Below are 72,089 nucleotides of genomic sequence, written 5' to 3' on the forward strand. Positions count from 1 at the left end.
CAAAAATCATGGACATGTTGACAAGTTTCATCGGTTATCGAGGCGTGATGCACTCCGAATTTCTTCTGATGGGCCAAACTGTCAGCAAGGTGTACTATTTGAGTGTTATACGTCATTTTCTTGAAGCTAATCGTAAAAAAAGGCCGGAATTCTGGACCGTAAACTCTTGTTTGGTGCACCACCATTGTCGCATACTGCATTGATTCTTTGTGACTTTTCCGACAAGTTTTCAACCAATATCGTGCCGCAACCAGCGAACTCGTCTGCTTTAGCTGCGTGTGACTTCTGGCTATTCCGCAAACTCATTAACCGTGATTCCCTACCCGCTATGAAGGCTGTTCCAGATATTGACTTTATCAACTGTTTTGAGAATTGGGAAAAACGTTGGCACAAGTGTATTGGGCCAAAGGGGATTACCTTGAGTAATTTATTTTTTAATCAAGAACAAAGTCTTATTGTCTTTTGCCCATAGTGATTTCTTTAAAAGAAAACACACTAATTGTTAAGGAAATTCAAATGCTTTTTATTTAATGTGAAGTACAATCGATACATTTTAATAATAAAATCATTCAAATGGCTTCCACTACTTATTTTGCAGGCACGAATTGGATGAACCGAATTTTCAAGTACTTTTCCCACTAAATGAAGTCGTACGCCATGGATAACACATTCAATATTGGCTTCTAAAGCTTGAAGAGAGTCTGGTTTATCGCCAAAGAACTATGAAATCAAAACTTCTTGGAGGACATTCAATGTCACAATTTCTTGAAATAATCACATCTCAAACAATTCTCGAAAGAATGCGGTTGTAGCACGTGATGTGTGGCACGTAGCCCCGTCTTATTGGAACGAGATGTTTTTAAGATCAACTTTTTCTAATTGCGGCCATGAAAGGTTGGTTATCGTCGATCTATACCGGCCTCCATTGACAGTAACGGTGTCCCCAATTTCATTTCGAATTAAGTACGGACCGTTGATTCCACCAGACCAAAAACCACACCAAACTCTCAATTTGCCGCACCACTCGGTTGAGTGTCGGGGAGACTCATTGCAGAAGCTGATTTCCTTTAAAGAAAAAAGTTATTGTTTTCAAGTTGTCCCAAGGCAAAATCAGCAAATTCTCGACGTTTACAGTGGTCTAATGGCTTCAGGTCTTGAGTGAGAATTCCAGAGTCGACAAATTGCAGTATTCAGAAACTATTGCCTGAACGGCAACAAATCGACAGTTATAACGACCATATAATGGCAAAAGTTGCATTTGAATACAATGAAAACAAGTGAGCAAGGGCTAAGTTCGGGTGCAACACCACATTTCAATAGCGTATCTCATACATTAACCAATATTTTTGGTCCAAAGTCAACTATATATACTGTGGTCCACAAAGTCGGTACCTAGGGAATTGAATAGTTTTATTTGGATTCGGAAAATTTTTGGTCATCAGGTGGCATACTTTAAAGGAATTATTAGTGCAAAGTTTAGCCTTTTCCTTTTACTGGAAAGTGAAAGAATCAAATGGAATTTAAAATTATTTTATATGGGAAGCAGGCGTGGCTGTACTCCGATTTCGTTCATCATTCACTCTGTGACATAGCAATATGAGAAAAATGCCGCATACTGAATTTTTTCGATATCGGTTTGGTCGCGTCCCGAGATATGTGATTTCACCAAAAAGTCAGCGGTGTCGCGCCCGTCGTCTATTTTTCGTACCGACCCCCATAAAGCCTTCTCATACCATCTTGTTGGTAATGTCTCCGACGTATTTAGTTATTGATTTAAAGCTCTTTTAGTAGTTTTTAACAGTACTGTTATATGGGGAGTGAGCAGGGTTATCTCACTCCCTCGATTTGTGGACGTGGCAGTTGTCCGATTACCCATGTCCATCAACGAACTCATAATTTCTTTGGTGCTAAGAAACACTCATACCAAGTTTCATAACGATTTCTCAATTTTTACTCAAGTTACAGCTTGCATGGAAGGACGGACGGACGAACAGACAGACAGTTACCCAGATTTCAAATTTTCTCATCATCCTGATAATTTCAATGTGTATATAATGTATAATCTTAGATATAAGGTGATACATACAACCATTAGGTAAACAATACTTTTATGCTGAGTCAGGGGCGGATCCCAGGGGGGATGAGTTTGGTTTCCGGAGGGTTTTTTTATGAACTGCGGAGAGTTTCTCCCCCAAAAGTCAAATACATATATACAGATATTATTTCCATCAAAATTGACGTACTTTGAGTTGCAAGTACAAAATTATATAAATTCTACTCTGTGTTCTGTGGCCGAAACGACGCTAAGAAATCGTAGCATCTTTATTGGAAAGCCCGGTATAAGAAAAGGACCTGTGAAGGGTATTAAAGCTTCTTTGCAAAAGAAATTATCATTTTTGTTTTTGGGTGCATTTACTCAAAAGTGTTTGTAGTAAGTATATTTTCATATAAGTGTGTGTGTGCTCACATGCCGCCATTGCTGCTGCTTCCTTCGCTCAACTTCATCAGCCATAATTGCTTTTGTTGCTATTTCTGCTGCCGTCATTTGTTTTTTATTGTTCTCAACTTTAACGACTACATTTAATTTTATATCCTGCACTCGCATACTCATTGTGTGCCAAAGTAAATTGTCTTTGTGTGTGTGGCAAGTATGTGCACTCGTGTGCGTGTGTGTGTGGGGCGTGCTTGAAGATGAGTTGTTCCATTTGTTGCAGCAACGTAAGTGCTCACTCCCCACTCCCACACATACATATGTGTGCGCATGTATATTTACTCGCATGTATGTGTGTGCACATTTCCTTTCAATTGCTTCAGTTTATTGTTTTAAAAATGACACTTCACAGTTTATGCTGAATCCTTCCGGCTTCTTTGAAAGCGATCATAAAACAAAAGTTATGACAAATGATAATATTTCTTGGCGCTTTGATGCGTTGCCATTTTGCATGCCTCAATTAAGTGGTTGAAGAGAGAAATATGGCAAATGTAAATACATAAAGGATACAGAGATAATATATTTAGTTTGTAAATACATAGTGGTTTATGAGTTTCGAGTGATGCTCAAAGGGATAGGTGAATACATGTTTTTGAAAAAGTCGATTTTTTTAACTGAAACTACTTCTTTGGACCACAAACCCGTTATTCATGTAAACTACTCCACTTTCTTTACTTCAGAGTAAGTTCATCTGGTAAAGTGAACTGTTTCGACAAAATAAAAATTGTTTTGTTCAATGGTGAGTTAGTGTGAAAAAAGGGAGGCGCATAGTCGCCGAAACGCATGTGGCTGCACCTTGGCCAACTTTAGGCTAAGTTTGATTCTGGCAGATAACCAATTTAAGCTTTATCCAGCAACTCTGTAGATTTGGTAAACGACCACCATCAACATTACCTCTACTTTGTGGTATGTCCTGTGTTGCTTATGTTCCAAGAGCTGAGATTTCTTTCAGGGTCCACTGCTTCAAACAACCCTTGAAGGATCTCGATGGCCTGAAACAGCTTAGGGGGATTGTGTCTCCATCAACCGCCGAGCGCGCCAGCTGCCTTTACATTTCCTTCTATTCCCATCCCTAATCCATTGCCCAATCTTCTCTAGTGAGATAACATTAACTGTGTTTCCTGCTAAAGGTCTATTAATTGCCCTCTTGCATATCCTACCGCAATGAGACTTTGTATTAGAACTATGTATTGCTTTAATTGCCGCTTGCCTATCCACTAGAATATTTATAGACTTGCTGCTTAGAGAGAAAGCCCACTTGGCTCCCTCTGTTATGCCCACAATTTCGGGTTGAAAGACCGCAATGTAATAATTTAGTACTCCCTTCAGGCCGTCCAATTCTTGACAGAACGTGTTTGAGTTAAGATTTTTTTTTTTGTAAGGGAGCAAATCTTAGCAAACAATTCCCTACCAATCTCAGTAAACACATAGTAAAACCTTCTTGACCGTCCATTATGACTTGACGATCTTTAGTTCCGTGTCGCCGTAATTCAACCATGTCCGTTTTTGCTGGACGTTATCATAAGTAACCCACATTTCTTCACCAGTAACCATCCACTGTAGAAATGCATCGATTATCTGCGATTCACCAGCGGGGACATATCGAGCTTCTTTTCCTATTTAACCTTATTTCAATGGCTCCAAGCATTTTTTTTGGCAATGTCTCCGATTCCATTGTTTTATCGATATTTTCAACAAGTTCTTTCAGAGCGTAACAAATCTTTGACATTAAATTATTGGAATGGAATCAGTCAAACTAAAATAAAGATACAGTATCAGCATCATAAACCATGCTTACATTTTCAGCCGCTTTTCTTACGAGCCGCCTAGAAGAAAAACAATAAAATATGTCATATGTTTCTTTGTTAGCGTCCATCTTTGACTTGCGTTCAAACAATTCTGAGTCAAGCAATCACCAAACTGTCTGAGAACTTTTTTATTACGAAATCTTATCTTTCAAGTGACATGCCAGTCGCAATATATAAGGGCTATCCATTTCGAAGTTCCCTACTTTTTTAAAGAAAAAACACAGAAACTTCAAATGTAATAGGGAATGTTCATTATCACGCGAAAGAATATTCTTTGGCATATATTTTTTTTAAGATTATCTCGTTTAAATGTTGGCCGCGGCTATGTCTCAGATGGTCCATGTTTCGATGACTCGTTCGATCACACCTCACGAATAACTAGCGTGATGTTTTGCTCCAAGGCCTGAATCGAAGCGGAATTGTCCACGTAGACTGTAGATTTTACATTCCCACTGGAAAAAGTTTAACGGTGTGATATCACACGATCTTTGTGGCCAATCGACCGTCACAAAACGTGAAATTATCTGCTCAAAGTGAAGTGAAATTATCTGAAGTGTTCTCTCAATAAATCCATAGATTGGTGTGATGTGTGGGAAGTTCTTTTGGAAGTCTTGTTGAAACCAAATGTCGCCGAGATCACGAGCTTTAATGTCAGGCATCAAAATTCTGTTATGTTCCGACCGGCATCATTTTTGAGAAATATGGACCGACCGGCAGACAAAACAAATGAAAGGGTTGTTTTTGTTCTATGAAGTGGTAGCTCTTGAATATCTTTACGTTGCTCGTCCCAAATGCGGCAAGTTTGCTTGTTTACATACCCATTGAGATAGAACTGGGCCTCATCGCTAAACCAAATTTGGCTCGAAAACGTCGGACTCGACAAGGCCTGTGGTCTATGGGGTATTTGAGGTGTCCTTATTAAGTATTTGAGCTGAAAAATGTTCGATAACGTAGAATTAATTTTGTCATTTTAGTAAATAGTGATGGTTTGAGCCCAACACCCCTTGACTACAACATAAAAATTCCGATGCGCAACGAAATTTTTACTATCATTTCAGATTTTAGCAGACCAAAATTACCAAGAAACAGCCTCTAATATCAATATCGCAAATTGGCTGTAAATCACGTTAATTAATAAACAGAAACAAAATTTGATTTTCTGTTTAGATAGTGAAGTACCATAGAATAATGTTTTACCAAGCTTTTAGATCCGATAATACTCGGTGGCCCATTTTAATGGCAACGCTTCATTATCAGCAAAATAATCGAAATTGTCTTGAGAAGAATGGGAATGGCAAATGTTGTATAAAGGTAATATACATACTTATTTCCAGGAAATTAAACAATAACTGAAATGTACTTAAAAATACGTTAAAGTACTTACTAAGAGTAATGGTATATATAACATACATACATACTTATTTATCATGAGTATAAGCGCTTAACTATTTGAAGAGTTTCAGCACAGTGAGCACATACAAAGAGGAAACGACATGAAGAGGATCATGCGAAACCGAACGAATGGATTGAAATCTGAGAAAAGCACAAAAATTCAATGGAAATTTGAAGGTAAACATGAAACGCCTGCGCGCAGGTGATGATCAAACATTTATGTATGTATTTATGTATATAATGTGTGTATATATCTAGCAGTTGGATATCGAGTATTTTATATTATTATATTTTTTTTTTTGCTTAAACGTTCTGTGCGCTTAATGCAGACCGCACAATTGTAAGTTTAGTACCTTTTGTATATAATAAGTGTGTTACAGTGCTAGCCACCCCCCGCAGGCAGCACACGAACGCAACGCAACATGGCCGATGCGGTTGTCACGCCCCGTTAATACAGTAGCGCTCAGTGTGTTTGTTGCATAGAATTGGATATGTTTGTATTTATGAGCATATTATTTACCGTTTACATACATATATACATATGTATATATGTACTTACAAATGTTCATATCTTTCGCATAAGGCAAGCGTTTAATAAATAAATGTGAAAAGCAATCAAGTTAAAGTTGAAATCATGCAGGGGAAACAATTGCGACTTAACGCCTGAAAGAGCGGTGAGGGCTACAAAAATATATACATACATATTTATTCAATATACATACATAAATACATATGTACATTGTTGCCTTCAACATTTGCCATTGTGCTTTGGTAATTCTTTTCTTTTGTGTCGAAACTATTTATTTGTATTCTTTGTATGTATGTATGTGTGTGTGTATAGTTTCCTCTGACTATGCAATTTACCCTTATAAAGTAGCGAACACGCCATCAAACGCACACACACTCGTGCATATGCAAACATACATACAATATGTACATACATATGTGTGTATGCAACGACACATTCTCCTCATTGGCCGCAATACCAAGCGCGGCGGTTCAATTCAACTCGCATCGAATTCCAATTTGCCGCATTCCACTCGCCGCTGCCAACGTTATTCGCAACGCAGCAATGCCAAGCCATTTCACTCAATTCTATTTAAATGCGAAATCAATGCGTAACTTATTCACCGCACTCACACATACTCACATATTTATGTACGTGCATTCGCCTTTAGCTGAAAGCATACGCAATTGTGGGCAGAAATATCCTTTATCCCAGAGTTGTATCCTTTGTTGCCGCCAGCGAACGCAGCAAAGGCAAAAAGCGCGCAAGTTCACATTCGCCGCTGATTGACAGAAACAATGGACGAATTGTCGAAATTTCATTATTTCATTGCAGTTGTTGTTGTTGTACACGTATAGTTGCAGATAAAAGCAGTTGTAAGCGAAGCGTTGGCGTGGCTTTTGGCACAGTAGTTGAGAGTTTTCTGCTGAAATATCGATCACTCATGCATACACAGGCACATAGGTACATACATACGTGCTTAGCTGCGAGCTCTAACGGCAATTCAACTAAATTACTGACTGTACACATACTATATATGTATGTATGTATGTATATATTATGTACATACATAAATGTAAATCAATAACTATTTCCGCACAACGGAAAATCTGCATTATGGGATCAATGCTTTGTGATGTAATTTTTTTGATCAAAGCTAGAAATTTGAGTAATAGTGGCATGAGAAGCGCGCGCTCTCAAAAATGGCTTTAGTATACTCTTATATTAAGCTTGAATCGATCTTTGTAATAATCATAAGGAATCGTCGGTGACTCTATATAATATAAATATTATTCTTCTTTACTGGCATAGACACCGCTTACGCGATTATAGCCGAGTTAACAATAGCGCGCCAGTCGTTTCTTTTTTTCGCTACGTGGCGCCAATTGGATATTCCAAGCGAAGCCAGATCCTTGCCAATGCGCAAAGAACCAATAATATTCTTCAGAACTCTTGAAAACTCGTAACGTCGACGGGAATAATGACTGACTTATAGAATTAGGGTTTTGTTCGTCGAGAGAGGACTTTTCTTCTCAATTGCCTAATCAGTCCGAAGCACCAGTTGGTAAGGGTTATTCTGCATAGGAGGCTGACGTTGTTGTTGATGTAGATGCTGGTTTCAAGATAGACGAAATTATCTACAACTTCGAAGCTATGACTGTCAACAGTGACGTGGGTGAGTATTCGCGATTGCGACGACTGTTTGTTTAATGACAGGAGATGTTTCGTCTTGCCCTCGTTCACCACCAGACCCGTTTGTTTCGTTTCTTTGTCCAACGTGGAGAAAGCAGAACTAACGGCTCCGTTGTCATGGCCAATGAAATCGATGTCATCAGCGTTCGCCAGCAGTTGTACACTCTTGTAGAAAATTGTACCTCCTCTATTCAGCTCTGCAGCTCGAATTAATTTCCTCAGGTATGTATCTATATTGAAGAAGTCGCACGATAGGAGTCACCTTGTCTGAAACATCGTTTGGTATTGAACGGCTCGGAGAGGTCCTTCCCGATCCTGACGGAGCTCAGCTTCTCTTTTCACGCGTCTTTTCTAAAACTTGGCGCAATTTTAAATGAAGCAATCATTTTTCGGAGCTGCAATGCTTTTTGACAACTTTTACCTGATTGATTGTTAGTTTGGATTTTCATTTCATAATGAACAGACTTACTCCGGAACAACATTTGCAAATCGTGTAAACTTATCTCGCGCTGCATTCAATGTTCGGTCGACATAATCGTTTATTCTTTGTGGTAATGCTACTGTGGAGCAGAAGAGAAATGATTCTATCTGCCATCGCGTTCACTAATTGGAGCTATACCCATGCGCTCCGTTCTTAGTGGAAGATTTTTCGGAAAGATTTTGGTTTGCGGACTTACAAAATCCAAATCGTTCAAGCCTACGACCATCAAGCGCGTCGGACGTTCGGTGAATGATGCTCACCGATACCGAATTTCATAATTTTCATTTTGATTAAATGGTTACGCTAATAAACACAATTATCGCATTTGGAGTGACCGTAATCTGAAAACAACTGTTGAGACTATTTGAAAAGTCCCTTTTTTTGTGATCTATGGGCATCGAAAATCATTGGGTCACAATTCTTAAAAAATGAAGCCCGCTTTAATGTTACAGTCAATGGGGAACGCTTTAGAGCCATGACCAATTGCTTTTTTCGTGCCTGAATTGGGAGTTGTTGATGTGGATGACTTTTCTAACAAGACGGCGGTTCATGCCCTACAACCAACAAAACAACCAATTTATTGAAGAAATCTTTTTTTGAGGGCATTGTCTTGCGTCGTGGGCCTCTAATGGTAATCTCAAAGATTGCAATCGAGAGTCAAAATATCTTTAGGGTGCTTAATACTTGTACATATGTGTAAGGTCACTAAAAGAGCATATTCGTCATCATTGAATAATCTACTGGCCTTCTTGAAGAAACAAACCGTAGAATTGTTTTGTTCCTCCCTAGGTAATTGATTTAAGCCGCAAAGAGTGAATCTCTGAAAACGGTAGGCATCAGCTTTCCGATCGATAGGAAAGCACACAGCTTCTTCAGGGCAAGTTCACTGGGTGATGAGCACTGTTTCGATTGTTTCTTGATCTCTAGTGTCAAATACTTTTATGAAGAAGTCTCACGATTGGTGCTGTTATCCTAAGTAAGCAAACGCGGCACCTACCACACCGAGAGCTTTCGTTTGCTCAATATTTCAAGCAAAGTATAACCTGTCCACCGTGTTTCTGTGAGTGGTTCAAGCCGAAAATGCAGCGTTCGTTAGAGCAGAGGTACGCCATTAAATTCTGTCTGAAACTGCGACAGAGACGTTTGATATGATCAAGCAGGCTTACCCAGATGTGTCTTTAGCACGAAGTGGCGTGTTTCGGTGGCTCCAGGCTTTTTTGGAGGGCCGGGAAGGGGTCGGTGATGAACACCGTGCTGGGAGACCTGCGACCTTAACAAACACCGACAATGTGACTCATGTGCGCAAAGTTTTGAACTCAGACCGTCAACTAAATATTCGTTTAATTGCCCAGATGTTAAATTTATGAACATCTATGGTTCTTGACATTGTGACGGAGCACTTGAATAAGCGCAAGACTTCGAAGCCGATTGGAAGTTGCACCACGACAACGCCCCGGCTCTCTCCGCCTTTCTTGTCAACCAACCTAACCAAGGCCGTCATCCCAACGCTTCCGCAGCCGCCCTAAAGCCCAGATGTGGCCCCCGGACTTTCTTTGTTTCCTTGCCAGAAATGGCTGATTAAAGGCAAGCATTTTGAGACGACAGAGGGGATCCAAGCAGCGTGCACCACGGCGCTCAAGGCTATTCCGGAGAATGCCTTCCGTGATGCCTTCAATGCTTGGAAACCGAGATTAAGGATAGAAATAGATCCTTTAAGCGACATATTTTTCAGCCCTTCACTTCATTTAACTAAAACTTTCTAATTTAAAGCGCACAGCTGCGCACTCACATCCTGCGTTTGAGTACACACATCCTGACAACAGCAGACAACAACTCACTTTGAGCCGCGTGTTGCCGATGACATTTTCCATACATTCTCTGCGAAGACACTCAGCACTTCACCCACAACACGCAATCTCTATAACATAAAAGACGAAGACAAACGAAAGCAATGCATTCAGTGCACGCACAATTGATCTTTCTAGCAAACAATGAAATAAATTAATTTAATTGCCGCGTACCAACAACTCCAACGCATCGGCATATCGATTACAATGCCAACCATCATAGGCATGCAGGCGCAGCAGCAGAAGAAAGCAATGCAACAAAATGCAAAGAATTCAATTGTAGATTTGAAATGTTAAAGTGGATAATATAAGTGTACAATAAAAGTTAATATAAAAGCGTGGAAATAGTCGCTGCTGCTGCATGTGATCAATGGAGAAGGAAAAGGAGACAATTGAAAGGAAAAATACGAGTAAGAAATTAGAAGGAAGTAAGGAAGCCCTGCATTCGGAAGCAACCGAACGGCTTGCTAGAAGTAAAATGTTGCAAATAAATTGTAAATCGATTATTCAGACACACCAAAGGCACTATATTAGTAATGTGGATCTTAGAGGAACTTAAAAGTTGACAAATTTTTAGGTTCCCTACTTTCTTAAAGAAAAAACACAGAAGCTTCAAATGTAATAGGGAATGCTTACGAGTATTATCATCCGAAAGAACGTTCTTTGGCATTTATTTTTTGAAGATTATCTCTTTTAAAGCCGTTGGCTGCGGCTACTTCTGAGATGGTCTATCCGTTTTCGACTGGTAACTGGCCAATGACACACCTGAATCGAATCGGGATTGTCCGCATACACTTTAGACTTTATGCATCTGCTCAGGAAAAAGTCTAACGGCGTGATATCACACGATCTTAGTGACCAATCGATCGACCCAAAACGTGAAATTATCTGCTCATCGAAGTGTTCTCTCAATAAATCCATTAATTTATGCGATTGACAGTTACGTTCTCACCGGCATCACGATTCTACTGGGCCACAAACCACACCAAACCGTTGTATTTTCTGGATGAAATGGCAGCTCCTGAATATCTTTAGGTTGCTCTTCATCCCAAATGCGGCAATTTTGCTTGTCGAATCTTCTTGGAACACATTTTTTACTCTTTTCATTTAAGATCTCGATATAAAATGCGGCAAGTCATTCAATACCTTAGTAGGCCTAGTATGTTTACCATAGTTGAGCGAAGCGCGCGAAGCACATTCCTTACAAAACGTGAATTTTCCTAATAAAGTTGAACGATTTGTAAAGGTTGCTCAGACGTAAGTCTTCCCATCATGAAGTACCAAACAATACTGAACAAACGTAACATGACAGCTTGATACGACTCACACGTATCTGTAAAAACGGCTATTAAAAAGAGTACTTCTACTTACAAGGTCTGAACCGATTTCATCCATTTTCAATTACAGACAACATGGTGAACAACAAAACACTTCCGCTTAATTTGATTAAAATATATTCTGATGAATCTATAAAATTTGACTCCAACAGATCTTTTCAAACTGCGCATGCAAACCGAATCGATAGTAATTGTTTCCTATGTAGATTGCTACAACCCTTATTGTTGCTCGTGTGAAGTCTGATCTCTTTGCTTACGACACTAAAAGTTTGTTTGATTTTTATGATGGAGAGAAATTAACAACCAGTTTTCTTAAAATTTTGTACATATATCCAATGGATTCAGAACTACGAAATTTTTAAAAATGTTACATAAGTGTTTTGGTGAGTCTACTTTATGACGAAGCCAAGTACTTGAGGGGCAGTGAAAGTCGAAAAAGTTAAAGCAATAGTGCTTGAAAATCAACAGAGGATTTCTAAATCTCTTATGGATTGACTTAATCAATATGTTTCATGTTTTGAGTAGGAAGCATGTGTCCCAAAAGACTTGGATATTTTGCCAAAACGACTTCAAGTAGAGGTCCCAAAAGAGATGCTTGAAAACCTAGCTGATAACCATTAAACGCACCATAGCTTTTGGTGAAACGTGGGTTTATGAATATCACCTCGAAGCTGACCAACATTCTAGCGTTCTAAAAATTAGCTGACACCCCAAAAAAGTCGGTTAAAAATCGAAGTTCATCATCGGTTTTCTTCAAATATCGTAGTGTTGTTCATCATTAATTTATTTCACAGGATCAAATGATGAATAAGGAATACTACTTGTCCGTTTTGAGCCGTCTGCGTAATGCAATTCGTGAATGAATAAATTGAAGCCATTCACAGTCAGTTGATGAAGACACCAGTCGAGGCTTACACTGTTACAATTATGGGAAATTGAATTAGGCGTTGGCAGGCATTGATAGGCACAGGAAAAGTAACGGGTTCGGACCATAGGGAGAGGGGTGTCGGATTTTTAAGATTAGCAGGACATGCAAAAAGTAAGTCAGTGTAATGCGGGAGCCCGTTGCACCCTGGACATATATTTGATATGTCAGGGACGAATTTGGATAAGTAGGAGTTTAACCTGTCACAGTATCTATAACAAAACTGCGCAAGGGTCACGTAGGATTCTCGCGGCAACTCGAGCTCGTCGTCTGAAATGCAAATACAACAGCCGGTTCTGCGTCACCAAATTTGGCTCGGTTCGAATCTGTAAGTTTTACATTGGAAAATAGGTGTGGTCGCGTCCAATTTTACTCATTTTCAAGCTAAAACTTAAGGATGCGAAGATAATCTTATGCAACAGCTTGACTTGAATGTGGCCGAATAGTTTCGGAGGTAGGAAGTGGAGGAACTAAAAGGGGACGGTAGCACACCCATTGTCCAATTTTATACCGATTTGAATGCAATCTTACAGGATTAATTTTTTGTCTAAACTGAAATTCATATTCCATATCTTACACCACCAACAACTGTTAGGTGAACAAAACTATTACACTCTGTGCGCGACATGTTGTGTTAGCACAAAAATAGATTGAGCAGATGACACAATACAATGCAGCGCCAATACGAGAAGTGTGGATTCTATTAAAATTAGAAACCAGAGTTTATTTGTATTCGAACGCAAGCGAGTTCCTGATTATTGTTATGCGTATATTTTTCCGAAATTTCGCTCGCACCTGAGGAAATTTGTAAGACTATCCCAATTTGCCACAAAATCGTCTGAGATCTTATGACTATGAGATTTGATTTGAAATTACAATTGAATTGAATTTCTCTCACCCAACAATAACCAAATACAAAAGTATTTAAAACACTCAGACCACAAAACGGAAAGGATCGATTGCCAGTAAAGTAAGAAATACAGTGTTAGTATATTGAGAAACGGAATGCATAATCAAGCGAAAGACGGATTCAGCAAAAAATGCTAAATATATTGAAGCACATCCTTCAGCCATGTTGCAGAAGAAAGCGTTGAAAGAATTGCATTGTTGTTCGTTCATTGGAACATTTCGCGGCCGAATGAGCCACTCGCGTGTTCATTGTGCCCGTGTGTGTGTGTTTCGCCTTTATGCCTACCTGAGAATTGCGCATATTTTTATATTAGCGCTAAACGATTCTTTTTTTTTACAAAATACCTATTTTGTAAAACTCGCACAAATAATTTCTTATTATATTAATTGTACTTAAATATGCACTCTTACCACACATTACACAATGCTGCACAAAGCGGTTTTTTACTCGCCGGTTTTTTTCGAGTATAAAAATATATATGTTTTAATGTTTTGTGTGAATGTGCACAAAGAATGTGTGGAAGTGGTTTAGTGGCTATTATGTAAGTGCGACTTTTTGCAAAAAAAGAGAATAAAAGTATGCGAACAGGGTGGTCCGATCCGCTCAATTGTTCGCTGGTTTGACTTGATTTTGGTACAAATATTTGACCTATTGTATTTCGATTTTATTCGATTGTATTTGGGAGCAAATGCACTAATTATAAAAAGGTGATAATGGCTGGCCATTCTGACAGCACACTAGTGGTCTGGGTACATGTGCAACTATTGCTTCTTTTTACTATGAGGTAATGGCCAACGGGACAGAAATGCTTGCTTGGATCCCTGTTAGTAAAATCCTTCGAACACTTCAGTGACATATGAGAGCATTTGATATTAAAAGGAGCAAAGTTAAGAAAATATTTGAAGTCAATACTTCTTTTTTATTAGCGCAGACACCACTTACGCGGTTAAAGCCGAGTTCGTAACAGCGAGCCAGTCGTCCTTCCTTTTCGCTATTTAGTGCCAATTGGAGACTACAAGTACAGCCAGACCCTTCTCCACCTGATCTATACAATGAAGTGGAGGTCTTCCTCTTTCTCTGCTTCCCTCGACGGGTACTGCGTCGAATATTCTCACAGCTTTAGTGTTTCCATCCATTCGGACGACATGACCTAGCTAGCGCAGCAACTGTTACTTAATTCGCTGAACTATGTCATGAACATGTCATCGTTCTGCTTATCGTTCCATCGAATGCGTTATTCGTCTTGGCCAATGCGCAAAGGACCATAAATCTTTCGCAGAACCTTTCTCTCGACGACTCGTAACGTCGACTCATCAAATGTTGTCATCGTTCATGACTATGCACCATATAGCAGGACGGCGATGATGAGTGACTTGTAGAATTTGGTCTTTGCTCGTCGATATAGGACTTTACTTTTCAATTGCCTTTCGAGACTGACTGACATTGTGTGACTATCACACGACTTTTTATACCCTGAACAGGGTATATTCAGTTTGTCATGATGTTTGTAACACACAGAAAGAAGCGTCGGAGACCCTATAAAGTATGTATATAAATGATCAGTATATTGAGCTGAGTCGATGTAACCATGTCCGTCTATCTGTCTGTCCGTCCGTCCGTCTGTATATATACGAACTAGTCCCTCAGTTTTTAAGATATCCTTTTGAAACTTTGCAAACGTCATTTTCTCTTCAAGAAGCTGCTCATTTGTCGCAACGACCGATATCGGACAACTATAACATATAGCTGCAATATCAACTGAACGATCGGAATCAACTTCTTGTATTGAAAACTTTCACATTTGACAAGATATATTCACCAAATTTGGTATAGATTATATTCTAAGGCAGCAATGTAATCTCCGAAGAAATTGTTCAGATCGGTTAACTATAGCATATAGCTTCCATACAAACTGAACACATAATTACTAAAAGAAATGCACCTGCGAAGGGTATATTAGCTTCGGTGCAGCCGAAGTTAACGTTTTTTCTTGTTTTTACTGATTCCATCTTTTTTGGCATACTATTTATGAGATTCTCTAAAATATTTGGGCTTAGTTTTTGCCACGCTAGGAAGGTGAAACACCGTTTTCTATTTCGCTTACTATGTACCTACAATAGTACGAAAAGCAAATTAAACAAGCTTACTTTTTAATAGATATTAATCCTATCGAAAAATTATGTATATGCTTGTAAAAAGAATTCCGCTATTTTTCCAATCGACAACTTCAGTAATCTGCATGTCTGGTTTATAAGTGCGAACGGGTTCCACCAAAACTGGCGCTAGAGAGATGAGATTTCCTACTAACTAATTGTGTCTAATTGACTTAGGATTATTTAAGCATGCGTAAAAGATGGACACCAACGAAGAGAGAATACGACATTTTTTATTGTTATTCATGCCGTTTCGTCGATTCTGATCCGATACTTTAATGTCAAAGTTGCAATACACCCTGAAGAGTCAATGCTCGAAAGTATCGTCGAAACCGACATTATGCAAACACAGTTTCGATTATTAAGGAGTTTGGAACAATTTAAATAAGGGTGGATACGTAAAGAAGCTTATTGTATAGGTGCTACACGAGTTAAGGCTAAAAAAATCTCAGGGACGGAACTTCCACCACCGAATCGTTACAAAATTGCAGCAATGGCGATACATTCCTGAAACGGTGGTTGCTGATGATGAAAAGAGGATCAAGAAATTGATTTGTGGTGAGCCAGCGCAAACGTGGCCAAGTCAAAATTGACGGTCAGAAATAACTTTCTTCGAGTTTGGTGAGATTGACGGGAATTAAATTGATGTGAGTTGCTCCCCTACGGCCAAACTTATAATTTGAACCTGCACTGTCACATAGCTGACCGTCTGGTGGTAGGAAATGGCCAGAAGCAGCTGACTTTGGTCAATAGAAGAGTAATTGTAGAGGAATCTATCGATAGTAACTCGCCAGAAGCTGCGGGAACATTGCTGAAAGGACTGTGCATCCAATTTATAATCCGGACGTGGCACCAAGAAATTACTACCTCCGTATGGCGAATGATTTTCATTATACCCTGAATATGGTGTATTAAGTTTGCCTCGAAGTTTGTAACACCTGGAAGGAAACGTAGGAGATTTTATTAAGTATATATAAAAATGATCAGCATGACGAGCTGAGTCCATTTAGCCATGTTCGTCTGTCTGTCTGTGCGTTGGTATACACAAGAACGAGTTTCTAGCATCGATCTCAAATTTTGCACGTGTGCTTTTTTCTCCAAGAAGTTGTTCATTTGTCCGAACTGCCGACATCCCACCACTTTAGCATATATAGTAGCTGCCATACAAACGATCAAAATCAAAATCAAAATCTTACTCTAAGAGAATCTTTTTCATTTGACAAGGTATCTGCAAAAAGTAATCTAAAGTAACGCTATAATCTCGAAATAATGTTCTAGATCGGATCACTATAGTTGCAATTAGTAGCGGATGAGGAATGAGATTCTTGGCAGAATTTTTCTTTCCAATATGTTTTTAATATTGTTGTTACTTCGAAAATTTTTTCAAATTGTAATTATAATTATTTTCTATGCTCCGATTTTATGATAACATAAATGATGATAAATAGAGGAGGGTTGCCGGCGACCTAAGAATAGCACATTAGACGCCCTCTCTTAAGTCAAAACGACCCACTTAGCTCCAGCATATTGATAAGATCCAATATACAGCTACGTGTTAATGAGTTAATATAATCCTTATTTGGAAACATGGTTCCAAGAGCTTTTATCCTGCTGCTGCAGATCGGAGTTCTAGGCTTCCTACCGCAGAACTGGCAATTTGCACAATAAGTAATGGACTCCATGAGCTTATCTATTAACTATATACATTTTTCGTCAATCTTTCATAATTACCGAAGTATTTGACACCCAAACCACCCCGGTGGATCCGCCACTAGTTGCCATACAATTACGACCGGCTCGATATCCAGTTCTTATAAGGAAACTATTTATTCGTGAAGAGTAGTCCAGCTTCGGTGCTACCGAAGTTAGTATTTTTCTTGTTTTCATGATATTTTGAAAAAATTAAACATTTTATCATTAGCATAATATGTTTTTGATGTCCTATGTTCCAGGGGGAGTTTTTTTTTTTTTGTGCCAAATTAGATAAAAAGAATTTCTCTATTCCACAATTTCTTCCTATAAATGCATCTCGGAATGTTTCCTAGCTATAAGATAGGCCAATAAGCTAAGCATAGACTAGTTTTGGTCCTTTGCGATATTAGATGGAGTTCAGTTACTAGGCCCATGAGATGTGGTCATCCTTCAGGATATCTGAGCTTCACGCGAATTTTAAAATACACTGCGGCCTCAGCTTCGATAGCTCTTCCAATGTATCATACCGAGGAGACCTCAGATGCTTACAGCGTAATCTTGACAATGCGGGACAAGTGAACAAGAGATGCTCCATTGTTTCTCTGGTGCCTCGCTCTAGACATTTCCTGCAGTCTTCTCGATCTGCCAGCTCCATTCTGCGATCGTATTGCAAAGACATTCTCAACTTTTCTGTGTGAATATTATGAGTGCAAATGCAGGATACCTCAAACTAATCTTACCGAGATATCACTAAAATTACTAACCTTTAAAGTTATACAATAAACTCTTGTTTACAAATTTCGTAAAGTTTAAATCTGCGAAAAGCGCGTGAAAGTTAAACTCAAAATGCGATTTTCACTAGTAAATTTTTCAAAGGCCCTCTTACACTTGCACTTCAAAGAAAGTCGGCACTTTCTACCGCAATCCTTTGTGTCTTTGTAAATAAGTGTGATTATTTCTTTTGAGTAGAATTGAGTTCATTATAACGCGCGAAACACAAAGGCGTTGCAGCAGCTGTTACGGAAAATTTACACAAATCAGGAAAAACAAGGGACGGGGGCAAAACGCCGCTGATAAGAATGAAAACATAACAGTAGTTGAAATATACAAAAATCTAGCACTAACTCTGTGCAGGAGAAGGTGCCAGCAACAATAAATGCCTATTTTTCAAGTAGACGCCCTAGCTATAGCTTCCGACAACCAAAGAGAGCAAGCTTACGAAGTTAGGGGCGAGTTGGAGTTCGGCTTTCGACTTATATTTGCACGCTTGCACCAAAGTGAGAGGGGGTAGAAAAGCGCCAACACTTTGCAACAACCACAAATATGTAGCTACAATAACAACAACCACAACAACAAAGGAAGGTAGGAAACAAAGTAAACGTGTTACACAATCAAAAGCATTGGCGTTTTGAGGTGAAGCAGCAGCTCGGAAAAGCTCTGCCATTTTTCGCTCACTTGCCTGCCAAAAAGGAAATTATGACTTTGGCCAAAGCGCAAACAAATCTGAGTAGCGGGGTGAGACGTTGGCATTAATGCAACAACAAAGCACAAACAAAAGAAAAATGCAAGAAGCTGTGGGAAATGCTTGGGCAAAAAACCTTAACAACAACAATAAAATAACATTGTGCGCGCGCACAAAAGAAGGTAAAAATAAATAAATAAATGTAGTGAATGCGAAATTGCAATGTAAAGGCATTAAGTAAATTTTGTATTTAATTTAATTGCATTTAAATTGTTTGCAATTATATTTTTCACACAAACTCGCATTGAAAAAAAAAGTGAAAAATCAAATAATATAAAAATCCCCACACACTTGACGCGAACCCATTTCACCCAGCCCCGAATGCACGGCGCAAGTTCACATGCGAACAGTTGAATGAAAGGAGAGAATTAAGAAAATAAACTGCAATAAAAATACAATAATTCTCAAGTGCGGTTTTGCAGTTCGTTTAAGGGCGCAGAGTACGTAAAGGTCGCTCCAAGTAAGAAAGGCAACATTTTGGCAAGACGCGGATGGAATGTGCAGCGTTGCCAGAGAATTGAAGTTTTCGTACCGTTTTTAAATTGAGGGAAATCAGATATTTTGTTGGTTTCGGGAATCCTCAAAAGATACCGTCATACTGCGCTTAGCTAGCAGATTCATCCTATTCACTATAGATGGACCTCAATCGGGATCATGCCCCGCCATTTTTCTTTATTGTGCGGGGCTTGCGAAGCAGCAGGACTAAACCCTTAGCTCCGTCGCCTACAGCTTATAAATTTTCTTTGCCCTAAGCGTTGTTAGGCACAAACTTTAGCATATTGGCTTGAGTAGAACCTTGCATTTTTGGTATACTCCACGTTCAACATTCGTCTCTCTATGTTGCGTTGCCAATCTTTTTTCTTAGCTCTATTAGTGCTCTTATCGTCCATTGTCTCATTCTGTTACACACATGTTGAGATTGGATCATGTCGGGAACATTCTTTTCTAAAGTTAGCGGTCCTTCTAAAAGTTCCTCTTGCTCCGCTCTTTCTTTATTATAATGTGGGCACGCCCATTAACCACAGAAAGGCTAACTCGACCCAATGTTGTCCCCCGTCATGCCCGTACCTATGTGGATACACTCTAAAACAGCCATGCACAGTTAGGAATTGGTTTCCCCATGCCTCTACCCGCGCTTTCACATTTCTAGTGAGTCCAAAGGTTCTTTCGAAGCATCATCCCAGAACTTCTGCTTTTCGTAAATATTCGTTTGCTTTTCCTCCTTTCGTTCTTTAGTCGTTAGGCACCTGACAGTATACCTAGTTTTGTCGAGGACTCTTTAAAATTCTAGGGCCATAATATCTGGTGTCATGATACCCGCCATAACCTCAACGGCGTCATGTGATACCGTCCGGTAAGCGCAGATGGAAGCAACGTACAAAAGCATAGACTAGTTCACTCTGGACAGAAGTGTGCGTCTGCTCTGGCGGAAACCACCAATGTTGGCCATTAATTTAGATGGTGCCGACGTGACCCTGTCGATTTCTCACAAAATCAGTAATTTCCAGGTGATTTGTTGAAAGTACTTCCACAACAGTATATCAGAGCGGACCGAGTCGGTATCCAGGTGCATGAGTAAACAGGTATTCTCATTAGACATAAAAATCGAATTGAGTCGATTCGGCAAGGCTTTCAACAATTTAAGATCAAACCCATATAAAAAAAATAAAGCTAATTTTCCTAAAAAGTGTTCATATTATGACTTCCTTAAATTTTACCCAGGTTTGGTAAAGTCTCGAGTAAAATTCTTACGATATTTACTCCAATGGAAATAAAAATAGATGTTTACTCTAATGTACATGGAAATCATATCGAAATTTGTACATAAGTATATCCTAAAACAACACGTATAAAAAAGAGAATTTAGCAGAAGAACTAACTTAGTGACATCAGAGAAGCTTAAGGTATTTACATAAAAAACGTGGTTAAAACTGAACCAACTGAAGCTTCTCTATTTTATATTAAGAAGACAACTGAAAATATAATTATTGGATTCGTTGGCTTTTTAGAGCTTGCTACATTTTGGAGTGTTCAGACGGGCCGATCTAATTTGAAACTGATAAAGAAAAGTAGATCACCTACGAGACTGTAAGGGGAAAATAGCAGATGCAAAGAGTAATCAAGCCAAGCAAGCAGTCAGGATGGCTTTGCTATGTACTTGAAGGGATTGGCAGGGAATCAACTTCAATGAGCTGCTTCTTTACGACAGGCCTCTTAATTTCGACCTGTACTATTAACAATTGGACCGTCAGAATAAAGCAATCGTCCTGAAGGGGTCAACATTGAACAATAGGAGTGGAATTGCGTTTCATCAGGACGACGTCAGGCCAGACACTTCGATAGTGGCTCACCTGAAACTTCGGTAACGTGGTCACTGCGATACTGACTCATCAGAAGCTTCGGGAACTCGGTTGGTGGATTTGTATGCATCCATCTTATAGTCCGGACCTAGCACCAAGTGATTACTATTCGGATTCTGCCTATAGCGAAAATTCACCTCGAGAGAAGCTTGTGAAAATCGTCTGTCCCAGTTTATTGCCAATAGGAATGAGAGAAGCGCAAAGAAATTAGATCAAATCATTCTAACTATGCTAAATAAAACTATCCACCATTAATTCAAAAATAATATATGTATTTATTTTAGTATTAGTATTAATAAATTGCAACCATCTGGCAACGCCATTTGCTATTTTACCAAAAAACTTATAAATGTTCTTAAATTGTATAGAAATTACACTGCAAATTTGCAGCCTCTTAATGCAGTCAAGTGGAAAACGCACACGCACTTAATAAATTTGCGAGTGTGAGCGCACTCGGCACCACTCGCCAAGAAAATGTACAATGTCTGGCCATAGCATCGGTGTGGTCCGCAATTGTTCCCTTGTGTGCGCTTGTGGTAATGATGTTACTATTATTGGTGGTGGTTGCTGCGGCCCATTGAAGACTCGTTGACTGCCTGGCTGGCTGACCTGCCTGGGCACGCTTATGCTGGGGAACTTGGAAAAAATCCTGCAGAAAACACAAATAATTGCAACCAAATAAAAAAGTAGAGTGCCAGTGTGCGAATGGGAACGTATTGCTGAAGGTGAGCGAGTGTGTATTTGCTCATGTGGACGCCGTCGGTTTTCCTCCTCGGCCAAGTGCAGTGCTCTTTTTTCGCAAGGGACACTCAAGTGATATGTTTTGATATCTCTTTTATTGATATATTTATTTTGATATGCTGCCAGCATTCATAGACAAGTTGTTCTCATGGTTATTATTTGCTATTTGAATGGCTATGGATGTGCCTGGTAGATAGGCTACTTGAGAAAGTATATATGGCAAAAGTAAATAAAATAATTGTATGTTTTGATATTTATTGTTAAATTATTTGTATTCTGTAAATTTGTAAATTTGATTGCCGGTAATGAGACGTGACATACTGATATTGTGTAAAATGGAACGTCAGCCTGTGATTGCTCGTAGTTATTCCACACTGTCGTAGAACTACACCATTTGTGGCTGGTGCTAGTTCACACGTACTAATCAAACTTTTGAGATTTTGTATTAAACAGTGAGTGATTGGTTGAGATTTCGATTGAATATAAACAAACCTGATGGTAACCTTTGGAATAACAAAGTCGAAAGTGTAAGTGTCTTCCAAAAGTAAAAAAAAAAATTGGAAGTCCCTTAGTGAAACTAAGAAGAGATTGGTGACCTTTCTTCTTTGATTGCGACTTTCGAAAGTTGAAAAGATGCTTCGAAAAGGGCTCTCACGTAAGATAAAGCGTCAAAAGTCCAAATTGGAGATTTCTAGGGTCAAAGTCCAACTTAGCAAGCCAAGTGAATCTATTGGGTGCATCAACTAATATATAAATTAATCGATTTCTGTTCGAATAAATCGAAATCCTCTCGTTGTCCGTACACTTTGTATCACTAGAGACTCCCGAAATAGAGTAGTTATTTTCCAATCAGTCTGCGTATGCAGCTCCCCTAACGTTTACTGCATGTTAAGATCAATACATTTTCATCCATACAAACAGATATGCTTGTTAGTTGCTAATAGTTGTGTCAGCTGGCAGATAGATCTACACAAAAGAACATTTCAATGATATTTTCGTGCAGCAAAGTGCACAGGAATTGTACAATTCTACCGTGTGGGATGTGAGATGCGAAGAAAGGATTCACTACTTGTTCCATTTCAGCAAAAGCAGATTTTTATTTTGTTGTGGTTAGATACTGCAGAGTTCAACCACATTTGGGTTTGTGATTGTTTATTTACTTTTATTTCACCTTATTTACATTGCATTGTGTTCCTGCGTTCTTTGCTATCGAAATGCCATCAAAATAATTCACATACGCATTTGTACATGCTCCTGCACAATACTAATAATATTCATGATAAATGTGCCTCCAATTATCTGTTGTAAATCTTCGGGTTACAATGCGTCTACAGTAAGTAAAAATATATAAATAAATACTTATAAATATGCGCTTCAATTGGCATTATTGGTTTGAATGGATTAACTCGTAATTGCTTTGATAAACTGTAGAAGATTAGGCAGCAAACGTATTCAAGATAAAAATTAGATATGGGAAAGGGTTCATTAAATACAGTATATGAAAAAATATATGTTTAGAATTTACACATATGTAAGTATTTGAATTTAAACATTTACTATATCTCAAATAAATGGAAATATACCAATCAGCAAGCATTCTATTGATTATTTATGTATGTATGTATGTATATTCGTTCGTCGAAATATTTTTTTCTTGGTTGTTTTGACTTCCAATGACATCTGTGCCAAATTTCACATGAAAAAAGTCATTAATGATTAGTATACGCATCGCTTTCTGAAGTGCACTCGGCGATTTTTACGATGTGTGAAATTATTCAACAAAGAAATTCTATTAAATTTCGTGTGCGGAATAAAATTTTTGGTGACGAAGCGTTTAGAATGTTGGAAAAGGTCTTCGCTGATGATTGTTTGTCGCGAGCAAGTGTTTTTCGAGAACGCGTTGAGGACGAACCACGTCCAGAACGACCATCAACATCAACTAATGATCAACACGTCAATAAACTGAAGGAATTGGTGCTTGATAATCAATGTTTAACAGTGAGAAACCGCACTAGCATCGTTGGAATATCTGTAAGATCAGTGAAAACCATTTGGAAATATCATTTAGATCTAAAAAACAGTGAAAGTAAGATTGGTTCCAAAAGCAATCAATTTTTCGAAAAAACGACGTCGCTTTAATTATATTAACTATTTCTTTCAATTTTCTGTCAAGTCAGTCGGGAATCTATTTACCGATGCTATGTTTTAGCTCTTGTAAAATAAAATAATATACTGGCAAAACAATTATTTAAAATTGTATTATAATTTTTTCATGTATCTACTACAAAAATGGTGTCGAAAAAATCGGATCCTTCAAAGATATATAGTACATATGTTTTTATTAACGCAAAAAAAGTGATCAGCGATGGAATTCAAACATAATAGTGTGATTCCTTTATATTTAGCTGGAAAATCACAGCCAGCAATTGTTCGTGAGTTCAAACACCTTAATTTGAATAAAGTTTTTGTTTATCGCACCATCACTCGTTACAATGATACTGGTAGCATCGCAAAACGCCATGGAGGTGGTCATCAAAAGACTGCAACGTCACGTGAGATGGTTCGGAAAGTGAAGAAACGACTTGAGCGAAATTCACGACGAAGTGCCAAACAAATGGCTAAAGAACAGTTGCTTCGCTTGGCCGAAAGCGGTCAAATTCCGAACATTGTGTTTTCTGACGAAAAACTGTTTCCAATTGAGCAATTCGTAAGCTCTCAAAACGATAGGGTTTACTTGACCGACCGTTCATACGAGCATCTAAGTCATCGGTTGGCCACCTGGAGGCAGCACCCGTGACAGTTAATAGTTTGGGCCGCTGTCACCGCATACGGGCGCTATCCAATTGTTTTCATCGAGCCTGGCGTTAAAGTAAATACGGGAAAGTGTTCTGGAGGCTGCTTTGAAGCCGTGGGCAAACAAACATTTCGGTCGCAAACCATGGACGTTTCAACAAGACTCAGCACCGTCTCTCAAAGCGCGAGCGAACCAAGAATGGCTGAAAAACGACGTTCCGAACTTTATTACGACCACACAATGACTCTTAAATTCACCAGATGCGAATTCAATGTATTATTCTCTGTGGGCCATTTTGGAGAGCAAGGTCCAAAGTAAAAAATACACCAGTCTCGAGATGCTGCAGAAAACCATTGTCCGTGAGTGGGCCAAAATACTCGTACCGGCAAGTCACATTTGGGCAGCTTGCTCGTTTTTTGACCGTCTCAAAGCCATAGTTAAGGCAAAAGGTAGTCATATCGAGCAAAAGTGAATTGGTCCGGAATTTATGATTATTTTCACACATTTTGTACTTTAAAATAAAAAAACGCGTTTAAAGTTTCAGCATCGGCTGAACGAGTTCGGATGCCGGGTCACCAAAATACCTATGTATATCTCTAGATATAATTTGAATTTTAAAAATTCCTTTTGTAAACATTTTCTAGAATATGTAGTTGAACTTTGAAAGTGTAAAAAGAAAATCGAGTTTTTTTTTAATTCTCTACTTAATGAGGTATTAACTCGTTTAGACAATAATTTGCCAAAGTAGCGCTTGTGGTAGCGTTTTGTCGGAATCGCAATAGGTACATTCAAAATCTCAGAAAACTGTAGTTATCACCACTTCATTCATTAAGAAAATCCTCTCCTTCTTGGGAACAGATTCATCTGATGAACTCCACTCTTACGACTATACCTATGATAACTGGTACTGAAATACATGTGAGGTATCTTATTATAATGAAGTGAAAACATTTTGTTAAGAATAATATGAACTGGCTTCTATGTATTTACAAATTCGAATAGTTCGCTTGAATTTAGAATAGTGACTTTGGTATTTCGATCGCTAAGTTTGATGAAAAGCAATTTTCATGCGAAAAGCACACTAAAGTTATAAACTAAACATACAGGCTTCTTGATGAAAATGGTAAAGTCACGAAATTTTATATTTGATTATATCAACATATGAGATGTATGCCTGTTATTTATTCGATATGACAGTTTCGAAGATTTGATAGCTCGAAAATACCAAATGCTTCTTAGACTGGCCCTTTATATATGTATGTATCTTAATTTCAGTTTTTTCTAGACTTATTAATTATGAATTCCACTGAAGTTGCTGTTAATTCTAGTTAATAGCAATTACGATTTGTAAAATGTACGCGAAAATTTTCTCACGTAACCCTTTGGAAATGTTTTCAGGGACTTAATTCATAAGGAAAGGAGAAGAATGCGCAACAACAAATAAGTTTTCAAATTCCAATTCTGTACACCCACACATACTTCTATACTTACGTACAAATATTTCCATGTAGCGAATTCACTTCCGAGTTCTCAACCCATTCACCTGTTTCCACAAGCACTACAAATTAATTATACCAATTCGAGAGTTAGCAAACACTTATTATTGTTGTTGTTGTTGAAAGGTGCACGCACATCGAATGAACGAGCTTGCGATGTGATTTGAATTTGTAATAAATATTTCATGCAAACCGTTCACACAGTGCACAGTTGTAATTTAATTAAAATCGCATTCATCACAGATAAATTTGCATTAAATATTTGAGCATACAACAATTACATATGTACATATGTGTGTATATACATACGAATAGTTTGAAAATTTACATAAAAATTTTCGGAACAGAAACTTTACAGCGAACACAACAAAAACAAGTTGTGTTGTTGCACAGAAAAATCATGGCATATGCCAATATTATAGCGGTTTCAGTGAGTGGGCGCAACCAAAAGCTGCAACATTCGAGAATTGACTATAAATTACGTCGGTACGCTTCCAACGGCGATCCGAAGAGATAACAACAATTTCATATGTCGCAAACACTAGAAAGCGCTGACATATTTATTTTTTTTTAACAGATGAAGGGCTGCAGATTAGCGCTCGAGCAGCTCGGAAAGAAAGGAGTGAGCGCAGTGGGGTGAGGGGTCATTGTGCTGCTGCCAAGTTACGGGTTATCAAAATTAAATTTGTTACTTACTATTAAAAAAGAATCATAATAATACACCGCACAGCACGTGCCACTCACTCCCTCCGAATACCAACGAATGTGCGTTGAGCGCCGGGTGACATACACTGGTGCGTGTGTGTATGTGAGCAGTTTTGAGGCAAGCGCATCCTAACACACACTCTTAATCCCATCGCGTGGAGATTACTGTCACCAAAACATATTTCAGCGCGCACAAAAGCCAAAAAGGAAATTATTTATAATCAAATTGACCTGCCACATTTTGCGGCGCCACCAAGTAAGCGAGTTGGTAAGTGTAGTTGTGAGTTTTCAAGAAGCAGCAGCAATTTGTTAGCATTTTTGTTGTTGCTGACCGTCGTTTTTTTTACTTTTGCGGTCAGTGTCTTGCTTCGTTTGTTAGTTACATCGCAAGCGAAAAGTTGAACGTCCAAACCTCGGTAACGACGCCTGCATGAATCAAACGTTTTGCTGTATTTGATGTCTGAAAGTGTAAAAAATATGTACATTTTAGAAGTTCAATGCACAGTGGGCGAATTCGACTACGACGCGTATAAAACAAAAAAAAAACTCAGAGCTGGCCTGCGCTCCAAAAAATGTAGCTAGCGTTTAATGGGAAAAATGTTGTACATAATTATAAAAAATGCATTTTTAATACTTGCTCCAGTCTCCGCCGTTGTCTATTATAGCCTGACTTCTTTGATGGCAACTTGCAACAAAATTTTGCGCGTATTCTACAAGAAGCCTAATGAAACTTTTTTGTTGACGTTTAAGGTTTTCTTGATATTTTGGCTTTCATTAAAGCTCAAACAATCTCTTTTATATTGGCGTTGGATGACTATGATAACCAATCTAAAGTAACAATATGGCTTTCTTGTTTCCATTGGGTACAGAGTCTGCTCCTATGTTTCGGACCATTATTCTCTTGTTCCCTTCGAGGTTCACTGATTTTTTTTAAAGAAAAAACTCAGAAACTTTAAATTTAATGAGGAATGTTTATTATCATTCGAAAGAACATTTTTTGCAATTTATTTTTTGAAGATTATCTCTTTCGAATGTTCGCCACGGCTACGTCTCAGATGGTCCATCCATTGAGTCCAATTCTGGATGATTCGTTTGAGCATTTCGACCGGTAACTGGCGAATGACACGTGTGATCTTGTGCTCCAGGAACTGAATCGAAGCGGGATTGTCCACATAAACTTTATAGTTTACATATCCCCACAGGAAAAAATCTAACGATGTGATATCACATGATCGTGAAATTATATGCTCACCGAAGTGTTCTCTCAATTGATTTATGCGATGTGTGGGAAGTATCGCCGCCTTGTTGAAACCAAGTATTGCCGGGATCACGAGCTTCAATTTCAGGCATCAAACAGTCGATTATCATAATGCGATGGCGACCCTTCATTGATGGATACGTTCGCACCGGCATCATTTTAGAAGAAGCATGGACCGATGATTCCACCGGCACACAAACCACAGTAAACCATTGTTTTTTCTGAATAAATTGGTAGTTCTTGAATCTCTTCAGGTTGCTCGTCGTCAAAAAACCGTCAGAACTTTTCAAGAGCCTTAGAGTTCAGCGATGTCGCAAGGGAAGGTCGAGCGGTTTAAGTTCTTGCACAAGCTGTATTTTGTACGCTTTCAATTTAAGATCTTGACGTATGTATAATGCGCCAAGTCGTTCCATACTTCAGCTCGAGTTGCTGCGAACGGCACCGAATCGACTCCACGTTCTTCCTGTACAATCTCAGCAACGGCTACTATATTTTCTTCACCGCGTACGGGACGTATTCTATTCAGTCGAATATTATCCGATAATGAATTCTTGGTCTCAAGATGGGTGATCGTATTGCGAATACTAAGTGTTTCCATAATTAAATGCCAAGCAATATTGAAAAAATAACATGACAGATCGACCGGCTCACACGTGATCTGTCAAAAAAAGGCTATTGAAAAAAAGTTCCTCTACTTGGATCACCCGTTACTTCTGTTGCATGGTTGTTGAATTGCACATATACATATGGATGTAGTCTGAAAAAGTTATGGTTTGAAGGAACGAGAAAAATGTCTTGTTCGACAAATTCGGAATAGTAACAATTCAGTTTAATAAAAGTTTATTTAGCCATTACATGTTTCAAAAACTTCAGATAATTTTAAGGAATAAAATAGGAATTTCCGAATAATAGGCTCAACGTAACTAAATCCAGATACATATCGTATGTCATTACGATGACCTAAAACAATTAAAACCGTCTAAAACTAACAACGCATGGAGTTTTCGAATGCAAGCTAAAGTCTTCCAAATGGACAACAGTGACCGAATTTCGTTATGCGTCGAGGTAGTTAGTTGGTTCGAATTGTTTGCACTTCAGTAACATGTAGGGTGCCTTGTCGAAGATTTAAAAGAAATTTTATTAATTAAATTTTACTTGTGCGTTCAAAAATAAAGCACTGTAGCAGACTTCAACCTTGGAGAGTAGCGAATCGAACAAACAAATGGCATGAATCACATAACCTAGCTTAAGCAACTTGATGTAAAATAATGAGAAGTCAAGGGTATCCACATATTTTCTAATTGAGTCCAACTGCAAGAGTTTGATGGACGATAAATTGGAAATTTTTAGATAGGAGGGCAAAGCTCAAAACAACAACTAGAGAAACTGCGCATCAAAGTCATAATAAATAATCATTTTAAATTTATTTCTGCGGCATTTCATATCAAAAAGTTCACTGTTATCCTTTGCATGCAATAGAAACCACGAATTCTTTCGTCCATCGCTGCGGCAACCCTTGCTGGTGTTAAACCAAGCATAAATGTCCAAAGTGCTGCTGCACCCTTTCTCTTCGCCAAAAATACACAAAATAGAGAACTTTGTTGTTTCTGTAATTGCCGTGTCATAAATCTAATAAATTAAATGCATCCGTTACAGCGACAATTGATTCAGTGATGCGCAGTCAAATGATCCCAACCAAAGAACACTCACTCACTCAGCGGTGATGGTAAATGTGATTGCCATTGTGAGGGGGTATGGAGGCAAATAGACACATATACACAACAACAATAAGAAATAAATGTAATAATGAAGCAGCGACTCAGATGGTGAAATTTCTGTAGCGCTTTATTAAACCACGATTTGCACCCCCGTTTATGTCCACACAAACAAATACAAATATATCTGCAAATGCATAATAATAGATGTAACCAGCACCAACTAAACAAAGCATAAAAAACTAGATCGACAAGAAGGAAGAGGAAATAAGAGGAGTTTATAAAGCATTTTTGAATATTTGGAATTTGGAATTTGTGACCCCTGTTGTTGAGAGTTTAAAAGTATGTATTTATTTGTAAGCGCATAAAGAAGCGCACTAACAGTTATACATACATACAGATATATGTATGTACATACATACATATATAGGAATATATATATATACATATATATGTATGTATATACCTGCATTCACAGAAATCATTTTCACAGACTTTTTTTGCTGTGCATGTGCGGTTACCCCGTTACAAATACACTTACATACCTACATATATGGTAGGCAAAAAAAATTGTATGTGTGTAGTGAAGTGTATTAAACGGTTGGTTACGAATTGCACTAAATTAAAACTTAATTACATTACTCTCGTTAGATTTGTATTTGGAGTGTTAATTTGGGATCTTTGGTGGTCGGCAATTTCGCACGGTCACAATGAAACATTGGTGCTTCAGTTCCCTTTTATTTCGATACTTGTTGTATACACGAAATTTGTAACACTCAGAAGAGACCTTAAAAATCTATATACATACATATGTATATATAATTCTAATGTGACGAGATCGTTTAGCCATACATGCCTATCTGTGTACATACGAGCTAGTCCCTTAACTTTTGAGATATCGATCGGAAATTTTGTGCATCTCCTTTTCCGCCCAAGAAGCTGTCTATATATCAGCACAGCCGATATCTGATCACCACAAACTGTCAGAAAAACTGTCCTTGTAAAAAGATTTTTGCATTTGAGAAGATATCTTCACAAACTTTTGCATAGATAATTTATCCATGCAACCCTACAATCTCTAACAAATTATTCAGATCGGACTACTATAACATATAGCTGCCATTAAAAGTGATCGATCAAACTGCAAGCCGGTGGTATTTTCGGATTTATCAAAGGTATATTAAAGGGTCATCCATTTCTAGATTCCCTATTTTTTTAAAGAAAACACAATTTAATGGGTAATGTTTATTATCATTCGAATGAATGCTCTTTGGCATTTATTGGCCGCGGCTGTGTCTCAGATGGTGCATACGTTTAGTCCAATTTTCGATGACTCGTACGAGCATTTCGACTGATATATGGGAAGCAGAATTGTACGCATTAACTTTCGATTTTTCATATCTCCACAAAAAAAATCTAACTGTGCGAATCACACGGCCTAAAACAGGAGACTCACCGAAGTGCTTATTGAGAGAATAAATTCATTGCTAGATGGGATGTGTGGGGCATCCGATAGTTGATTATCATGGCGCATGGACGGCTACGTTCTCAACAGCATTATAGTTTCAAAAATATGGACCGAAGATCCCACCGGCTCACAAACCACATCAAACTGCTGTCTTTTTATGGATGAAATGGCAGCTCTTTAATCTTTTCCCGTTTGGTCCCAGCCAGTAATGGATCTTATCGTTCAACAGAACTTGGTTCGAAAACGTCGGATGTTCTAGAAACTTTTCGAGCGGATCTCGACGTAATACGCGCCAAGTCGTTCCATATGTCAGTCCGAGTTGCTGGCATTGCGCGGAAACGACTTTCCGCGGTCTTCGTGTACATTCTCAGCTATGCCTGTTATATTTTTTTCACTGCGTAGTAGATGTCGTCTATATCGAATATTATACAGTAATGAATGAGGCCACCCAAGAAGATTCCTCGCGGGTGGGATACTACTTCACTGTTGACAACTATACATTTAAAAAAGTTAAGGACTTTATATGTCACGGAATGAGCATAAATTGCACGAATAATCCAGGCTTAGAGATCATGCGCGTGGCTCATATAGCCAACAGGTGCTACTTTGAGATCGGTAGGCAATTGAGAAGCAGAACCATCTCTCGTCTATAAGCCTCTCATTATTCCCGTTTTTTTATGCAGAGCAGAAACATGAACTAAGGCGAACCGATATTAGAAAGTACTAGGAGCATTTGGCAGATCTGCTGTTCACAAAATTTTTGCAGCCATCCGCGTCAGCGATGAATATCAAAGAAAGTAGAACCATGATATGAGCTTTACGGTGACATGTACATTGTTAAGCGCATAAAAATCCAACGAATGCGCTGGATAGGTCATAACGTTCGCAAGGAAGATAATGATGTAGCTAAAAGCTCCTTCGACTCCTGACCCATGAGTGGAAGACGGAAGCAAGGGTGCGCATACGTCCAATGGATCTTGGGATGTTCAATATGCGTGACGTCGCAAAGGAATAATGAGTGACTTATAGAGTTTGATTTTTGTTCGTCGAGAGAGGACTTTACTTCTCAATTGTCTACTCAGTCCGAAGTAGCATCTGTTGGCAAGAGTTATTCTACGTTGCATTTCGAGGCTGACGTTGTTAATGGTGATAATGCTGGTTGCAAGATAGACAAAATTATCTAAGACTTCGAGGTTATGACTGTCAACAGGACGTGGTAGACAAGTCGCTAGTGTGATGACTGTTTGATGACAGGAGATGTTTCGACTTGCTCTCATTCACTACCAGACCTATTTGCTTCGCTTCCTTATCAACTCTGGAGAAACAGAACTAACTAGAACTAACAGAACTAACTCTCAAGCATTAGATTGAAGAAGTTACACTACAGGGAAACGCTTTGTCTGAAACCTCGTTTGGTATCGAAAGGCGCGAAGAAGTCCTTCCCGACGGAACTTTTGATATTGCTCAACGTCAGTTTACACAGCCTTATTAGTTTTGCGGGGATAACAAATTCAATCATATAAGAAATTAAATTAAAAAAATATTTTTATTATAAAACGAATTCATATCTTTCCAGATAACTACGTGTACATCTCCTCCCGCCTACAAACATCTCACGCTCTCCCTTATTTGATTACTTTCGAATTAACTGTCAAATTATTGACATTCGTGCACTGAGTGCGCCACAAAAACCACAAGTTTATTAAATAAATTTGTCAACACTCAAACGCCGAACGAGCTAACGGTAAATATTTATGACACGCACTCTCCCCAACCCACCCACTGCAAGCCCAACACATTGCACCGCACTTTTGCACACAAACACGCACACTTAAACGAAAACCTTCTGTCGCCTGTCATCGTTGTCTGTGGCTTTTTCGTCAGCATCAACAACAACAATTACAATAACAATAAAACAACAACAACCCTTAACACTTGCCAATGTCGCCTGGTCGAGAGCAATCGCCCAATAAACGAGAATCCCGTTAACAAATCGGGGGGAGAACACAAAAGTACCGTTATATTTTGACGTTCAGTGGCGGTGGGGGAAGTTTGGGCTTGGGGGGAGCAAAATTGGAAAACACCAAATAAAATTTGTTTGGTGTTTGGCTTGTCACCCGCAGACATTTGCACGCCTGTGCTGGTACTCCCCACACTTCCTTACGCCCCGTTCCTCTCTCTACGGCAGCCACTCACCACCCGCCGGCGTCTCAATGAACTGTCATGATACTTGTGTGCGCCAATGTAGCATCTCGGTGCGCACGTAGCCGAGGGTGACTTTGCTACAGAAAAGCGTTGATATTCAAACATTGCCAGCTCGTGTTAGTGGCGGAGGTGGGGGAACGCGCTAAACGCTGTGGTGTGGGCGTTTTGCTTATTATTTGCCGTGTCGTTTAACGTTTCACTCTTGTATTGCTGTTGTTGTTGTCGTTTGGCAACAACAACGACGACGTTTATTGGCAATAAGTGGGTCGGTTGAGGCTGTCAGCGAGCGAACGTATTGAAAAGTAGATTTCGCAGAAGTGGGTGTCTGTCGTGTGTGAGTGGGTGTGTTTGCGATTGACGATTGACTTTGGGTGTGTGCAGACAATGTCAAAGTGTAATTTTCTGCTTGAAATACTTTTGCATAAACGTTGTGCAGCTCTTCGAACGTATGTTTGCTTTTAGTTTCAATTTAAAATGTAGTCACCGGAGCAGGCAGGGGATAAGTAAGTGAGATGCAGGTTGCATATGGCTACTGTGTAACAATGGCACATTCGGTAATTCCACAGCGCTGTATTTGATAGTGAAGCGACGCTGGAACCATCGTAGGCGCTGTCCATCTCACATTGATATTATGTTGATGCTTTTGATAAATAAAAAATATATATATTTGTAAACATATCTACATATACATAGAAATAGGTACATAATACAAATTTTTAGCAAATGTTGTGTAGTCAAAAAAGTCTTTTCGTATTTCGTATTAAACTTCAACTTATGTATCGCACTTGCTACGTTAAAGTGTAACAACTCAAATTTTGAACATTTTCAGTAGAGACGAAAAACTGTTGAGTCGAAAGAAGTCATTCTGAAAACAAAGAGAGAGTCATAACGGTTTTTTTAACGAAAGACTAAACAAATCACTGAACGATTTTTACAGTGGGTAGAGATGACCACTGCACATTATTTTCTTGCAAAAAACTAAAATTTGGAAATTTTGAGTTGTTACACTTTAACGTTACAAGTGCGTTATGTATTGTACCATTTTGGTCGACCACTTTTTGTAATTTTCCCGCTAAAGACATTGTTCCATCAGTGTAAATCGAAATTTCGAAATTTCCAGAACCATTGTTGTGCTACACGAACTGATACGTGAATTTTTTATAAAAAAAAAATTCAAAATATAGTGCATTTCTGCATTATTTTCACTAATTTTTGAATAGCTGTAAATTTTTTTCTACTTCCCCCAATTTTAGTTTTTTTTTGTTAAAGGACTATCCAACACTATATGGCACAATGTGATTGGTAGCACTGGAGCTATACGACTGCAACGACCTCTATTGACAAAATACAAAAACTCTTTCGACCACCTGATCAAATTTGACTCGGCTTTAGTAATCTCAACTGATTAAGCAAGCCCCATCGATGAAATTTATTTTAAATGTTTGGTACAACTAAAATAGACTAGATGCTTGACAATGTAGCTGAAGGCCTTACATTAATCAGAGGCGGATGCAGAAACAGTTTTTTTGGCGCGAAATTTATACATTTAATTGAAACATGAAGATTATTAAAATAAATATGGAAGTTTTTATACAGTTTAATATCATGGTGGAGAAATTTCAAATCGACCCTCTAATATGAAATCCCACTAATTAGAAAAACACATTATAAATCGTAGAAGTGCGATTGACATACTTTATTGCAATACATAGAACTGTAGTCAGTTCTTGTATTGAATAGAAAAATTTCACAAACCAAACGATGTGGACCAAGTTTTGAGAATCTTTCGAGAAAAATATATAAAATATAACGATATATAAACGATCAGCATGATTTGTTGAGTCGGTTTTGTCATGTCCATCTGTCCGTCCATCTATTGCAAACTAGTCTCTCGTTTTTGATTTGTCCATCAGCAATTTTGCACACGTCCGTTTATCCCTAAATGACTGCTCATTTGGATTCGCTAATAAAACGGACTACTATAGCATATACAATGTATGTATGTAGCTGCCATACAAATTGAACGATAAAAATTTCATTCTTGCTTAATTGAATACTATTTCATTTGACGAGATATCTTCACGAAATTCGTCCAAGACAACGGTCGATTTTGGTCACTGTCGCATATAGCTGCCTTACAAACTTTGTGGTCTTATATTTAACCTTTTATTTTTGAAAGGACCACTATAGTTGGCGTGCATTCGAAGTTAACTTTTTCTTTTTTTGGAACGCTTTAAAGGAAAACACTCGATTTTTAGCAAAAAAAAATCGAGAAATGTGTTATTGCAAACTCAAAGTTATTTTTTCGTTTTATTTCCTCTTCTATTTCATCATTCCGTAAATCATTGCGTCGTTTACGACACATCTCACTGTCCTCATCTGATGAATCGACACAATCGTGAACACCGTCACATACCAAATCGAGTAATATACATGCACCATAACCACAACGAAATGAAGTAAATGAACATTGCATCCCTTTGCAAGATGCTTTCGTCTCATCGGAACCATCGCGGCAGTGCGGGATGCCATCGCACAGATTTTTTGTTGCAATACAGCCACCGGCACACTTTTGTAGAAATCGCTGTCCATAAGAAAACCAAATAATTTATCAATTAAAGTAATAATTGATCTACCGAAGACCACTGATCTGATCGCAGCACTGTTTACCGCTATACGCACCACTTTTCCAACTCACACACAACGTGACGATCAGGAGCAAGAAGGTTTGAAAGCTTGACATTTTCGGAAATGTAAGCAATACTTTTTGCATTTAATTCATAAATGATTTACCGTTTGATTATTTCTTTCGCTTCAAAATACTTCTTAGTCCGTTGGTTCGTGGAGTACTGATTGCAAGAAAGGCATTAGAAAAGCTTTACAGGTGGCTCGTTATCGGTTCGAGAGGAATTCGTAATTAACTCTTCATCGCGATTGTGTGAGGAGAGAATATTTGTGGAGAGTGGCTACATATAATATGATAAAGAGCCTTTAAATCACAAAAATAACTTTGAATACATTTTAATCAATGCATTCGCATTTCAAAAGTTATAATGCTATGCACACTCTCCCACACATATTATAATTTCTGGTTTTTGCGTGGGGTCATTAAAAATGAGTAATATGAAGGAAATTCGAACATGGCCTTTACTATATATTTTACTTTCTCTGCTCCTGAAAAATAATTTATTGAGTCAGAGCTTCCCTGTAAACGATTACATCAAATTTAACTTGTTAACTTTAAATTATCTGGAGAGTTACGATCCAAGTTTTGTTTAAAACATCTTATACATATATATGTACATATGTACTTATATTGGAGCTATTCAGTGTGGTTTGTAGTTCGTTAATTAAATAAATTCTTAGCATTGGAGCTATGTTTGACCGTGACGATAGCTGATCTGAGTCTGAAATTAAATAGATTTACAAGAATTGTGGACTTTGACCTGATGATGGTAGAATGGTACCTATTTGATAATACACTTGGCCCTTTATTTTAAAAGTAGGCATATTGTACCAACGTATGTATGTTGTTTAAAAATATGTGCGATTATTTGTCAATAAATTTTTGATGGTCTGTGGCGGCTCCTGCATATTGCGGTGATTGACTTTTTCAGAAGCACAATGAATGGGATCTACTCTAAGTATTTCTGCAGAAAAACTTAGAGCAGATCCTATTCATGGCTCCGATTTGGACGGAAGGCGGAGTTGAGCATAATCCATCTGTGGATCGTATCTGAAAGCCAATCTGTTACTATTAACTAAAACTTGATAACGACCTCAAGTCGTTGGTGTCTGATGTCTTTCTCTCTGATCATGAAGGCGTTGGGAATGCTCAGAACTCGACTCCCTAGTGTAAGGTTGTATATTTCTAATATTTTGTTCTTCGAGCCGCTGCACACGCTCCGTACTCGACTCTCCAGCGCGTACCTGGGAGGTTCTGAAATTTTGTTCAGTAAGCCGCTGCGATCGTTCGATACTCGACCTCCGCGCGGGTACTTAAGAAGCCCTTAAATTTTTTTTGACCAACCCACTGCGAGCGCTCGATACTCGACTCTCTGAAATGCGATTGCAATGCGTAGTATGTAAGTTGAGATTTATGTAGATCTTTTGGGCATTTTAAAATTAAAAAAGGTTAAACTTTACTATATTATTTGCTTAAAATTTCTAAAAATTTCAAAACTATAAGAACTACACTTGAGTCGAAAAGCTGTTTAGAGCAGTTTTATTTACTGAAAAATTAAAAAAAATGGATTTATACAGTTCTGAAATGAACTTTTTTTTAACATAAAAACTTTGATTTTGGGTTGAATTACCTGTAATACGAATTTAAAGTGTTTATGTACATACATATGTAAGTATGCTAGTGTAAGCCAGAAAAGGTCTTCGCTCATAGTTTTTTAAGCAACACGCATGGAAAAAAAACATTGAAATTGTTTGCATAGAAACTAAGATAACGGTATTTTTCCTATTAGACTTGAACGTAACGAGCAGAAAAATCTCCGCTTATACTAAGTATTTTGTTTACTTTATTTTAAAGTGGGACCGTAATAAGACGCTTTTACAAGGTGCGTACCAAAGTAAACAGGACTTTTTGAATCTAGCGCTCCCTGGTGGCGCCATCTATATGTCGACTAGTGCGTTAGAATCTGCTATCTTTATAGATTGTCCAGTGAGAATGACATTTCATAGATTGGAAGTGAAGTTATTGCATTTTAAGTGTCAGTATGTTTGTGTTTTCGGTGCGAAAATGAGCTTCGAACAAAGAGCCTACATTAAACTTTGTTTTAAAATTGGTAAAACTTTTACCGAAACGTTTTATAGCGATGATTGCCTATCCCGTAGCAGAGTGCACGACATAAATGACGATCAACATGTGGGCCAATCAAAATCCGTGATCACCAGAAATTCCATCGAAATTCATCAAAAATCAGCCGAAATCATCATTGATATTCATGGAAATGGAATTGAAACATCGATTTGTCGCATTCTGGCAGAACATTTCGGCTTACGAAGGGTGTGTGCACGTTTTGTTCCGCACAAATTAACTTACGACCAAAACTTGCTCAGAATCCAACATTCGTAGGACGATCATTTGACCAAAAATCACAATTTAACCATTAACCACTCCCATATTCACCTGATATGGCACCGTGCGACTTCTGCCTTTTCCGAAAAGTGCATTTGCCCATAAAAGAAAAGCGTTATGCAGACATAGAGGTCATTCAAAAGGCTTGCACCGGCATACTGGCGGCCATATCGGCCAACGAGCTAAAACACTCGTTCCACATGCTTTTGGACAGTGCAAAAGGCTGTATTGAAGCAGAAGGAGACTATTTTGAATAAAATAAATTGATTTTGCCGAAAAAACCATTTGTTCTGTTTTTTTTTATTAAAGTCCTGTTTACTTTGGAATGCACCTTGTATGTGCTTACATATGTATATAAAAAAGAATACAGAGTTATATGAAAATGTTGCATAAACATGTTCTTGGCGGGGAGCTTTACTGATAATCTTTGTAAACATTGAAATGTGATTTTTCTGCGAATTCAAAAGATAAATATATGTAAATGAAATATAATATACATATGTATAAATTAAGCAGGAACTTAGAGGAATTTTATATACAAGAAGTGTTCAAGCTTTCTTTATATATTTTAAAAATACGCAGTTTCGCAGAATAAACATTATCAGCACACAACACTCGCTTAATGGATTTAAATGCTCAAATGGAATGAAAGGCAGTCGGAAAGAGTTTTAAGAACGCATAGACTTGAAACAATTTTTGAGAGTATTTTTTGGTACAAGATTCGAATGGCCGGTAGCGGGCTTCTGTCTTCCGATAAGTCTTTCTGTACAAAAATTTATTTCAATATCAAATTGAATCCTCAGAATTCGGAGTGAAACTAAACCATTCTTGAAATATTTTACTTCGAGTGTAGGTCAATGACTTTCTTGTCGTTAGATTTTACAAATTTACAATTACTTCATTAATTTTTTTTTAATCTAAACTGGGTATATTAAATTTGCCACGAAGAAAACTGCAGAGACCCTATAAAATATATATGTACATACATAAATGATCAGCACGACAAGCTGAGTCGATTTATCCAGGTCCGTCTGCCGGTATATACGCGAACTAGCCCTTCAGTTTTTGAGATCTGTAATTTTGCACATGTAATTCTTTTTTCCCAAGAAGTTGCACATTTGTCGGACTACTATAGCATATAGATGCCATACTGAACTATGCGAATCAAGTTCGTGTATTCAGTTTACAAGATATTTTCACGAAATTTAGCATGGATCATTACCCATAGCAATAATGCAATCACCGCAGATTGCATCTGCTTGGGTCCCTGTGGTAAATATGTAGCTGTCATATAAACACACCTTTCAAATTCAATACAAAGAACGTTTTATACCTATTTATGCTATAAAATGCACATGTGAAGAGTATTGTTGCTTCGGGGCAGTCGAACTTAATACTTTTTCTTGTTATTATTCAAAGCAACCTTAGGAGATTCATGCTCTCATGATTTCTAATTAATTTATTAAACGCAATGTTAATATGTAAGTGATTACTAACATGAATTCATTAAACACTTTCTCTCGGCAATTCCGAACGATGTCATCAGAAGCTCTCGACAATATTAATAAATACCAATTTATATCGAAAATGTCGATACCATACATACAAATATCGTATGTATGAAACTCAGAGCTAAACTTCACCCACATACAAATAGTAGAATTATGCTCCAAATAGGTTATAAAGGCAGCTTACTGAAATACTACAACAATTTTACATCTTCCTGACATATTCTGCGAAATTTTGACATTCGTTAACTTTACTTCGAGCGCTGGTGTTAGGCAGAAGCTGCATTCCAACACGCAAACGGCATATTATCCATACCCAAAGCCCACTTTACTTGTTTAACAAGTTTCCCTTTTCAACCAACGAACCAGCAATCTGCAACATATAAACAAACATACATACATACATACATATATGTATGTAAGTGTAAGTTATATAGAGTACTTCGGTCTCGCCAAGGACTGAGAGTGAGTGCCGAGCGAACACCGATGTTGAATGCCATTAGAAATAAATAAAAAGCACAAAATATCCTTCTAAACGAGGCTCTTAAAAACATGCACTGTGACAAATACAAAAAAGTGCCGAAAATATTTTTGGGTCATAAAAAGTAAATTTGTCTGTTGAATAAGAAAAAAATAATAGTCAACTAGAAATGCAATTATTTAATGGCGTGGTTTGATCTTCGGCAGCTTGCCGGCACGGCTACAGAATCAACTCGCTGAAGTGGTGTTTCAGCATATAAGGAATATGGCAGGAAGGGTTCACCCCTTGCTTTGCCATTTTTCGTGTGGAATTCGAAATGGTTGGCAAAATATGCAAATGTGCTCTTTACATTTTCTTATGCCGTTGAACATATTCTCATACGAATATGTAAAAGTATATAAAGATCTCACAAAAAGCGCTTCAGTTGTGGGTATCTATGAAGACATTTTCGGGCAGCGCGCATTTTGCAGAGGCAAAAGCACACATTTCGGCTGTAATGACTTCGATATTTCATTGCTACGGCAATTCTGACACTTAACCATTTGGAATTTTCTAATAAAAATTTGAATAAAAAGTAAGTAATCTGCAGGCATTTTTGACAATTTGTCATTATTATTGCTGTGGTGGAGCTGCATGTAGGTGGAAAGGAAGTTTCGTAGCTTTAAGGCACAAATAACGTATGTATGTATATTTGTAAGCTTGTCATGTGTGTCCATGATTTTTTAGTCAAAAAAAAAAAATCCATCCACCAAGAATCTTTAATTATTAACCAACAGAAGTTATTATTATAATTTGGTGTGGTTAACGACAACGAATTTATCTTGATGGCAACTTTTGCTCTATCAACAGTTCAAAGAAAAGAGTGGACTAATAAAGGCATAGAAACTACACCGAAAAGTACATTTTTCTGAATGTCTGAAAAGCCCGAGTTTACCGCTAAGAAGGTAAAATTTCTTGGTAGAAATAATTTGCTAGACTCAATTAGGAGGTGTAATGTCACACCCTGAAAAGAGTATATTAAGTTGCTATGAAATTTGTATTACCTAGAATGAAACATCGAAAACTCTATAAAGCATATATATATGTATATATTAGGGTGTTTTTTTATTGAACTATTAAATTTTTTCAGTCCCGTCACGAAATTTCCTTGGAAATACCTTTAAAAAAATTCCCTGAAAATTTCAGCTTTATATACAAAAAAAATGCGAAATTCTTGGAAAAATCGGGCTTAGAGCCCCGTACTACCTCGTCGGTGTTAGTTACGACTTTGTTGCGCTGAGCACTTATGTAGAGTGAACAATTCTGAGAAATATGCGTCTAAAGTCAAAGCGATGCCATAAAATACCTCTTATCCTACAGATCAGATACAGTTTAAAGAAAAAAAATCACGATTGTAGTGTATTTTCTATGGATAATTTTTACATGCCTTGGTCGAGTTCTTAATGTTAATGTTAAGGGCTAAAATTTTCAGGAATTTTTTTTTAGGGTATTTCCAAGGAAATTTAGTGACGGGACCGAAAAAAATTAATAGTTCAAAAAAAAACAAAAAAAACCCTAATATATATATATGTATATATAAATGATCGGCGTAACGAGCTGAGTTGACTTAACCATGTCCGTGCCATCCGTCTGTAAACTTGTCGGAATCGGCGATATCGGAGCACTATGGCCCAAAAATTTTGTAATGAAGTTCCCCAGACTAACAAACAAAAAAGTTTCAAGTAGTATAATACAAATAGTTATTATCACAAACCCAAAATTGATCTTGAGCAAATAACAAGCAGGCTTTAGTATATTAATAGAATTTCACATACATACATTAGTTATAAGCCTCGGCTGAGATGGCCTGCAGTGTCTGCAGTATGTTTGGCGAATTTTGGTTTTTTCGTTTTCGGCTCATTTTTGTAACGCCATTCGTTAGACTGTTGAACAGTTTCGCTGTTATATTTATAAGCCCACGTCTCGCCACTAGCAGTGGTGTATTTCATGAATGTAGGGCCTCAGCTAGGTTGTCAAGCATCTCGTTTGCAACCTATGTACATATTCTACGTTCTTTTTGCAAACAATTGAGCTCTTTTGGTACGAGTCCAGCAGTGATGCGCTTCATACCTAAAACATTAACCAAAGTACTGAGTCGATCCATAAGCGAGGTTTAAGACATCTGACAATAACACGATTTTCAAGCACGGCTTGTTCGACTTTTTCGGGGTTACGCACAATGCAAGTTATTGATTTCAATCATTTCGCAAATGAAACAGTCCGGATCATATTTGATCACACGGTATAATGTTTGAAATATTTGTTGTGTTGGAAATTCAGCATTTTCTTCTGAACTAATTAACTTCGTTTAAACTCCTTAAAGTGGAATCCTTTAAGCCGACACTCTCATCAAATTACTTATCCTTATAAATGTATAAGCAACCATATCCAAAGCAACACCTATTGTTCCACAAATCGCGGGTTGTTCGCCAATTTTGGCTTGCTTTCAGTGACACAGTGGTGCACAGACTTACCAACATGCACCAGTCGCTAATAGGCATGTGCTCACCGATAACTAATTTGTTACCTTGCCAACTGTCTAACAGATTTGCAAACAATAGCGGATTATTATGCCGTGAATGCAAAGTATGAGTACCGGATCATAAAAAGTCCACACAATGGCTCAGGCCAACAACTGCAAATTATGAATGAGTCCAACAAAAACACTTCCAAAGTACTTGTAAAATGTTGGCAAAGCTGCGCCGAACACGCCAAACAGTTGCTATGAATAATTTACAATGTTGTTGGCACTGCTTCTGTAGGCCTATCTATTATCCGGGCGATTCTGAAGTGGCCACAAATACACACCTATTTACAAGTATGTACATGCAGCATAGTGTAAGTTACTTAAACATGCTCATACATATTTAAGTGTTTATATGTAATATAATAATTATAGAGGGTGTTGTTTTAGGGAAAAATGGGGTTGTCAAATAATTAAAAAATTTATTCGTCTGAAGAAAATAAGGTTCGTTTTTATACAACGAAATAAAATTATCTAACTTTAAACTTCAAGCGGCCATTAAAACCATCTGTAATTAATAATTCGGGAATATTATGCACCAGGTTCCATTACGGATTTCAGAGGCATCTCAAGAGTACCTCTCCACACAGCTCATCGTTCCATCGACGACGATAATCGCCGTGAACAATGCACAAAGGACCATTAATATTTTTTGCTCGTCGACAGAGGACTTTATTTCTCAATTACCTACTCAGTCCAAAGTAGGACCTGTTGGCAAGAGTTATTCTGTTTTGGATTTCGAGGCTGACATTGTTGTTGCTATTAATACTGGTACCAAGATAGACGAAATTATCGACGACTTCGACATTATGACTGTCAACAGTGACGTAGAGCCAAATCAAGAGTGAGACTCGGGTCCTTCCCGAACCTGACGGAGCTTTTGAGTATTACTTTTTCGGGGATTCTAAATTCAAACATACGGCACAAAGGCCAATATTTCCGCTGTCAATCCTCTTTTCACGAGTCCTTTCCACGATTTGGCGCATGGTAAATACCTTGTCAGTTGTTGATTTCCCAGACCTAAAGCCACTCAGGTAAGGTCCTATCAGTTTGTTGACGGTGGGCTTTGATCTTTCACACACAGTATGCTTGATAGAACCCTATATGCGATGTTGAGGAGGCTTATACCACGGTAGTTGGCGCAGATTGTGACGTCTCCCATTTGAGGATTGATTGAGGTCCGACCATGTTCTACAAAGAAGTTGATACGTGCTCAACCTATCAGTTCTTCGCCGAAGTATTTGAATAGCTCGACCGGCAATCCATCGTCCCCGCCGCTTGATAGATCTTCTTTCTATTAGCATAAATTCCCTTTTATCGCACCCTGTACCACCACCACGCATTGCCATCAGAATGAATTTTACATATGAGCAGGTCGCAATTGTTTAGATTTCAGCACACTCGCGGTTATGACTTATTAACGGTAACGAAGGATAATAAGCGTGTCCCCACACAAACCCTCGAGTATCCATGTGGTCTGTATATGTATAAGAATACCTATGTAAACGATATAAATCCACTTTCTACTAACTCATACTCGTGTTTACCATACACATTAACTCCGTTATTGTGGCATATGCATTATGCTCAACCCCTATCAATTAAACCCGCACTCTTCGAGATACTCACACATACACGTATTTAGAAGAGATCCTGGTTTGACTTCATTGTCTTATTGCACGCGGTCAAATACAAACAAGGCCAGGCGGCATGTTGGTCGCTCACCTTTCCATATTAGCCATACAGGTATACATGGTTTGTATGTGTTAAATCTCAGACTCCACCAAGATTGGCTTCATCAAGAATTGTAACTTACATGGCTGGTTGACTGTTGGCGAGAAATCAACTGGAAATGAGTACAATAGAATAACAATGAAACTGCTGGTAGGTTGAAGAATGGGAGCAAATACAGTTACTCGTAAAGGGATTACATACTACTGTAGATACAGTGTTTGCGGACGTGGTCGTAAGAAGTATCAAAAGCTGAAAATATGTTTAGTATATTTTGTTTTATATCCGAAATATCTACAAATACAAATTATATAATATTACTTCTGTGGGGTCGAACATAATGAATCAATAATTCATACTATAGGATGAGATGATGCCGCTCGCAATATTCTCGTTTAATTTTATTGAGATAAACTGGTGTTTATATAAACTCAACAAAAAGAAACGAAACATTAAATAATTTGTAAATGGAAAAAAGGTTGATCGGGGGCGGAAATCATTATCGGATATACATATTAGAACTAGGGAGAGTTCTGGTTCGATTACGACGGCGAATAACTGACAAGGAGCATATATAAGCTTCTTGATAGAATATGGTGAGACGAAAGCATGCCCAACGATTTGAGTATGCTCTCTCTAATCCACAAAAAGGGAGACCACACAATCTGCGCCAAATCAAGAACTGACAAGGTATTCACCATGCGCCAAGTCTTGGAAAAGTCCCGTGAAAAGAGAATCTTCGTCGGTTTCAAAACTGCTTTTGACAGCACGAAAAGCAGATGTGTATTGTTGCATAGGCATGTACGATGACAACATCTTATGAGTCGACCTTACGAGTTTTCGAGATAAAGGTTCTGCGGAAGATGTATGGTCCTTCACGCGTTGGCCACGGCGAATATCGCATTAAATGGAGCGATGAGCTGAACGAGATATACGACAACATTGGCATAATTCAGCGCAGTAAAAGACAGCAGCTATGCTGGCCAGGTCATGTCGTCCAAATGGACAAAAACCATCGAGTTTTGAGAGTATTCGAAGCAGTACCCGCCGGGGGAAGCAGAGGAAGTAAAAGATCGCCACTCCGTTGGAGAGATCAGGTGGATGAGAACACAAGAAAAAAGACTGGCGCGCTCTTGTAAACTCGGCTATAAACTTTTTCCGAAGCACGGCGTGAGTCAAAGAAGAGAGAACAGAGTGAGGGTGTTTTACAGTGCAAACGGTGGTTAAAAGTCTGGAATGGTTTGCTATGTGTTTGACGGAAGCTATAGGTGAGTTCCTGTACTGTGAGTTGCTCTACATTGGCCAAACTCTTAATTCGGTCCTATAATGTCAACAATTGAACCGTCTGAAGGAAGTAATCGCTCAAAAGTGACCAGCTTTTGGACAATAGGAGAGGAGTTGTGTTCGACCAGAACCAGATTCCAGACCACATACATACATCGAAGGCGATTCACCAGAAGATCCGGGAACTTGGTAAGGAGGTTGGTACGCATCTACCTTAAAATGCGGACCTGACACCAAGTGATTTATATCTGTTCTTATCTATGACAAATGATTTTGTTGATGAAGAATTCGCCCATATAAGATTTTTTTTTAATCAGTAGTAAGGGGATTTTAATCACGGACAAAAGTGGTTCAAATATAAGTAATAAACCAGATAATATTGAAGGTAGTTTAATAAGGCATACTCTCTTTTATCGAACTCAACTCGCCAACATTGTTGTTGTTGTCACATGTTAAGTTTTTTAAAAACTAACCGCATATTCTACAATAGTATGTAGTATGTATACATATGAAGAGCTCCAGCTAGATCTTCTTTCACAAAATAAAATATTTTCTTCAACTCTCTTAGCTAACATGAATTGTATTTAATATATCCTTTTGTTTCCACAATTTAACCCTTTTCTTTCCGGCAAATTTCCGATTGGCTTGGCTACAAATTTTAGTACATGTTTCTGATTTCGACAGTTGTCACGCAGTCGCCAATACTGCGGGTGGACTCCCTTACAAATTGAATAATGCCGCGTCCAACGCTTATGCCATAGTTCGAACGAGCTGAAGATAAATACTGACAACCAGGCATATGGCAACAATTGAGGCAGACGTAACCTCAAACCGCCAACCATAAATTGCCACGCGGGCTTTGTCTATTGATTTGCATGCCAACAAAGGATACTTAGTTAAGGATTGAGCAAAAGTCAATCGTTAGTGCAGACTCAATGGTTGTGCCTTGTGCTGCAGGCGCCTTTGTTCGCCAGCAATCGAGCAGAGACTAATCCCGAGGCTGAGCCCGAGTGGCAGCTGCTCTAACAACTATTGGCTGAGCGCTGCGTTTGAGCATAAAAATAAGTATTACATTTTGCTTTGTTAGCACACATACATACACATTTTTATAAATGCACGCATATTGCATTGCACAAGCTTTAGTGGGTTTGTGTGGGTGCAAGCTTTGCTTAATGGACCAAATTAATTATGATTACCAAGCAACGCAGAAGTGCAAGCACGAGTCACACACCCAGCTCTGTTAGTCCACGCCTCGCCTAGTCAAATTGTAATCCATACAAGTATTATGCTGCCGCAAAGCATCCTCTTGTGGTTGCAACGTCAACGCTGCCAAGCAATTTAGCGGCTCAAATAAGCGCGCATCATGGTCAATGAGATCTGCTGGCCAACAGCTTGTGGTCAGCGGACGCCCATCAGCACTTTATGTCTATTTATGTTTCTATCCGTGCAATTGGCGTTTTGACTCCTGCGCATGCAATGCGATAAACCAACGCACACACACTTACGCGCGATTATAACCGTACATTGGCTAGCTTTATTCCGCCCGCTTTGGCAGCATTTATGGAACCACTTAATGTGCACTTGCAACCGCTTTTCAAGCGATCAACCAGCCAAACGCCCACTTATTCAGCCACCCACACAGCTATTTAGCTACATGGCTTAGCCCACGCCGCGTCGCCTTGCCATCTGCAATTAACTTCTTTTTAACATAAATTAAATATTCTTTCATTTTTTCCCCGTGACCGCTCTTTCTTCTCTACGTCATTTTTTTCCGTTCGATTCGCTTAATACTCGCGCAACATGTTGCACAGGGCATAATGGTTTTGTTCACCTACATAAGTAAGGGTTGTTTTAATTTAATACAAATTTTGCTTGGTACTCTGAGAAGGTTGGTATTGCGGCTGAACGAAATCGCATAATTGCCACGCCCGCAAATTTCCATTAGTCCGAAGATTATAAAGTTTTAACTCATTTGTAGTTCGAAGACAACTGAAATCGAATAATAACCACGCCTACGGGAGTCCTTCACATACATAAATATTATTTTTGAAACTACTAAAAGAGCGTTAACTCGCTAAAGAAAAAAATCGGAGTTAGATATGAAATAATGGGTCCCATTTTAGGTATATTGTAGCACAAAATCTGATCCACCAATCTAACTAAAGTTCGGTACATAATATTATCTTGACTTCTTCTTATGTGAGGTTTCGAAACTGGAGAATATCCGACCGAATCCACGCTACTCCCATTAAGAGAAAAACAAAAAACAATAGCGGGATAAAACTTTGAAGAAATAGTACATGTAAGGTGCGTCACCTCTCACCTAAAAATGTTCGAAATCTGCTTTACCTGATGATTACCTGAAGAGTATTTCCCTTTGCCCTGATTATGGTGAATTAAATTGATGTCGTAGATCACTACAAGACGGATTTCATGAAGGTCGCCCAAAATCAGTTGTTGTTCCGGAAGCTATTATTGATGCTGTGCGCAATCTTATATTTCCAGATAGTCATGTAACCAACAGTCGGTAGAAAAAGTTAAAAAATGCGATAACTGTGCTTCTAAACGCATCTACGAAAACAGGAAAGAGGGGCCCGAAGGTAAAGATCAGTCGACTGCATAAGTGTTTCAAGATGAACCGCATTCAATAAAAGTTGTTCGCGCACGAGACACTTCCAAGCAAATGGTTGCCTGTTTTCTTAGAACAACTGGATATACCGCAAACATACCATTAGAACGAGGAAGAACAGTATATTCTTAGTGATACACAACCATTTTTTTGTTAGTTTTCTTTCAAGAAATCGCGGGAAACCAACCGCCCAAAACGGATCGCTTTTCACCACGACAACGCAAACTCTTACAAATTGACTGAGGCAATGGCATTTTTCAGAACTCAAAACATCAATTTGATGAGTCATTCACCGTATAATCCTCAGTTGGGATCGTATGACTTCTTTTTATTACCGTACGTAAAAGATAAACTAATAGGTCAACGTTTTTCGACACCTAAAGAGGCGTCAGCCTCGAAATCCAACGCAGATATCTCGACGAACAAAAACTCTATAAGTCACTTATTATTCCCGTCCTGCTATATGGTTCAGAGGCATGGACGATCACAACATCTGATGAATCGACGTTGCGAGTTTTCGAGAGAAAAGTTCTGCGAAAGATTTATGATCCTTTGCGCGTTGGCCACGCGAATGTCGCTTTCGATGGAACGATGAGCTGTATGATATATACGACGACATTGATATATACATATACAATATATCAGTTTCACCTTGCGAAAAGAAGAAACGACTGGTGCGCTGTTGTTAACTCGGCTTTAACCGCGTAAGCGGCTTCTACGCCAGTAAAGAAGAAGAAAGAGGCGGTTGATGCTTTCAGAACGCTTAACTTAATGGGGAATATTTTGAAAAACAATAAAGCGATTTTCGAAGATTAAAATTTGTTTTTGTTCTCCAATCCCGAAATAGAAAAGGCAATCTACTTGCCCAATGTAAGAATTTTCAAGCTTCTGGTTAACTTATTGCCGAATGCTTCGGTCCAATTTGAAGTCAGTTTGAGACTTTTGCGGTTGCACCCGACTTAGCGCTTTCTTACTTGCTTTTATTTGCATTTATCCACCGACCGCAAATTGCCGAGAGTGGCACTTGGCGCCGCGGGTTGTGGCAACACAACTTTTGCGACGGGTCGGCCAAAGGCGTTGTGTAATCATTACCGCCCCCTTTCACTGTCCGCTCTTGAGCACGCACAGTGCGGGCGCTAAACGTACTAATTACTATTAATTAAATTTTTTCTTCGTTTTCTTTTGCATACTTTCAGTGCGGAAAAATGAAATGAAAATGTAAATGTAGAGCAAAATGTTAGCTGCCAAAGAAAGGAAAAGAGAAAGAACTATGAAGACGGAGAAAACTTGAACATTTTCTTCATTAACAAATGTGGCAAGCACGGGTAAAAGTCATTTGCCAGAATTCGTCTTGTCCTCGCCCCAAGTAGTTGCAGTGCAACGCTGTGGAAGTTTCTTCTTTTGCTGCAACTTTTTCTTCTTCATTTTTTTCAGCTGCTTCCACTTCTTGGCATCGTCAAGAATGCGCTGCCAAGGATGAATTTGTTTTCTACTTGCATCCCTCCTTAACTAACTCTCGTAGTGAGTTGTTGAAATATGAGTATGCCTACAAAGAAATGGCAAAGTACGAGTAGTTAGTCAGTAAGGAATTTTTACGTAAGTTTCTTGCCAACTCGATTCAATGCACACACTATGGAAACTTAATGAATCTACCCGGCTGAAAAAGTTAGACATGGAAAGCTCGGAAAAATTTGTTCCATATCAATTAGATCATCCGAACCATTTTAATAAACAAGGCTATAGTCAAAATAACTTTTTTATATTCACCGCAATCGGGAGATGACACCTCGTTCATTCAACTTCTTTAGTGCAATTGAATCATCTGAATAATCGTAGCTCACATATATATCCACTATATAGTCTATAATAGTCGAGTGCTTTGTTAAAGTGGGCGTGGTTTACATATAACGAAGCTTATATGTATATGGATCACGTTGAGTTCGTGAATTTTATAGCTGATATGAGGTTCTTTTACTCCTCATGGATCTAAGTTAAGAGGGAGGTTAAGAGGTGGAGTTTTCTGACGGGAGCTCTCATGCAACTTTAGTTTCAGGCTTCCGAAGCACTGTAGCATTTTTCAAGCGAAGGTGGTAGCAGTTTAAGGTAGCAGTAGATACATATACATAGTGCAGTGCTAAGTGTAACTTGCATCAAAGAGGGGTGCATTCACTCCTATGATACTGGCTTTGAGATCGCTGACCGTGCGCTCAAAACTAGTCAAAAAGTGCCCAGTCACAGCTGTATCGCTGGAAATTCCAAAGCCGCTGAGCTTGCTAAAGAGGGGAGGTAAACTCATTTTAATCTGATTGGAAGCGAGTCGGTTTCCCGATGTCCTCTTGCGTTCTACCCCTGCACATATGGGCCCCCAGTGAGCTCGGCAAGCGCTGGTCAACAACCAAAACAGCTCGTTCATATAATTCATTGGTTTGGAACAACGCAAATTTTCCGAAAATTTATAAGGAACAGTTTTTATGGAGAGAAGTATAATATATCCGGAAATAAATATAACCCTAAAATTTAGATTAGACCAAAATGATTAGATTTACTAACTTTTTGCTTTGGGTGTTAGTAGCAAATGACGCTCAAAAGTTTCTAAGTATTTTAATAGCATTGCAGAACTTGCATCTTCTGCGCAATGCATAATTTGTGCATTTTCTGGAAATTACAAGCACATACACAAAGATTTTACTTTATATATATTAGTGCACTTTCTATGGTTGCTGTACGATTTCGATGATTACTGAACATTTTTTTAAGTTTTACATATACATACATATATCCAATACCTGTGTGTTATGTAAGAGCTTCATAAACCGAGGCCTAAAATAGTCAAGATAATTTGCGAAATGCCTGACACCAAAGAGTTTCTTAGACCAGATTTCCAATAGTTAGTTAATAGACAAAGAAAATTTATATCTGAAGCCGCTGCTTAAACGATCATTGCCTTTCATATTTCGGATTATATCTTATATCAAAATATTATCAGTTAAGATATATACACTTTTGCATGCGTTTGAACAATTTTGACAGTACTTTTGTCACTTTGGTTGAGGTATCTTCAAAACATACCTTCGAAACGCATCAATCGCTTCTTTTCGTGCGGATGGAAGGGATTCAGTGCCAAGTCAGATCTATTCGCTGGATGACTCAGCATATCGATATTTTGAGTACTCGAAAATGCAGTTTTTTCAGTCGATGTGTGAGAGCTCACATTGTCGTGGTGAAGAGTGATGCTTCTTCGCCTGATTTCTTGCTAACAAATGGTTGGGTTACACTCTGAATTTACTGTTCTGCGTCGTTAATATTATTCAAGTCTATGCTCCAACGGCCGACAAAAGTGATGACGAAATAGAAACTTTTTATGATGAACTAGACGAACTTATGCGATTAACAAAACCATACGAAATAAATATAATTCAAGGCGATTTTAATGCAAAAGTTGGAAGAGAAAAAGTCGAAGGAGTTGCAGGTCAATACGGCTTAGGTGAAAGAAATGAGAGAGGAGATCGACTAATTCAATTTTGTCAAGAAAACAAATTAATAATTTCGAACACATTATTTAGCCTGCCTCCCAGAAGACTTTATACATGGAAATCTCCATCGGACGCCACTGATAATATCATCAGAAATCAAATAGATTATATTCTGATAAATAATCGATTCTGTTCCTCAATAAAAAAAGTCAATACATATCCAGGAGCGGATGTACCTTCGGATCACAACTTGCTACTGGCAAAATTGCGTATTAGGCTAGCCGTAATTAAAAAAAAAAGTAAGCCTCAATTTAAGCTAAATGTTGGATAAGTTGCGAGACGAAAGTGTGAAACGCCTATTTGAAAGTGAAATCAATGAAAAAATAAATGATATCCAATCAGGAAGTGCGGAAAGTATATGGAGCGACTTAAAAGAGATAATTTGTACTACAGCAAAAAACTCTCTTGGAATAAAAAAGAAAGAAAATAATAAAAATAATTGGATGACAGATGACATACTAAAACTAATAAGTAAACGCCGGGAATATAAAAATAAAAACACTGACATGTATAGACAACTGAATAGGAAAATAAGGAAGATGATCCGTAATGCAAAAACAAACTGGATAAACAATGAATGCCAAGAAATTGAAAGACTACAATTTTTACATGATACCTTCCATTTACACAAAAAATTGAAAGAAGCCGCAGGTATTCATCGTAAAAATCCGCCCTCAATCCTCATAAATGATAACAATGAGGTGGTATTTGATATAAATGAAAAGAAAAGTATATGGAAAAAATATATTGAAAACGTTTTTTCGGATGACAGTAGATTGAACCAGAATCTTCATCTTCATCACAGACCAACTGGCAATTATATTACGAAAGGCGAAATAGAGAGAGCTATACAATCCATGAAAAATTACAAAGCAACAGGTCCGGATGAGGTACCAGCTGAAATTTTAAAGTTAATAAATGACAAAAATATGACTCTTTTACTAAAGCTTTTTAACCAAATTTATGACAATGGCCAATATCCTAAAGACTGGTTAAAATCAACATTCATACCACTACCTAAGAAAAATAATGCGAAACATTGTAGTGAGTACAGACTAATTAGTCTAATGTCACACGCTCTTAAGATATTTCTAAAAGTCATTCACGCCCGAATATATAAGAAATGTGAAGAGGCAATGGGTAAGACGCAATTTGGCTTCAGAAGGTCTTGGAACACGCGAGGCATTGTTCTGTATACAAGTCTTGGTTCAAAACTGTAAAGATGTCCAAAAAGATGTATTTTTATGCTTTATTGATTATGAGAAAGCTTTCGACTCCATTAAACACGATAAACTTATGGAAATTCTTCATTCTATGGGAATAGATGACAAAGAGATTCGTTGCATAAGAAATCTGTATTGGCAACAAACTGCCCATGTAAGCATCAATGGTGATATAACCGAAGAAATATCTATTTCACGAGGTGTAAGACAAGGATGCATTCTGTCACCCTTGTTATTTAACATATATTCGGAAGTAATATTTCAAGAATCGGTAACCAGTATTGATCAAGGTGTGAAAGTTAATGGTATTTTCATAAATAATATACGCTATGCAGATGACACTACACTCTATAGCCGATAGCTTGATGGGATTACAAGAACTTGTAAGCCGAGTTAACTTACGTAGTGACGAATATGGCCTACGCATTAACATAAACAAGACGAAGTACATGATTATTAGTAGGAAAAACATATACAATCACACACACCTCATGATTAATAACAGTCCAATCGAAAGAGTTAAAAATTTCAAGTACCTTGGTTGTCAGATCAATGAAAATTGGGATTGTTCAAAAGAAATAAAATGTCGAATCGAATTTGCGCGAACGACTTTTCTCAAATACAAAAACTTATTATGTAGCCATGACCTCAACATCACAACCAAAATACGTTTTTTAAAATGTTATGTTTGGTCAGTGCTTCTCTATGCGATGGAAACTTGGACTCTAAAAAATCACAGATATGAACAAGCTAGAGTCCTTCGAGCTATGGCTTATTAGAAGAATCCTAAAAATCCCATGGACAGATCGAGTTACAAACAGTGAAGTTTTGAGAAGAGTGAACCGCAATAGAGAGTTGTTAAGGACTATAAAACAAAGAAAAGCAGCCTACCTAGGACATATTATGAGGCACTCTAAGTATGAGCTCCTACAAATAATTATCCAAGGAAAAATTGAAGGATTCAAACGGGGTATTGGCCGTAAACAACTTTCGTGGCTTCGAAACATTCGACAATGGACAGGAATCCAGAACATTGGCAACCTTATAGATGTGGCGAGAGATAGAGAGAAATATGCTGCGATAATTCAAAATCTGTGATATTTTTTATTTTTTTTTTCTTTCAATATACAATATTTAGTATGTATTTAACATGTAAATACATTATTATATTAATATTAAGCTTATTAATATTGTACATAGTACTAAATGTTATATGATCACCAATATTCGAATACGAATTGGCAAATAAAGAAGAAGAAGTTGTTCTAGCGGTATGGTTGCAACCATTTTCTTGGAAGCGCTTCGTTCGCTAACAACTTTTGTTGGATTCGGCGCATCTGGAAGCACTCACACAGTCGACTGATGTTTACTTTCGGTGTCATACGCGTTAATCCACGATTCATCAGTTGTGAAGCTGGCGTAGACGTGTTTGGGAGCACCGCCATCATATTTATTTATTCAATGTTCTCTCGACCAATTGACAAGAGCGATTGAAAAATTGTGTTGGATCCAACGATAACAAACTTTTTTACAATCAAATGTTCATTCTATATTGAACACATTGGTAATATTTTAATACTCTCGCAACATGTTGTTCACATATTGTTGTTTGATGAAGAATCGAATCCAAGCCCAGGTGAGTGTCTGCCCTTCCGTCCGTCTGTGCAAGCTGTAACTTGAGTGAGAATTGAGATACATATCTTGATTTTCCTTAGTACAAAAAAATCACGAGTTCGTGGATGGGACCACTGTCACGCCCGAAAACCTTTAAAATGCCAAACTAAAAACTAAAATCACATATCTCGGGACCCGCCCAACCGATTTAAGCCAAATTTAATACATGACATCGGACTACAACCACGCCTACTTCTCATATAGCACAATTTTAAATTCCATCTGATGCTTTCACTTTCCAGTGTACAAATTAAGAAGCGATTAATATAACGGTATACAAGTTTTGCACGAATAAAGTACGGCCAAAAATTGCCCGATTCGTACAAAAGCTGTTCAAGCCCCTAGGTAACGTATATTTGGACTCTAGCACCTTTAGTTCAGTTTTTACCGCAAATGTGTGAGGTATATAACCGAAATTCATACATAATTCTTTCCTGCTAATGGTATGTATGTGTGTCAAAAATGGGTTGAATCAGGTCAATAATTCCCTTAGCCCCCATATACCCAATACAGCGATTTTCGAACTTCAATGTGACTTTATACCGCATATATCAGCCAACTTGCGAGTTATCTCAATGAAAATGAGAGAGCGTGTTTTACTGCTAATAGTGTATATCTGTGTCTAAAATGGATAAAAACTTGACCTAGGCCCATTTAACTAATATCAAGATTTTCGAACATACGGCCAACTTTACGCCATTTGATCGGTGATGGTATATGTGGCAATGGTATGTGAGACATCCGAAACCCAGAAAACATTTTATTGGTAAGTGGCATGTTAAAAATATTGGTATTGGCAAAATAGTTAAAATCGGGTCGATACGTATCCAATTCTCATATGCTAAACTTAAGCCGAATGCCTATGTCGGCCAGTGTATGAGTTATGTATGTAATTGCTTGGATTGTGATCCTCTGCTTGATGTTTCCACCTTAGGGTATTTCCTTGACTTTGAGCTTGGAAGTGGCAAGAGTATAAAATATTCTGTTGCACTCGAACTTAACTCTTACTTGCTTGTTTTACATTAGGTAACTCGAACGTTAAGATATCAAATCACGCTTTTTCACATATCCTTCACAGTTCCTTTGATATGCGACGAGTTTTATCGAAACGTTGGTTAATGTTTTCATTTTAGTATATTGCTTCGACACAAACTGAGCGAATCGAGATAAAGATATTTTTATTGTCTTTATGCTATAAGTAATTCGCCAGGAAAATACCTGTGAAAAGAAGATCGACGCACACCACCTTTTCGTCGATTTTAAAGCTACTATTCACAGCACGAAAAGCAACTGCCTTTATACCATACACCATAAGATCCGTCAGCATAGGAAAGGAGTGTACAGCTGTTGATATCATATCAACCGCGATGTTAGTTCTGCTTATTCCAGACTTTAATAATGAAGCGAAGCAAATGCGTTTGGTAGCGAACGATTGTATGACGAAATATCTCCTGTCATCAAACAAAGAATCATCGCACTCGCGACTTGGTTTCCACGTCACTGGAGAAAACTATAACTTCGAATTCGTAGAAAATTTCATTTATCTTGGATCCATCTTTAATACTAAAAATTGAGAAGTAAAGTCCTCTCTCCACAAACAAAGACCAAACTCTACAAGTCACTCATCAGCCGTTCTACTATATGGTGCACAGGCATGGACGATGACAACATCTAATGAGTCGGTGTTACTAGTTTTCGAGAGCGAAAGATTTATGATCATTTCCCCTTTGGCAACGGCGAATACCGCATTCGGTGGGGCGATAAGCTGTATGAGTTATACGACGACATTGACATAGTACAGGGAATTAAGAGATAGCGGCAACGCTGTCGGTCGAATGGATGAAAACACTCCACCTCCGAAAGTATTCGACGCAGTACCCGCCGGAGGAAGCAGAGAAAGAGGAAGACCTCCAGGAGGTCCTAGCTACACTTGGAATCTCCAATTGGCGCCAAACAGCAAAAAGGAAGAACGAGTGGCGCGCTATCGTAAACTCGGCTATAATTTCACATCCGAATGAAACTGAATTTTATGCGCCAAAAAATCGATGTAGATGTATGTACATTTAAAAAATTAAAAAAAAAATAATAATAATAATAATATAGAGCAGATTTTTTAAAACCATCCCTGAATTAGAAAATGTGGCCAAATAAAAAAATATGTGATTTTCAAAAGCATTTTAACATTGTTATAAAGAAATATGTCGTGTAGTATTTTCTAACAAATTACATTTGTATACTGTTGTTTGTTGGCATTATATTTCGCTGCAAAGTAACTGTTTTGTTCACATTGCGCATCGCTGAATCTATTCAGCCATAGAATTGCTGCTAACCGCTTTCATTTCGCTTTGTTGCACTAAATTGCAAAAGTTTCGCCCTTAAATGCAGGCACGCTCCGAAAATAAAAGTTGCCGTAATGGTCAATAGTCAGATATTGTAGCTCTCCCCCACCCATCTCTCACTCTCTTTCTCGAGCACACAATTTTCGAGCAGAATCAAGAACATCCACTGCCCAGTCCAAACCAAATCTATTCAATATTTATTTTCCATATTTTCAGCACAATTTACAGTCCGAACACTTGAATGTCCATTGACCAAAATGGTATATATGTGGTATGTACAATTGCAAAACAAGTCAACAACAAAAACAAATTGTTTAGCAAACCGCTGGTTTACGGCGCTTAACCGACTGTTTTTTATTAATTTTTGTCCAAATAAAAACAGTGGAAATTTATATAAAAAGGGCAATGTTTCCTTTCTTCTGATGCCCAATGCTAAAGCGTAAGTTTCTTCTTTTATTGCGCTTAAACAGTGTGCACGCGTTTGACTGCATTCAAATATGTTATATTTATTTATTTATTTATATTCACCATATACATATAAATGTATGTTCCTATATATGCACCAACCACGATGAGTTGCCACAGTGGTTGAAAATGCTTGACTCAACATACTTTTTGTTTTAATAAAAATAAGAACAAACTTCAACTTCGGCTCACCCGAAGCTATAATACCTAATACGAATACAAAACGTTCCTTCCAAGAAATTGTTCCGATCGTGCAGTTTGTATGATCCGCCCGGTGCAATTTCTTCGGAGATTACAAAAATCCGCGGAAATACTTTCGCAAATATAAGCGTTTTCTAAACAAGGACTTCGCTTTGATTGATCTATAGCAGCTACATCCTATAGTGGTCTAATCATATGGGTGGCTCCGAGAAATAAGAAGATGACTTTTCAATAAAAGTCCTTGTTGGCATCCATCATTTCCAGCGCCAATCGGCAAAGCTATGGAGCTTCAAATGGTCTCTCGGCTTCAGTTCATTTGCCAACACAATCTTATATGAGACCCAACTCTGCAGAGCCAACTGATTCGAATTAGTCTCACCATTGGCACGAACGGCACCTCGTCACCAAGCCAAGTTTTTGCTTCAACTTTCCCTTCAAAAAGCAAAAAATAAAGTTGCCTTACCTGTTACCAGCTTCAAAATAGATGGCATCGGCCTATAACTTTTAACATCTACTTATACTTATTGGTATATAAACCAACAAAAAATTAAGAATTTGTTCATAATTTTAAAATACTTAATTTATTTTTCAAAATCTACATCATTTCACTTAAAGTAATCCACTTGTGCCAAGGTTTTTTCCAATTCTTTAAACAGTTGAATCATCGCCTCGAATAACGTTGTAAGCGCCAAATTTGGAATTTTTCAACAGAGAAGAAAAACGTTTTAAACACGTGGATTCTTTTTTAAATAGTTTTTGCTTAAATATTTATTTATATTACATCTTTTGTTAATATTTTACAAAAGTTTTAAACAAAAAAAATGTACAGTATTAACAAGGTTCGCTGTTTAAATTTTTTTTAATGGAATAACGTTGTAAACGCCTTGCTTGTAGCGACGATAACACGTTTTTCCACTACACGCAGCATCATAGCCGATGGCACCTACAACATTTTTCCACACTGATAGTGATAATTAAAAATTAAATATCGAGTTCAATTATACTGGTTAAAGGAAAATATAAAGTTTCAATAATTACAAAATTTACTTTCTTATTAAAATAACGCAATACTCTGCGTTATTACAGATTTTATTAAAGAACCAACATCTTCTGTGGTAAATAGTAATAATAAATTAAACAATAATGCTTCTATTTCAGTTTTTATTTCAATAAAGAAGAAGAAACAAAGCGGCAATTTAGTTTTCATGTAAGAAGTTGAAAATAAAATAATAATTCATAATTTCAGTATCTAACTTAACTACAAATGGCCCTATAAAACTCAGCATCTTGATTGGGCAAATAGACCGCCATTGCTAACAAGTCTTTTTTCTTTTCAGCAGAAATCGCTATTGGTTTCTTTCGAAGAACTGGTAATTCATATGGACGTAATATATCTCGCGCATATTTCTGCTGACATTTTGACTTTTTCCTTAAGCTGTGACAATGCCATGGTTCGCCAGTACTGTGACTTGCATGTCATCTGCAGTAATTTGTAGCCATCTACCTTCGGTTATTTTGCACGTATTTTTGTTTAAATTTTTTATGAGAACATCAAAGTTTTTAAAGTCAATTTGAAGCATTTGATGCACCCTGAAAGGGTTAGAAGGCTTAGCTGATTTAATCATTTCGTGAACATCTTCTGGGGTATAAATCCGCGCTGTTTTCTTTTTCCTTTCAATTAGAGAAATCTCTATCACACGGTAAAAGCTGTGTCCAGAAACTAAAAATTTCTGATTAGCTTCAGAAAAGTATTTCATTTTTATTAGATGGTAAATTAAGGCGATCATGGTCCAATTATTATTTTGACCCACACATCTGTCGGACCAAATAATTAATTTTCTCACATCTCCAGCTTTTAAAATAGCGTAGGTGGAAGTGATGTGTCTTAAAATACATGAAGCGATTTCAGCTGCACCCCTTTTTGCAACTGTTTCATGCCAAGTATACATGTCAACAGTATTTTGCCCCAAATTATGTATAGTGAAGTTGTAATTCGAATACTGCCGCTGATAAAAGACGTCCGTATGTGTGAGATTTGGAGTATAAATCACTTGCTGTAAGTCAACGCAAAGGGCAACAATATGGGAACTGCCTAAAGCTGACTTTGTGTCATCACTCAGCTTAGAATATGCTTTTTCAGCCTTTTTGTGATGTGCCTCTGCCAGTTTCTCTATGCATCTTATTTTATTCTGGTCTTCAGCGGCAATCGTTTCTATATAATACTTATCGCAGAGCTTACAAGTGTCGGACCTTGGTAATCCCAATCGCAAACTGAATTCTGCGTTAAATATATCTCTGTATGTATTATAACTTATAGTGCTATCTGGATATTTTTCCTTGAATAATTTAAACATTTTTTGTAATAGTTAAATCTGGATGGAGGCAATTTTTTTTTGAACTAGAACGACTGTAGTGACTTTCTTGACAAGGAAAGCTTTCTATGTGTTCCATGACACTTTTCTTTTCAGCATTAACGATTTTATTCGGCCGATTATCATGCCGTCCGCGCTGATCACTCAAACTATCTCCGCCTTCAGTTTTTCAACTAAAATTTGTAGTCTTCGTTGTGTCACTTGAAAGGTATGACAAATCATTTGTTTGCACACTCTCACTTTTTCTCTCATTGTGCTGTGGTAGAAAATAGTTCACAGTTAGATTTCGACGTGATGTGCCCTCTGAAACTCTTCTTCTTTGCGGTTCTTTCAATTCGATTAAAGAGCGTAAAAAATTTGTTTGCTTGTCATAGTCCATTTGATAAAATTGAGAGAAATGCTTCTGAATAGTCTCCAATTTGAAGCTTGAGCACTGTAGATAACAAGCGCAGTTGAAACTCTGATGAATACAAAAACAAAACTGATATTGACACAGCTTACACTTACAACGTTTTTCCACATTACCGTTTCTGGAGCATTTTTTTTATGTACAACTTTTCCATTTCTTCCTGAATATGCTTCTCCACTATTTCTCAGCCTCTTATTACTTATATCTTTCCAATTTTCATAATTTATTTTACGTTTTTTTCCTTTATTGCACTTTTGAATGGTGCTCAACACCTCTAAATTTGCCATGATCACCAGCACTTAAAACGTTTTCCCACTCACCTACTGACTTTGGGACGCAGCTCAATAGCTAAAAACTGATGGATATTGTAAAATTTTGCGCTCTCATGATACGGGAGAGCATTATTAACGGTAATTTGCAAAAAAACAGGATTGCCAAAAAATGTCACTTACAACGTTATTCGAGGCGATGATTCAGTTGTTAAAGTCAATTTCCGGAATGGCCTTCAATGCGCGTAACAATTCACGTTTAATGTCTTCAATTGACTCAAAACGGTTTCCCTGTAGCGGTCGTTTGTGTTTCCTGTACAGCCAGAAGTCACACGGAGCTAAATCAGACGAAAACGGTCGTTGCGGCCAGATATTGATTGAAAATTTGGCGAAAAACTAACGAAGAATCAATGCAGTATGCGACTTTGCATTATCATAGTGAAAAAACCAAGAGTTGTCAGCCCATAATTCCAGCCTCTTTTACAAATAGCTTACCGCGAATGACGCATCATATAGTATTTCTTGTTGACAGTTTGGTCGGTTGAGAGGAATTCGAAATAATCGAAGAAAATTGTCAAAATAACCTTGATTTTTGACCTCTTTTACTTTACAAGCGCTACTTAATTCTTATTCGCTTATGTTTATCTTAGTTGAGTATTATTTTTACACTCGCATACAAAAACAAACAGCATTTTAAATAAGTTTGCCTCACTGTGCAGCTCTAGCCATATGAAACGCTACAAACACACATAAATATAAAATAAGCCCGCATATTTCAATGAAAATCATAAAAAAAATTAAAAATAAAATAATGTGAACATTTGTATATGTAAGAAAAAACTGCCTGAAACTGAAGCACGAAATGTGCAGTGCAAAGTTGCTGTTGACTGCGCAATTTTACGCGCCGCTCGAGCCGCAGCCGCCCAACACCCGCTCTGTGCCTACTTTCGCATATCGCGGCTGACCTCTTCAGCAAATAAAACACAGTATTTTTATTCGAAATTAATTGGAGTATTTTTTTCAGTATCACCAACAACAACAACCGCGGCTGTGAAGGACATCGCTGCCACCAACGCAGCCGCCGTCAGCGCTGCCACCTCGTGCTCCATTCCAATTCAATTGTAGAACGCGCTGACCATTAGCCCATTTACCCCAATCCGAGCACAATATATTGCAGCAAAAGCAATACACTTGCAGTTCGCATGTTAAACTGAGCAACTGGCCCGAACACTGCATATTGAGCACTTGGCCTCAAGTGGACGGCGTTTGGCCAGCAGCTGTAACTATAGTAACGCGTGTAGGCTCGACGCAATGGAAGAGTAGCTTGATGGCAAAGCCGACAATTTAAAATATGAAAATCATGAAAAAAGACATTTATATATAAATACAGCACAAAAACAATGAAAACTGCTCGGAAAGGAGTAGAGAGTAAATATAATTTATATAATAAATAAAGGCATACATTTATATTATGTAATGAATGCAGTAAAAGAATACGTGGAAAACATGAAAATTTACCTTGCTTCGTGAGTAGGTGAGATATGTATAGGAAAGCGGGTAGCTTTCAATTAACGGGTTTTATTGCGACATGAAGACGCAGCTAATTATAAATACATCTTCCGAGGGAATGAAGGTGTTAATTGTATTAAATTTGAAGGGGGTTATAACGGGCGATCCAAGTAGAGGTACTTTTTCAATAGCCTTTTCTTGACAGATCACGCGCGAGTCGTGTCAAACTGTCATGTTATTTTTCTTCAGTATTGTTTAGCATTTCATCATGGAGAGTCTTACGTCTGAACAAAGTTTACAAATCGTTTAACTTTATTGTATTTTGCGCGCTGCGATCAACTTATGATTAACATAAGTTCGGCCCAAAATAACAACGGTTTGGTATGGTTTGAGGGCCAGTGGAATCATCGGCCCACATTTTTTCAAAATTGATGCCGGTGAGAACGTAACCTTCAATGGCGACCGTTATCGCGCCATGATATCCGACAATTTGGTGTCTGAAAGTAAATTAAAGCTCGTGATCTCTGCGACATATGATTTCAACAATACGGCACCACTTCCCACACATCGCATCAATCAATGAATTTATTGAGAGAACACTTCGGTGAGCAGATAGTTTCACGTTTTGTGCCGGTCGATAGGCCACCGTTAGACTTTTTCCTGTTAGGATATGTAAAGTCTATGCGAGCAATCCCACTTCAATTCAATTGGAACAAAACATAACCCGTGTCATTTGCCAGTTACCAGTCGAAAAGGTAAGTTAAAGGAGTCATCGAAAATTAGACTCAACGGAGACGTAGACGCGACCATCACTTGAAAGATATAATCTTCAAATATAAATGCCACAGAATGTTCTTTCGAATGATAATAAACTTTCCTAATTAAATTTGAAGTTTCTGTTTTTTTCTTAAAACAAAAGCAGGGAACCTCGAAATGGTTCACCCTTCATTCTAGGCGTACCTATTTGAAAAAAATATTTGGATATTATCTTAACAAATTTTACCATCAAAGCAGTAGTAGATGTGCAGTTGCGAAGTATTCACTTTGATAACCGAGCCCCTACGCTGGCTTTGAGCTCGCTGACTATGTGTTCATTACTAATCAAGGAGTGTATGATTAGCAATAGCTTCAAGTTTCAAGCTTCTTCCATATACGACTTGTATGCGTGCTCGGTCACAGTGGAATCACCGGAATCTGAAAAGCCGATGAGCTTGCTAGAGAACGCACTCATTCCCCAATTTCAATAAATTGGCAGCGAATCAGTTTTCCGAAGACTTCTTGACCTTCGTACTTTCTGGCCTAGAGTGAACCGTAAGAGGTCCTCCGAACTGCTGGCTCTAAGCAGCAGTTAAAGGTATACTAACGGGACACTGTTCAATAGGTTCACATGCGGTACGACTCTTTTTGCCAAAGTACAATGGAGAAAGGCGAAATGGAATCATCTTGTCACTTCCTTTGGCTTTTGCCAGACTGAACTTGAATTATCTCGCTAGACACGCTTTTGGCGAACTTAGCGATGTTGCTGCCTTAATAAATTTGTAGTAAACTCAAAACTCTTCGTCGATCTGTGAGGATCTGGTGATCCACCCTTAGGAGTTTATGGGTAACAAAAAGGACGAATATCTGTCCAAGTGACAATCATCGATTTGGGTTCAATCTTGTGACCAAGCTACTCCTAACCTAACCTCAGACCTCCCGCCTCTTAAATGTGCTGTATGAGCGCATTCAAAAAGAGTTCGAATTTTATGGAAAAAAGTGACGTCTTCACCAACTAACATTTTAACTAAAAAAATGTTTAAAACTATTCGATTTCATTTCAGTTTCAAGTGTTAATAAACCTATTTGTGATGAGTCTTCCCCAATCAATCAAATCTTTTCGATGACACTTTCATTTCTCATACAAACATTTATTTTCAAGGATTCAATTACTTTTTCTCAGTTGCTTTCTTTACTTGTTTCTACAAATTAATATCCTGTGTGTGTAAATATGTGTTGCCACATGTAGGAATATGTTCAAAATGTTAGGTTTTCACATGATGACTCATTTACATCAAGTAGGTATATTCAAAATTAAGAACATAAAAAGAAAACTTAAAATTAAAACACAAAAATATTGTTGATTCAAGAATTAAACGTCTCAGCTCTCTGTCATAACTTTTTTCACATGTTTTGGGCAGTAAAATGAAGTCAAATTATTTTTTCAATACAAGTATTACAAAATAAGATCTATCGTTGGTAACTATTTAATCAAGGTTTGATATAAAATGAGCTCGATGTATCGGTGCCACTGATAATGACAAGTGGATCACTTATAACAACGTCAAGAAAAACCGCCACGGTAAGCGGTTAGCAAGAAATTATTAATGAGACCAACTCCCCTACGCCTTGGGTCTGTACTGTCAATTGGACTATCTGAAGGCAATAGTGTCCAGAAGCAGTCAGTTTTGGCCTATAAGAAAGAAATTGTGTTCAAATAGGACCATGCCTGGCAACAAATAGATGCGTATGACTCACCAGTCGGGACCTGGCACACTGTGTCCTGTTTGATCGAACTTAAAACATAAGATAGTTCATACCTCAATTAATTATGTTAATATTAAAACACCTAATCAATATAAAAAACCTTACTAGCACTTATAAAAGATTGCTCCAAATTAAGGCATGAAATAGTAACGGTCGCCATTGGTAGTTACGTTCTCGACGGCATCATTTTTGAAGAAATCTGTACCGATGATTCCGCCGGCTTACAAACCACACAAAACCGTTGGTTTTTTCTTGATAAAATGGCAACTCTTGAATCACTTCAGGTTGCTTCCTAATACGCCAATTTTGCTTGTTTACATACTCATTGAGCCAGAAATGGATCTCATCGCTGAACAAAATTTGGCTCGAAAACGACGAATATTCTTGGAACTTTTCAAGAGCCCATAGAGCGAAGCGATGTCGCTTGGGAAGGTCGAGCGGCTTCAGTTCTTGCACAAGCTGTGTTTTGTACGCTTTCAATTTAAGATATCGACGTAAGATGCGCCAGTTCGCTCCATATGTCAGCCCGAGTTTGCTGTGAACGGTGCCGAATCGATTCCTCATGGTATATTTAGTCAAATATTATCCAATAATGAATGCTAGGTCTTAAGATGGGTGATGGTGTTGACACGACTCACGCGATATCTGGAATTAAGTTAGCCACAAGAACGCAAAACATTTCTGTCGGTAAATAGGTCTTATTGAGACCATTCTTTTTTTGTTTGTAGATCATTATAATTTCTTAATACTTCAGATTATAAAGTCAAATAAACTCATAATAAACAAAATACATTTACTTTAGGACATTTGCACGACTACTGATCTTTAACATTTAACATTAACAGTTAACCTTTCTTTATATTAGGTGCAAAAGTGAGAGTTTGATAGTGTTAAACGAAGTGGCTATTAATATGTTTTGAGAAAAGTTCCTTGACAGCTTATCGAGCCTGCATAGGTCAGTTAATAAAAAATCAGGGGACAGAGATTGACTAAAAGTACAATTCTGCAGGAAACTGCAACCAAGAAACTCCGTGCTAGGCTTCCAAATACACAAATTCAAATTAATTTAACAGTGTGTAACAAAAGTTAAACACACTAAGTTACCATAAATCGCATAATGGGACAATGCGAGCATTTTTGGTCTGGTGCACTGCTAACTACCAACACTTAACACCCGCGCACCCCACCTACACGAGTGTGTTGTTCAAGGCGTTAAACAGCTCATTGAGCACAATTTGAAAACTGATTGGAAATTCTTGTACTAAACCTTGCAACGGTAAATGTTAACCGCAGCTTGTGCCGAGAGACTGCAACAAACGCCAAACAGAAACAAAAGCAAAACAAGAAAAAATGAGAAATCAAGGAGGCGCGAGTCAAGTCAAGTCATTAAGTCACATATTTTCAAATCACAAGTGAAGCGAGCGCCATTTCGCCATTCACTTTGACGCAATCGCAGCATTTAGCCCTTTGCAGTTGCATTTGGTGCTCGTTGCTGTTGTTGCATGCACCGCAGTTGCATATTTGGATTTTGCATGCACTTTGGTGGCATATTAATTTCTCCATTGTTTCGCTGTTTGTTTGTGAGCGCATTGTAACGCTTCACTTGCGCAGCACTGACGCCATTGACGGTGGCAAATTGACAAAGCTAATCACGCCGATTGAAAGGAGCCGAGTCCTTGTGTTTTAGAATTTACAAATCGTGGCAAAAGCGGATGCTCAGAGGGGTACAGGTGGGTGTTCGTTGCATGCAAAGTTCGCACTTGCGACAAAAGCAGCAGAAAAATACAAAAACAAAAACGAAATAACAACAACAACAATCGTTTAGCTTTTGCAACGATTTAGTAGTAAGCAATTGCACATGTGGGTGTGTGTATGTATTTGTGTGTGTGTGTATGAACACAATTGAGACTGCTCGAGTTCTTCCACCATTAGTAGAAATAAAAAACACTTTGACGTCATATCAAAATGAATTTTAGCTTCGCAAGAGTTTTCTTAATATTGTTGAAACACACAAATACATATACAGATATTCATATATACGTATATATGTATGGAGATTAGGGTGTTCGTTATTTCTCAGTTGATTTTTTTCAAAACTCCCTCTGAAATCTTAGTTTTTGATAAAATGCAACGAAAATAAAAACACTTAAACTTCAAATTTAATGGCGAACGTTTATTATCATTTAAAGAATATTCTTTTGCATTTATTTAATGAAATATATTCAAATATTGGCCGCGGCCACATCTCAGATGGTCCATGCGTTGAGTCCAATTTTCCATAACTCGCTCGAGCATTTGGACTGGCTACTGGGGAATTACACTCATGATTTTTTCCTCCAAATAGTAAATCCAAGCAGAATTTTCCGCACACACTTTAGACTTTATATATCCCCACAGGAAAAAGTCTAACGGTGTGATATAACACGGTCTTGGTAGCCAATCGACCGGCCAAAAACGTGAAATGATCTGCTCACCGAAGTGTTTTCTCAATAAATCCATTGATTGATGTAATGTGTGTGAAGTGGCGCCGCCTTGTCGCCGAAATCACGCATCAAATAGTCAGTTACCATGGCGCGATAACGGTGTCCATTGACTGTTACCTTCGTTGGTTTTTCTGGATGATATGGCAGCTCTTGAATCTCTACAGGTTGCTCTTCATCCCAAATGCGGCAATTTTGCTTGTTACATACCCATTGAGCAAGAAATGGGCCTCATCGTTGAACAAAATTTCGAAGGTCGAGCGGCTTCAGTTCTTGCACAAGCTGTATTTTGTACGCTTTGAATTTAAGATCTCGAGGTAAAATGCGCCAACTGGTTCCTTATCCATCCGAGTTGCTGCGAAAAACGCCCAATCAACTCTCCACTTTCTTCGTGTACACTCTCAGCTACGGCAGCTATATTTTCTTCACTACGTACTGCACGTGGCCTATTGGGTCGAATAATATCCAAAAATTAATGCTGGGTCTCAAGATGGAAAAAGAAGATGTAAGGTGCAGCCAAGTTCTCACTGTATTTTTTTTAAAGAAAATACAATTTTATTGTAAGGAAATGGTTACAAATGAATTGTTGGAAGTACTACCCATCGCTAGTGACAACTTTTTCCAATCTTTTCGTCAAAGCTTGAACAACATTACGGTAAAGCTGTAATTTTAAGTAATTTTTCTGTGTCGCCTTTTGAGTGAAATTGTTTCTGCGTCAGACCTTTGGCCATCGAAAGGAATAAATAAAGAGCGGACGGTACAATATCTGGGGAATATAGCGGGAGAAGTAGGACTTCCCAAATAGGTTTTAACGGCTTTGCCATTCCGCAGAATAACTTTTTCGTGCCTCTCTGGGTATTGAGGTCATAGGGGACCCAAGCTACTTGTTTCTGAATCATACCCAGCGCATATAGTCTCTTTGAAATGGCAGACTTCCAATGCTGAAGCAAGCTTCTTGCGTTTGACACGGATCCTCATCGACCAATGCCTGCAATTCACCATTTTCGAAGGTTTTTGGCCTTCCTTTACGCGGACGCTATCGAAAACGAGGAACCGAGGAAATCAGCCACGGCACGCCTTGGAATAGCACCTTCGTAAACTTTTTCAAATACCCAATGTGTTTAAGTCACCAATTTCATTGACTGAAAGTAAATAACGATTATTTAGCAAAAAATTGATCATATTCGTACAACTGAAAGTATTTGACACGTCAACAAAGTCACTAATTTGGATATACATTTTCTTTTTCAAATGGCTAGGTTATCACGCTGTGGATAAAGCAAAATCGATTATCATTAACTGCTGGATCTAACTACTGACAAACTGAAGGAACTTATGCGCACTAATATATTCTAATACAAAAAGGATTTAGTGATTTTTTCCATAAATTTACTTCTTCAAAAGTCACACGCCATTAAAGTTATATGTATGTATATCAAATGCACTCAGACTCAGGCTTCAGTAACTGAGCATGTACATATATGTATGTCATGTCGTATGAGCAACGCACAATTTATAAGGCCTGAATGTTCAGTACATATTCATAACTTTAACTGCTTATAATTTTTACAGTAGCATTCTTATGAAAAAAGTTATTAAACCTTGTTTGAAGAGAAACATTTTTTTTCAAAGTTGTAGGTTAATTTGCATTAGAGATAAATATTTTATTGCAAAGGATCAACAAATTGCTTCTAAAATATGCGGAAGAAGTAAAATTCACTCTTTATTCACTGTTAAGTTGAATATTTATTTAAAGCAAACACTGAAACTCTGGCGGGCGTTTCCAAAATACAAACCAACTTAGGAAATAACGCACACCCTAATATATACATACATATAGTATACCTTATTTTTACCTCTGCATAAGTTTTTCCAGCGCAAGTGTGTTCTTGCCACTCAATACAACCTGCAATTCAATTATTTTTCCAACTTAATTTCTTCGCTTTCTTTACACTCTTCAATTTGTTGAAATGAAAAGCAAAGGATAGAAGAGAAAATTAAAAACATCATCAATCAGCTGGAGAGAATCAACACTTCAAATGGAATCGTTCATTGATTCTGTGATTTTTTCCACAAATATTGCATACGTATATACACACATATGTATGTGATGTAGCTACAATAAATATATACACGTTTATACTATTATACTTATATATTTTATATATACCCTTTTTGTGGAAAAATTATACAAGCAAAAAGTACTCGAATTTTTCATACAGAATAGATTGAATCAATATTATTTATTGTTCGTTTGATGAGTTATGTATAAAATATATTTTATTTCTGGTGGTGGGCACATATTCATAGCTGTCTTAGAAATTCTCAGAGAATTTATAATCAAAATGGTGCGCATATTTCTAGCCTATCTTCTCCGAAGGACATCATATATCATTAGATTCATTTAGTTGTCTATATCACAACCAGTCATTTTATTTTTGAGATTTTCTCTTTATATTGGCATTTACACTCAAATTTGATGTGTATGTCTGACGATTTTTTCCATTTAAGGGGGTATTCTGGTTTAGAAATTCGAAAAGATCGATTTTTTTGGCATATTTTTATAGTATAACCTTTCAAGAAAATGTCCCTAAGAGGATTTTTCGAAATTCAAATTATTTTTCGAGTTACAGCTCATTTTGTGACTCCGACTCCGACTGCGCGCGACTAGTTCTCAAACTTTATGCGCGTTTTTCTCATAACTACTTTTCTAGAAACGGTGTGCATGATATCTCAAGTTCTACTCCACCGATTCATATGAAATTTTACGCAGAGCTTTCTTATACATTATAGTATCGCACTACGAAGAGCTGTCGAACGATTTTTTTTTTTTTTTTAAATCCGAACCACAAAAATACAGGAAAAATACGAAACTTTTTTTTCAAATCTCCACCATTTTGTAAAAAACAAAATTTTTTTCAAAAACGTTTCGTAGTGTGATTAGTTGTGAACTACATTTTTACTCTTCACGGATTTCACATCAATTTTCATTTTAGGCCACGGAAAGGATTTATATCCTGCACACCAAGACAAGCCATTGTTTCATCAGCCTCTACTTCGAGCAGTTTTTTTTTATTTAACTTTTTTTCTTATATTATTTATGTTTTATATTCTTAGAATATCAATAAAAAGCATGTAGAAAATGAATAGTCAAAATAATTTTTGATTTTTTTTATCGTGTCAAAAAAATACCTAAAATTCGGGCTTCTAAACCAGAATACCCCCTTAACAAATTGCTGGAAATTTCGTTTTTCCGATGGGCCCACGACTGCGTAGTTTTTTCTTGTGAACATCTAAGAGATGGCAATAGACTCAACAAACTCTTGTGGATCGACTTAACAATTTTAGTTAATGTTTTAGGTGTGACCTGGCCGACCGCCGGACAGCCTGTTCGCGTCGGATGCAAACAGTTGTCAAACACACATTAATTCGAATTTTCATGAATTACCCCGATCCCGATATTTTAGTAAGTACATACATACATATAATATGAAATTGATCAACATCTTAGCTCAGCCACAACATACCCAAATTAGGTAAAAAGTTACATGTTTATAAGAAATTCGTATTCAATCTTTTCTATGTAGCCTCTTAGTAGACGAGGACAAGTAAATAGCAATCTAATATTGCAAAGCCTTAACAATTTCCACAAACCACTTTATACAATTTGCTACAATGAGTAGACTTTGAAAACCTTGAAGATGAAATTTTGTTGGAATATTTCAGTAATTAAACATCAAATTTTGATAACATATTTGGATATTTTATACAAAGACGCAATTAGATCATCACAAACCCATTTAAAGCTAGATCTTAATGACTTATGTACATTTATAATAGCGAGACTTAATTATATACGTTTACTTACGGCAATTATATGTACTTGCTTACAAACATATATACGAGTATGTAGTATGCTTAGTATGTGCGTACTATAAGTACATACATATGTACATAATTATTTGAATTTTTTTAGATTTCAAAATATCTCATGATTGTTATACCAGAATAACAATATGAAAATATTTATTTTTTCTATCACAATGTATGTACGTATGTATCTATGTATTTTGGATTGAGCTATACGATTTGTGCGTTGCCATGGGTAATGAAGCGATAAATATTCTTTCCAGTTTAATTCGTTTTACAGTTGATACTCATATTTACACCAGCAGCTCTTTGGTCTAATAAAATTAATAAAATGTTCTGTGCAATTATTGAGTTCATAATTGTATAACCATTAAAAAAGTAATTGTAATAATCATAGTTTTTCTTTTCAATTTCTAAATTGAATATTTTTATTATTT

This window comes from Bactrocera tryoni, chromosome 1 (assembly GCF_016617805.1).
Source record: "Bactrocera tryoni isolate S06 chromosome 1, CSIRO_BtryS06_freeze2, whole genome shotgun sequence".
Lineage (NCBI taxonomy): Eukaryota > Metazoa > Arthropoda > Insecta > Diptera > Tephritidae > Bactrocera > Bactrocera tryoni.